This window comes from Mytilus trossulus, chromosome 6, assembly GCF_036588685.1.
Source record: "Mytilus trossulus isolate FHL-02 chromosome 6, PNRI_Mtr1.1.1.hap1, whole genome shotgun sequence".
NCBI lineage: Eukaryota > Metazoa > Mollusca > Bivalvia > Mytilida > Mytilidae > Mytilus > Mytilus trossulus.
Genome location: NC_086378.1, coordinates 13500493 through 13572581, shown reverse-complemented (window position 1 = coordinate 13572581; position 72089 = coordinate 13500493). Strand labels below are relative to the sequence as shown.

General features: G+C 32.8%; 1 protein-coding gene across 1 annotated transcript; it reads right to left on the bottom strand.

The window, feature by feature from the left end:
* Nucleotides 1–37827: 37827 nt before the first annotated feature.
* LOC134722329 (uncharacterized) lies at nt 37828–57289 on the bottom strand. Its single transcript, XM_063585939.1, has 5 exons — nt 56941–57289; nt 48302–48390; nt 44954–45313; nt 41666–41753; nt 37828–38623 (listed from the first exon to the last, which is right to left on the bottom strand). Exons 1-5 carry the CDS (start codon nt 57287–57289, stop codon nt 38088–38090), a joined length of 1422 nt encoding a protein of 473 aa, XP_063442009.1. The 3' UTR covers nt 37828–38087.
* Between the last annotated feature and the right edge of the window lie 14800 nt (nt 57290–72089).

Below are 72089 nucleotides of genomic sequence, written 5' to 3'. Positions count from 1 at the left end.
GGTAACCGTATAATACATCATTGACTACACAAGGGTCTAACACGGTTTGCCATGGCTTATGCCTGATCAGACATTTAAGTAGTTATTATTATAATAAGTCTATTTACCTTACAGTATTTCAAAGACATAAATTTATGTTTTGGGGTATTTCAGAGTAATTTGAGAGAAAAATACATAAATTGAATGTGTACAACATGGGATAGAAAAGAAACGAAAAAACAATTTCAGAAACGTACAAACTGTTTTGTGCCTTTTGTCATAATTATTCAACTCAATGTAATTTTTTAAGAAATCTATGACGACAGGTTATTTTGGATTACTTATCGTACCTCGCACTAATTAACACAGCGTATTAAAAGTTAGTCTTGCATGAATAATTAGACACATCCCTCAGAGGGTCCAAAATAGTGTCGGTTATCAAAACGGCATTTAACAAATTCTGATTTTTAATTCAAACAACTAAATTGTCTTTATTCGAATATCTCCGGTTAAAAATCAGACGATATTAGGGGTACATTTTGTACATTTGGTGAAAAAAAATCTCTCATTGACTTTAATGCTAATCTATGTTTTGAAATAAATTTATACATGATTTAAGGAAGCTGGCTTGTCATGTTTTTGAGTTTTGTCAGATTTTCGGAATCCTCTGGTTTTATCCATTTGAATGCCTTGAAAAAATTTGCCCGGTGACCCCCATTTTTCTTTTTGAAATTCTTTAAAATGTATAATGATAAGCCATCTGTAAAAGTCTTATAAAATTTTAATTACTTTTTAACAATTTTTGACTTGTCAATGATAAAGCTATGAAAAGTCAAGAGAGAATATTTTCCCGCCAAAATTTCAATGGCTCATATCTCGAAAACAAGCACGGTGACCTATATAATTTTTTTGCTTTTTGGATTCGTTTATTAATTTCTTATCAATATAAACTAGTGTTTTGAAAAGTTAATTACTTTGAAACTGAGAAGCGAGCTCTCTTAACCTTAGAAATTAGAAAATTTCGAAAATCATTCATGAAAGTACAAATGTAGCGCTATCTTTTGCAATAAAAACATAGGGCATGCGGCATTTTTGGGCATTCACATGTCCTTTTATGCAAACACTGTAGATTCTCTCTTAATTCCTTCACTGACCCTCATTACTTTTCAACAATGAACTAAAAAAAAAGTACATTGTGTGTATTTAAGCATTTATTTTTTATTTTTTCTACTCTAGTTTTGATCCATCTATCAAAAAATATTTATAACAAACAATGTCTACCACTTAGAAGAGCACATGACTTCAGTTTTATAAGACAATATCTGAAAAAGTATAATTTCCATGTCCCATCTTTCACCAGCTATTATATTTTTATTTCAGGCATCTTTTTGGAAAATTAAAGTTTCAGTATTAACTAGAGTATATAATAAACCAACTGCATCCAATTAAACACTCCTTTTGATAGTTCTCCTAATAAAATATTATAATTTAAATGGGAAACCCCCCAAAAAAATCATGTTCATAGAACATCTAAATTAGGTAAGCAGCCTTCCGATATTCACAAATCTGATAGATTATATAAAAAATTTCTCAATTGGTGAAGGGTCTTTTAAATGTTGTCCCCAGGGGTAATTTCACTCCTGTTACCGCTGTTTTTTCTTCCTGTGGCCACGTTTGAAAGACCAAAACTGTATTACTTGTAATGCAATGTGACGAGCATCATTTTCTGAATGTATGACTCCATATGTTTAGATGAATAGCAACCAGTTTAAAAACATCTGAACTCCCCAAAGATCAGAATTTGGAGAAAAATAATTTTGTCGTTCTCTTCTGTTACAGCCTTTTTGTGTACCTTCTGAGAATAATACATTGTCAGCACTATAACAGTACATGTGTGTTTATAGTATCTTATCAAATTGATGTGAAGATGGAAGTGAACTTCTACACAATTCAAGTAAATAAACAAAAAGTACTGCGTGATTCCGGATCCTTTCTTTAACGTTCTTTCATCTTACCTGATAATATTAAAGTAACAGCATAACCATAATCAGTAACAGAAAGGATATTCAAGATGATATCGCTGATGACACAAAAAGTTAATCTACTATATGCCAACCATTTCATTTAATATAAGTTATCATCATCATATCAAATAAATTTCAAAATGATATACAGTATATTGAATGAAAAAAAATATTTTTTTTGGCTTTTGATAACATCAGAGAACATTGTGATATTCTAGTATAGTAGATAGTAACAGAAAGGAATTTATTTTAGATTTTTTCATTACCTAGGCAGATTTTTCATCTTGCAAATACAGTTTCAACGGATACATGATATTGTTTGCTGTTATCTTTCAATTGTGACCAATCTGAAATTATGTACTTTTCTTAAACTATGAAATAAAGTATTTTTTTGTTGAAAAAATACTTTCTGTTACCAACTCTGTCCTGTTACCGTTGTCCTGTAACTCAAAATTCTTTTATGTTACCGACATATCTGACTATATTATAGTATTAATGAATGGGTGTTTTTATAATGGCCTTGTTATATGTCCAAGGTCTGTAATAATGGTCGAGAAAGTCTGCCAATACAGATATCCGAGGCCATTATTACTGACCAAGGATATGTAACAGGGCCATTATAAAAAAACCATTTCTTCATACATTTATTAACCAACTGGACAAAAGTATATGTGTTGCTACCAACTTGATGTACTCTCTTACTCTTTTAATGACAGTTTAGTTTGAAAAAGATTAATTTGTACTTCACCATGATAAAGCTATAAATATACCAAATATCCAAGATATACAGATGGGTGCACTCCTAACCTGTACAGCAAGTTAACTTGATAACCAGTCATTTGGACTGGTCAAAGTTAACCTGTGACCGAATATAGGACTGCTCTGACCAGTCCTAGGACCAAAATCTAGTTAACTTGAAAAGCGGACTTGGTCCTAGGACTGTTTTTATGTCTGCCAAAAAGTTAACTTGGAAACAGGTCCGCTATTGATATAAGTTAACTTCGAACCAGTCCTGTCATAAGTTAACATAAGTTAACTTGGAAACCGGTCCTGCCACAAAGTTAACTTCTGCTTGGACAAATCCGATCAAAACCAGACCTGTTCCCAAGTTAACTTTTGACTGGTCTGATCAACACTAAGTTAACTTGTAACCAGGACCGCTCTTCGTTGATTTAAAAAAAAAATATTTTAATATCTTTGTTTCGTAGTATCAACCTCGAAAATAAAGTAATTTAAAAAATAATACTTCCGTTTTATGAACAGGATTAAATACAAATATTTGAAAATAAGTACGCACAGAACGTAACACAAATTTATCTGTGACCTGACAATCTATCTATTATAAAAACGATCTCGGTTACAATGATAACAGGCACTGAATATATATATATTCCGAGATCAAATTCAATCATAGTATGTATATTTTTGAAAAGAAGTATATTTGATGTTAGGTGTATACGTCCTTGTTAGTTATACATCCTTGAACTATGCAGCCACAATCAGCAATAGTTTAATTCATTTAAATAATGACTACAAATTTTTGTTCGCCTAAATTAAGGGTGCCAGCATGTACTCTTTTTACTCAAAATACTGATACGTAACAAAATTCAGTAGTTTTGATGCCTCCAGTTGACTTGTACAACACAATTATTTGACCGGAGCCACCAAAATTGACCATATGTGCACTTTAAATTGTAAATCTATATACCAGCATAGTAAATCAGCCTTATTTTTAATGTCAGGATTCAATGTATAATACAATCATGACAATGCACAGCAATATTGCAATATAATAAAAACAAATTTTTGTTCGCCTAAATTAAGGGTGCCAGCATGTCCTCTTTTTACTTAAAATATTGATACGTAATAAAGTTTCAGTAGTTTTGATGCCTCCAGTTGACTTGTACAACAAAATTATTTGACCGCATCCACCAAAACTGACCATATATGCACTTTAATTTGTAAATCTATATATCCGCATAGTAAATCAGCCATATTTTTTATGTCAGGATTCAATGTATAATACAATCATGACAATGGACAGCAATATTGCAATATAATAACAACGATTTTTTGTTCGCATAAATTTAGGATACCAGCATGTCCTCATTTTATTCAAAATATTGATACGTAACAAAATTTCAGTAGTTTTGATACCTCCAGTTGACTTGTACAACAAAATTATTTGACCGCATCCACCAAAACTGACCATATATGCACTTTAATTTGTAAATCTATATATCCGCATAGTAAATCAGCCATATTTTTTATGTCAGGATTCAATGTATAATAGAATCATGACAATGGACAGCAAAATTGCAATATAATAACAAAAAATTTTGGTTCACATAAATTTAGGATACTAGCATGTCCTCATTTTATTCAAAATATTGATACGTAACAAAATTTCAGTAGTTTTGATACCTCCAGCTGACTTGTACCACAAAACTTTTTGACCACATTACCAAAACTGACCATATATATGTGAACTTTAATTTGTAAATCTATATACCAGCATAGTAAATCAGCCTTATTTTTAATGTCAGGAATCAATGTATAATACAATCATGGCAATGGACAGCAATATTGCAATATAATAACAACAAATTTTTGTTCGCCTAAATTAAGGGTGCCAGCATGTCCTCTTTTTACTTAAAATACTGATATGTAACAAAATTTCAGTAGTTTTGATGCGTCCAGTTAACTTGGCATTAATACAGGGCCTTTACAGAACAAAACAGGGCCATTACAGAAAATATGTATTTTTTAATAAATAGTCATTTTTGGCAATAATGTACTTAGTTGGTTAATAATTTAGTATATTTCTAAACCTTTTGTATTGCAAATGCTAAAATCAATAATTGGCATTTGATAAACTATTGCCGGATATACTAGTAAACCAAAAATAGTGTCTTAAACATATAACTTATTCCCATTAGAAACATTTTAAAATTGATTCACTTTGGAAACAAGAAAGAACTGGATTTGTGCTATTAAAATACCGGGTCTAAAGACATGTTTTTGGTTTTTTTTTCTTAATGCCAAAAATTTTACTTTTTCAGATATTGTCTCTTATACAGAAAGCTCATCCCAAAATGGACGGTCCCTGATGACGTATATTTATTTACTGAATTTACCCCTGTAATCATATAATGTATCCGATTTTTAAGTTCCAGTTTCAATACATCATTCATAAATGCTGAACTTGTAAAGATAGAGAAAAATTTATACTACAGCCCATACTTCGGCCAATGTATATTTGGTATATAAAATTGCACAATGATGTTTGCTTAACATAGAAATGAAATGAAACTTAATTTTGTGCACCTTTCTTTTATCTTACATATTATTTAAGAGTATAAAGATTTTTTTGTTGATATTTAGTGAAACGTATTAATTGATACATAATCAAACATATAATAAAATTTAAACAATTATTAACGATTCATTGTTAATAAAAAAAAAATTACCCGCATAAATTTTTCAACAATTAATATTTCGCAAAGATTTAAGGAAAACGAAAAAATTATAAAATTATTTTCAGAAGACATCCTGTCGCCTTGGATGTCTTACTCATCTCCAATTACCGTATGTCTTTTATGCTCAACATAATGCCCGTATGTTTGTTTTATTTCCCCATATCTGATACAATACAATATATGTGTTAGTTAGTGATACTAATGGTAGTTAATATTAGAAATTATTATAAATTAAGGAATGTATCTCCCTCATGCAAAGCTCTGATTCCTTTCACGGATTTGGCTATAATTTTTGGACCTTTTGGATTATAGCTCTTCATCTTTTATATAAGCTTTGGATTTCAAATATTTTGGCCACGAGCATCACTGAAGAGACATGTATTGTCGAAATGCATATCTGGTGCAAGAAAATTGGTACCGTTAATCTTATTACTGTAAACATTTGCAAGGATATTACATCAATGCTATGGAAATATTAAAATTCTTGAAACAATTTAAGTACTCGAAACTTGTTAATAAAATAGTGGTGAAGGATTGAATATAATCTGACATTGCAACTAATCATAGTCAAAATGAATAAGACGTCTTGAATTTTATTTTAGATTTTTCTCTGACGCCTTCATGCATTTATTATTAAAAGAATAAAAAGTAAAGTAAGAAGTTACTTAGTTGTTATTGAAACAAACTTATCATATATATATATATAAGATCCGATGGATACATCTGTTGTAGGGTTGTCACTGACTCAGACGTACTTATGAATATAATTATTTTCTGTGACTGTATCTTACATTAATTTGTAGGATCCTTTACTATAGATAATTTAGCTGATCTGTAACAATAACATCTTCATGCCTTATATATCATGTACTGTAGTACGCCGCTAGATTAAAACTGACGTGGAAAGGTAACATATGGCCACCGAAAGCTCTTTTTTTGAGAGCCCAGGTGGTCGTGTGGTCTAGCGGGACGGCTGCAGTGCAGGCGATTTGGTGTCACGATATCACAGTAGCATGGGTTCGAATCCCGGCGAGGGAAGAACCAAAAATTTGCGAAAGCAAATTTACAGATCTAACATTGTTGGGTTGATGTTTAGACGAGTTGTATATACATTATGTACACAGCCATGTATCACCATCATTGATGGCGATCCGATGGATACATCTGTTGTAGGGTTGTCACTGACTCAGACGTACTTATGAATATAATTATTTTCTGTGACTGTATCTTACATTAATTTGTAGGATCCTTTACTATAGATAATTTAGCTGATCTGTAACAATAACATCTTCATGCCTTATATATCATGTACTGTAGTACGCCGCTAGATTAAAACTGACGTGGAAAGGTAACATATGGCCACCGAAAGCTCTTTTTTTGAGAGCCCAGGTGGTCGTGTGGTCTAGCGGGACGGCTGCAGTGCAGGCGATTTGGTGTCACGATATCACAGTAGCATGGGTTCGAATCCCGGCGAGGGAAGAACCAAAAATTTGCGAAAGCAAATTTACAGATCTAACATTGTTGGGTTGATGTTTAGACGAGTTGTATATACATTATGTACACAGCCATGTATCACCATCATTGATGGCGATCCGATGGATACATCTGTTGTAGGGTTGTCACTGACTCAGACGTACTTATGAATATAATTATTTTCTGTGACTGTATCTTACATTAATTTGTAGGATCCTTTACTATAGATAATTTAGCTGATCTGTAACAATAACATCTTCATGCCTTATATATCATGTACTGTAGTACGCCGCTAGATTAAAACTGACGTGGAAAGGTAACATATGGCCACCGAAAGCTCTTTTTTTGAGAGCCCAGGTGGTCGTGTGGTCTAGCGGGACGGCTGCAGTGCAGGCGATTTGGTGTCACGATATCACAGTAGCATGGGTTCGAATCCCGGCGAGGGAAGAACCAAAAATTTGCGAAAGCAAATTTACAGATCTAACATTGTTGGGTTGATGTTTAGACGAGTTGTATATACATTATGTACACAGCCATGTATCACCATCATTGATGGCGATCCGATGGATACATCTGTTGTAGGGTTGTCACTGACTCAGACGTACTTATGAATATAATTATTTTCTGTGACTGTATCTTACATTAATTTGTAGGATCCTTTACTATAGATAATTTAGCTGATCTGTAACAATAACATCTTCATGCCTTATATATCATGTACTGTAGTACGCCGCTAGATTAAAACTGACGTGGAAAGGTAACATATGGCCACCGAAAGCTCTTTTTTTGAGAGCCCAGGTGGTCGTGTGGTCTAGCGGGACGGCTGCAGTGCAGGCGATTTGGTGTCACGATATCACAGTAGCATGGGTTCGAATCCCGGCGAGGGAAGAACCAAAAATTTGCGAAAGCAAATTTACAGATCTAACATTGTTGGGTTGATGTTTAGACGAGTTGTATATACATTATGTACACAGCCATGTATCACCATCATTGATGGCGATCCGATGGATACATCTGTTGTAGGGTTGTCACTGACTCAGACGTACTTATGAATATAATTATTTTCTGTGACTGTATCTTACATTAATTTGTAGGATCCTTTACTATAGATAATTTAGCTGATCTGTAACAATAACATCTTCATGCCTTATATATCATGTACTGTAGTACGCCGCTAGATTAAAACTGACGTGGAAAGGTAACATATGGCCACCGAAAGCTCTTTTTTTGAGAGCCCAGGTGGTCGTGTGGTCTAGCGGGACGGCTGCAGTGCAGGCGATTTGGTGTCACGATATCACAGTAGCATGGGTTCGAATCCCGGCGAGGGAAGAACCAAAAATTTGCGAAAGCAAATTTACAGATCTAACATTGTTGGGTTGATGTTTAGACGAGTTGTATATACATTATGTACACAGCCATGTATCACCATCATTGATGGCGATCCGATGGATACATCTGTTGTAGGGTTGTCACTGACTCAGACGTACTTATGAATATAATTATTTTCTGTGACTGTATCTTACATTAATTTGTAGGATCCTTTACTATAGATAATTTAGCTGATCTGTAACAATAACATCTTCATGCCTTATATATCATGTACTGTAGTACGCCGCTAGATTAAAACTGACGTGGAAAGGTAACATATGGCCACCGAAAGCTCTTTTTTTGAGAGCCCAGGTTGTCGTGTGGTCTAGCGGGACGGCTGCAGTGCAGGCGATTTGGTGTCACGATATCACAGTAGCATGGGTTCGAATCCCGGCGAGGGAAGAACCAAAAATTTGCGAAAGCAAATTTACAGATCTAACATTGTTGGGTTGATGTTTAGACGAGTTGTATATACATTATGTACACAGCCATGTATCACCATCATTGATGGCGATCCGATGGATACATCTGTTGTAGGGTTGTCACTGACTCAGACGTACTTATGAATATAATTATTTTCTGTGACTGTATCTTACATTAATTTGTAGGATCCTTTACTATAGATAATTTAGCTGATCTGTAACAATAACATCTTCATGTCTTATATATCATGTACTGTAGTACGCCGCTAGATTAAAACTGACGTGGAAAGGTAACATATGGCCACCGAAAGCTCTTTTTTTGAGAGCCCAGGTGGTCGTGTGGTCTAGCGGGACGGCTGCAGTGCAGGCGATTTGGTGTCACGATATCACAGTAGCATGGGTTCGAATCCCGGCGAGGGAAGAACCAAAAATTTGCGAAAGCAAATTTACAGATCTAACATTGTTGGGTTGATGTTTAGACGAGTTGTATATACATTATGTACACAGCCATGTATCACCATCATTGATGGCGATCCGATGGATACATCTGTTGTAGGGTTGTCACTGACTCAGACGTACTTATGAATATAATTATTTTCTGTGACTGTATCTTACATTAATTTGTAGGATCCTTTACTATAGATAATTTAGCTGATCTGTAACAATAACATCTTCATGCCTTATATATCATGTACTGTAGTACGCCGCTAGATTAAAACTGACGTGGAAAGGTAACATATGGCCACCGAAAGCTCTTTTTTTGAGAGCCCAGGTGGTCGTGTGGTCTAGCGGGACGGCTGCAGTGCAGGCGATTTGGTGTCACGATATCACAGTAGCATGGGTTCGAATCCCGGCGAGGGAAGAACCAAAAATTTGCGAAAGCAAATTTACAGATCTAACATTGTTGGGTTGATGTTTAGACGAGTTGTATATACATTATGTACACAGCCATGTATCACCATCATTGATGGCGATCCGATGGATACATCTGTTGTAGGGTTGTCACTGACTCAGACGTACTTATGAATATAATTATTTTCTGTGACTGTATCTTACATTAATTTGTAGGATCCTTTACTATAGATAATTTAGCTGATCTGTAACAATAACATCTTCATGCCTTATATATCATGTACTGTAGTACGCCGCTAGATTAAAACTGACGTGGAAAGGTAACATATGGCCACCGAAAGCTCTTTTTTTGAGAGCCCAGGTGGTCGTGTGGTCTAGCGGGACGGCTGCAGTGCAGGCGATTTGGTGTCACGATATCACAGTAGCATGGGTTCGAATCCCGGCGAGGGAAGAACCAAAAATTTGCGAAAGCAAATTTACAGATCTAACATTGTTGGGTTGATGTTTAGACGAGTTGTATATACATTATGTACACAGCCATGTATCACCATCATTGATGGCGATCCGATGGATACATCTGTTGTAGGGTTGTCACTGACTCAGACGTACTTATGAATATAATTATTTTCTGTGACTGTATCTTACATTAATTTGTAGGATCCTTTACTATAGATAATTTAGCTGATCTGTAACAATAACATCTTCATGCCTTATATATCATGTACTGTAGTACGCCGCTAGATTAAAACTGACGTGGAAAGGTAACATATGGCCACCGAAAGCTCTTTTTTTGAGAGCCCAGGTGGTCGTGTGGTCTAGCGGGACGGCTGCAGTGCAGGCGATTTGGTGTCACGATATCACAGTAGCATGGGTTCGAATCCCGGCGAGGGAAGAACCAAAAATTTGCGAAAGCAAATTTACAGATCTAACATTGTTGGGTTGATGTTTAGACGAGTTGTATATACATTATGTACACAGCCATGTATCACCATCATTGATGGCGATCCGATGGATACATCTGTTGTAGGGTTGTCACTGACTCAGACGTACTTATGAATATAATTATTTTCTGTGACTGTATCTTACATTAATTTGTAGGATCCTTTACTATAGATAATTTAGCTGATCTGTAACAATAACATCTTCATGCCTTATATATCATGTACTGTAGTACGCCGCTAGATTAAAACTGACGTGGAAAGGTAACATATGGCCACCGAAAGCTCTTTTTTTGAGAGCCCAGGTTGTCGTGTGGTCTAGCGGGACGGCTGCAGTGCAGGCGATTTGGTGTCACGATATCACAGTAGCATGGGTTCGAATCCCGGCGAGGGAAGAACCAAAAATTTGCGAAAGCAAATTTACAGATCTAACATTGTTGGGTTGATGTTTAGACGAGTTGTATATACATTATGTACACAGCCATGTATCACCATCATTGATGGCGATCCGATGGATACATCTGTTGTAGGGTTGTCACTGACTCAGACGTACTTATGAATATAATTATTTTCTGTGACTGTATCTTACATTAATTTGTAGGATCCTTTACTATAGATAATTTAGCTGATCTGTAACAATAACATCTTCATGCCTTATATATCATGTACTGTAGTACGCCGCTAGATTAAAACTGACGTGGAAAGGTAACATATGGCCACCGAAAGCTCTTTTTTTGAGAGCCCAGGTGGTCGTGTGGTCTAGCGGGACGGCTGCAGTGCAGGCGATTTGGTGTCACGATATCACAGTAGCATGGGTTCGAATCCCGGCGAGGGAAGAACCAAAAATTTGCGAAAGCAAATTTACAGATCTAACATTGTTGGGTTGATGTTTAGACGAGTTGTATATACATTATGTACACAGCCATGTATCACCATCATTGATGGCGATCCGATGGATACATCTGTTGTAGGGTTGTCACTGACTCAGACGTACTTATGAATATAATTATTTTCTGTGACTGTATCTTACATTAATTTGTAGGATCCTTTACTATAGATAATTTAGCTGATCTGTAACAATAACATCTTCATGCCTTATATATCATGTACTGTAGTACGCCGCTAGATTAAAACTGACGTGGAAAGGTAACATATGGCCACCGAAAGCTCTTTTTTTGAGAGCCCAGGTGGTCGTGTGGTCTAGCGGGACGGCTGCAGTGCAGGCGATTTGGTGTCACGATATCACAGTAGCATGGGTTCGAATCCCGGCGAGGGAAGAACCAAAAATTTGCGAAAGCAAATTTACAGATCTAACATTGTTGGGTTGATGTTTAGACGAGTTGTATATACATTATGTACACAGCCATGTATCACCATCATTGATGGCGATCCGATGGATACATCTGTTGTAGGGTTGTCACTGACTCAGACGTACTTATGAATATAATTATTTTCTGTGACTGTATCTTACATTAATTTGTAGGATCCTTTACTATAGATAATTTAGCTGATCTGTAACAATAACATCTTCATGCCTTATATATCATGTACTGTAGTACGCCGCTAGATTAAAACTGACGTGGAAAGGTAACATATGGCCACCGAAAGCTCTTTTTTTGAGAGCCCAGGTGGTCGTGTGGTCTAGCGGGACGGCTGCAGTGCAGGCGATTTGGTGTCACGATATCACAGTAGCATGGGTTCGAATCCCGGCGAGGGAAGAACCAAAAATTTGCGAAAGCAAATTTACAGATCTAACATTGTTGGGTTGATGTTTAGACGAGTTGTATATACATTATGTACACAGCCATGTATCACCATCATTGATGGCGATCCGATGGATACATCTGTTGTAGGGTTGTCACTGACTCAGACGTACTTATGAATATAATTATTTTCTGTGACTGTATCTTACATTAATTTGTAGGATCCTTTACTATAGATAATTTAGCTGATCTGTAACAATAACATCTTCATGCCTTATATATCATGTACTGTAGTACGCCGCTAGATTAAAACTGACGTGGAAAGGTAACATATGGCCACCGAAAGCTCTTTTTTTGAGAGCCCAGGTGGTCGTGTGGTCTAGCGGGACGGCAGCAGTGCAGGCGATTTGGTGTCACGATATCACAGTAGCATGGGTTCGAATCCCGGCGAGGGAAGAACCAAAAATTTGCGAAAGCAAATTTACAGATCTAACATTGTTGGGTTGATGTTTAGACGAGTTGTATATACATTATGTACACAGCCATGTATCACCATCATTGATGGCGATCCGATGGATACATCTGTTGTAGGGTTGTCACTGACTCAGACGTACTTATGAATATAATTATTTTCTGTGACTGTATCTTACATTAATTTGTAGGATCCTTTACTATAGATAATTTAGCTGATCTGTAACAATAACATCTTCATGCCTTATATATCATGTACTGTAGTACGCCGCTAGATTAAAACTGACGTGGAAAGGTAACATATGGCCACCGAAAGCTCTTTTTTTGAGAGCCCAGGTGGTCGTGTGGTCTAGCGGGACGGCTGCAGTGCAGGCGATTTGGTGTCACGATATCACAGTAGCATGGGTTCGAATCCCGGCGAGGGAAGAACCAAAAATTTGCGAAAGCAAATTTACAGATCTAACATTGTTGGGTTGATGTTTAGACGAGTTGTATATACATTATGTACACAGCCATGTATCACCATCATTGATGGCGATCCGATGGATACATCTGTTGTAGGGTTGTCACTGACTCAGACGTACTTATGAATATAATTATTTTCTGTGACTGTATCTTACATTAATTTGTAGGATCCTTTACTATAGATAATTTAGCTGATCTGTAACAATAACATCTTCATGCCTTATATATCATGTACTGTTGTACGCCGCTAGATTAAAACTGACGTGGAAAGGTAACATAGGTGTCACGATATCACAGTAGCATGGGTTCGAATCCCGGCGAGGGAAGAACCAAAAATTTGCGAAAGCAAATTTACAGATCTAACATTGTTGGGTTGATGTTTAGACGAGTTGTATATATATATATATATATATATCAGAATTAAAATTTTCTATTTGCGCCAGACAGGTGTTTCGTCAAAAAAAGATTCATCAGTGACTCGGGAATAAAAAAAAAATGTCAAAAAGGCGAAATAAAGTACGAAGTTGAAGACCATTGAGAACTAATAATTCCAAACAGTTTTGACAAATACAGCTTCGGTAATATATTCCGGAGGTAATACAAGCCTTAGTATATAAAACAAATCAAAGTTTTGATAACAGATCTTTATAATTATGAACATACCAATGATAACTCAAGTCAAGTTGTCTCTCAGTCAGTTTTAAAAAAATGCACCATTCAAATAGGCCTTGTGTGAAATATGTAACGCTTAAAGCGTGTTGAATGTCGATTTCTGTTAAAACGATGTATATTTTACCTTTGCAAATGAATAAAAAAAATCCTATTGTTGAAAAACTGGTGATATGTACTAATTATATATATATATTTATATATATATCAGTGTAAATCGTGAGCAATTGGTACCCAAAATCAGGATACAAATTAATTAATTTTGAGTCGCATATAGTAGTTTTGCTGAAATCTAATTTGTTTTCACATTCGAAAATAGATGTATACATGATAACATAAAAGTTAATTATGCCTATGCTAAACAGTGACGATATACTAATACAGGGTCATATATTATATAAATGAACGTATACCTTATATAGATGCCTGACGCCCCTCGTACCTAGTGATGATAGATAAAGTGAGAGATAACATCGTTATAATTTCTAATAATAATTACAGCAGTACATTCCGCCATTTTTTTAAAAGGAGTCGGGGTAATCTGTATTCATGAGCAAATTTAAAGGATCTAGTTGATAGATCCATAATTGCTTTTGCGACAAAATAGGAAAATGGTTTTCATTAATATATATTACAATGTATGAGTCGGAGTTCTGCAGACACATGTCAAAAACAAAAAGATGAAAAAAAAGCTAGGTTATTCAATTTTAAATTCAGACATTCTGATGTTCTTTCTATTAATAATTCCAACTTTCTGATTGGGTTCCATGAATATTCATTTTCTAGAAGTAGAAATAAAAAAATACATCATAGACGGCTTCCTCTGTCTCATTGTTATACGTATTCCTCGAATTTGAAACAATCGGTCATCTAAGCACTAGAATCTATGACAAAGGACACGATTTTGGATTTTAAAATTTTCAATTTCCCTAAGCTTACTTGCCATATACCACCTTACCCTGCATATGGGATATACATTTTCAAACTCATTCGATATATAAGAGCATGCAGTAAGTACTCAGATTTGTAAAACGTAACCGGTGTCTAAGCAGTAAGTTGATGAACCAGGGGAATGTCAAAGAAGTCTCGACCTTTTTCTTATAAAATTCAATGGAAGATACCAAGATTTTGTTGATAGATATTCCGTATAAACTTCACAAATAATACACTATGGTCTTGAAATTTGGATTCTTGGTACTGACCTAGATTATCAAATTGACAACGTGTTATAGCATTCTATTATATGTCTTTATATTTCATTACTTTTACTATTTAGTCTGTTCTTGATAATATTCATTAGACGTGGTTCGGTACTTATACATCCCGTGAGTGTGTTATTGTGTTATTGTCACAGTGTTATTGTTTTATTTTAAATTTTTGTATTCTCGTCTTACGTATTTCTTATTTCCTTTATCTCTATGCCTTTTGTATTTCTTTGTTGACATAATTTTTTCAATAGTTCTTAAGATAATAACACAATGTTGACTTCTGTTCGCCATTTGTTTGACATTTTTACCTAGTATGTCTGCCTAGTTTGTTCACACATCGTTGTCAACATCATGTGTTAATGCGACAGTAATTCATGTGAGAGGCATGAGGGTCGGTTGAAAACTAAACTTTACGACAAAAGAGATGATTTCAGCTTTTCAATTGTGAACTTTCCATTTCTAAGTAGCAACATTCCAGCAGCACCTGCATACGATTATATATCTCCCAATTGATACGATATTCCCGTGCTTGCATTTCCTATCATGATTTTCTTGATAGAGGGTTACTGCTCATAAGGAAGCTATTAAACCAAGAGTTCCAAACGGTGAAGTTGAAATCATCCCATCGTAAATTTTACGGAAGCCATCACGAGTTGGTTGACCGTTATGGAATAACCGTTTCACAAATGATGATATGTTCCTTACGACGTAACTACAATCCCCTTCCCTTTTATGAATGTGACCTACCGAATTACGACTATTTACCGGATTTGTAATCACATAAGCAACACGACGGGTGCCACATGTGGAGCAGGATCTGCTTACCCTTTAGGAGCACCTGAGATCACCCCTAGTTTTTGGTGGGGTTCATGTTGTTAATTCTTTAGTTTTCTATGTTGTGTCATATGTACTAATGTTTTTCTGTTTGTCTTTTTAATTTTTAGCCATGGCGTTGTCAGTTTGTTTTAGATTTATGAGTTTGGCTGTCCCTTTGGTATCTTTCGTCCCTCTTTTAAGCTAGCATAAACCAGGTTTAGTCCACTATTTTCTACATTAACAAATGCCTGTACCAAGTAGGGAACATATGTTATCCATTCGTTTGATGTGTTTGAGCTTCTGATTTTGCCATTTGATTATGAACCGTTTGGAATTTTCATCGGAGTTCAGCATTTTTGTTTTTTTTACTTTCTACATAAACCAAAAAAAAAAAAATGAAAAGATTGTTGTCGATACAAACGCAGATTAAACCCAAATAAACAACGGGTCGGTACCAGCTAATATATCGACAAATAAACATATTTAATTTGATGGTCATTTTATAAGATCTTTGAACATCGAACCTAAAATCTTTGTCATCATGCATAGTTTTCAGTATGTTTACAATAAAACCATCCCGTCTCATATTAAATCAGAAGCCGCTAAAAAAAGGATGTTCTATCACTTAATTAATCAAAATTTGGTGACTATTTTAAACGCAACTATCCCATCGAGCTAGAGATAAAGGATACAACAGATGCAGTTTAGTCGGCCTCATATCTTAAATAACATCTAGAAATTGAAGTGACAAGAGGGTCGGTTGAAAACTAAGATTTACGACAAAATAGATGATTTAAGGTTCCCACTTGTGAACTTTTCATTTTTAAATAGCAACATTCCAGCAGCGCCTGCATACGGAGTATATATCTTCCTATTGATACGATATTCCTATGCTTGTACATCCTATCATGATTCTCCTTGATAGAGGGTTGCTGCTCACAAGAAAGCTATTAAACCTAGAGTTCCGAATGATGAATATGAAATCCTCCCTTCGTAACTTTTACGGACGCCATCATTAATTGGTTGACCGTTCAGGAATAACCGTTTCACAAATGATATCGGAGTCGGTAAATTCGGTAGGTCATAATCGCGAAAAGTTAACGGGAGTGTTCCATTGATCTTACTTTTCACTTATTAAGAATAGTATGATCAATTATTTTGTCAAATAACCAGTTTTATTTGCTAATTGAAAATTAAGCGGAATAAAATAATTTAAGACAGCAGAGAAGATAATTCTGTTTAATTGGTTATTACATTGTACTAACCGACTTAAATAAAAGAGTGATCTATTATTACTGTAAATGTATAATGTCTCTAGTCTGGTCAAAGGGTCAGAGTGTCCTACTTAATTAAACGATAAATTGTTGAAATTAGATAACTTGTTTACACGTGCAGAGAAATTTCTTTTATGAACAATGCATGACCGGATATCATCTTTCTTATTGGTCAATGGCATTGCGGGTCAGCACGAGTTCACGTGTAAGTGCATTGTGGTCACTTCCTTTTTACGAACCAATTTACCTGTCTTTGCCTGTTTTGAGTAATGTGGACGATATTAAAATTTTCGCAGAGGGCATGGTTGCTTGTACTTATGTCCTCTGTGTATTATTTTTCTCAGAGGTTGTGGTAGCTTGGTCTATGACCTCTGTGTATTTACTTTTGCAAATATTGTAGTATGTAGTGGGTATTGTTTTATGCTTCGTCATGAAACTCATGCTGCTTCGGTTTTACAGAGGTCGTAGTAGCTTGGTCTATGATCTCTGTATTGTTTTATGCTTCGTCATGAAACTCATGCTACTTTTTCAGAAGTCGTAGTAGCTTGGTCTATGACCACTGTATATTTGCTTTTGTAAAGTTAATATGTAGTGGGTTTTGTTTTATGCTTCGTCATGAAACGCATGTTATATTTTTGCAGAGGTCGTAGTAGCTTGGTCTATGATCTCTGTATTGTTTTATGCTTCGCCATGAAACTCATGCTAAACTACATTTAATTATTTTTTCGTCATGGTGATTGGTTTGGAATAAATTAATTTTGTAATCAATTCTTTAACTTCATACAAAATTGCCAGTATTTTGATACATGTTTGTCAGTTTGTAATACATGTTTTTATTGTATTATTTTATTATTTATCTTTACTAGTATAATTAATTTTATTGATATAGTTTGGGTTGCGATGAACGTAATTGATAATTTTTATGCCGATACTTATGCACTGTAAGGTCGTTTGCTTTTTTCTATATACTAGATTTGTTAATAAAAATAACATTGGACAAGACATATATAGATATAAACTGATGATATTTTAAAGTTCATACTCTTCATTTAATACATGATAAAAAAACATCTTTTCTGTTTAATGGTTGATTATTAACATATTAAAGAAGAGAAACTTTGATAATTTAATTATCGCTTATTATTTCTTAACATGCGTTATGTTTGTGGTCCTTGAGTAAGACCAAGAATTTAATTTTTATCCATTATTTTATATTCTTTTTTTGTTTGTTTATTTCATGCCTTGACTATGGACGAAGAGAGCTAAGAATGACATTCATCTACGAAAGAACTTTCTCCATTTAAGGACGTGTGCAATAAAGCGTGATATCAACAACTTTCATATACTTTCTTTTGCCAGCGGTATGCCAGCGGTAAGTCCGATAATACGAACATACGAATATTGATTGGTTGCTGTTTCACTGACATTAAGGACACATTCCTAATTTCGTGATTAGAATTTTGATCCAGAGTGCGAGTCGTATCAACATTGACTAACCAAAGCCTAATTGACTGTTTTATAAATACAAATTTACAAAATACAACTTCGATCAGCATTTTGATACACAACTGGACCCTAGGTACGATGAAAGCTTAAAGCACCTAATGTTATTCCATCATCTCTTCAAAGTTGACTATGTCGTTAATTGTCCAGGACTCTCGTTACTTAAATTCAACACTTAGTTTTAGAGGAAGGAAAATAAAACAAACAAAGACTTCTGCCGCAGTTCATGGATGGAATGGTCCTAATAGTATCCGTGATTCAAGGATTGAAGTCAAATACGTTTATAGAATTTAACGGCTAAAAAGAATAAATTTAGTATCAGAACTTTACACTTCAGCTGTTGCGGGTCAGTATTACCTGACAAAACATTGTGACCTTTATTTCAAACCATCGCAACTGTCTTGTTTTGGGTCAGCATTGCCTGCCAAAACGTTTATTATCTTTATTTCATATAATTACAACTGTCTTGTTTTGGGTCAGCATTGCTTGCCAAAACATTTTATGATTTTTATTTCATATAATTACAACTGTCTTGTTTTTGGCCAGCATTGCCTGCCAAAACGTTTTATGATCTTTATTTCTTATAATTACATCTGTCTTGTTTTGGGCCAGCATTGCCTGCCAAAACGTTCATTATTTTTATTTTATATAACTACAACTGTCTTGTTTTGGGTCAGCATTGCTTGCCAAAACATTTTATGAATTTTATTTCTTATAATTACAACTGTTTTGTTTTGGCCCAGCATTGCCTGACAAAACGTTTTATGATTTTTATTTCATATAATTACATCTGTCTTGTTTTGGCCCAGCATTGCCTGACAAAACGTCTTTATTTCTTATAATTACATCTGTCTTGTTTTGGGCCAGAATTGCCTGCCAAAACGTTTTATGATTTTTATTTCTTATAATTACAACTGTCTTGTTTTGGGCCAGAATTGCCTGTCAAAACGTTTTATGATTTTTATTTCATATAATTACAACTGTCTTGTTTTGGGCCAGCATTGCCTGCCAAAACGTTTTATGATTTTTATTTCATATAATTACAACTGTCTTGTTTTGGGCCAGCATTGCCTGCCAAAACGTTTTATGATTTTTATTTCATATAATTACAACTGTCTTGTTTTGGGTCAGCATTGCCTGCCAAAACGTTTTATGAATTTTATTTCATATAATTACAACTGTCTTGTTTTGGGTCAGCATTACCTCCCAAAACGATTTTTATCTTTATTTCACATAATTTCAATGTATCCTGTTTTGGGTCAGTATAGCCTGCTAAAACGTTTGTGATCTTTATTTCATACAATGTATGTCTTTATTGCCGCCCTTCTCATGCTTTCTTTACACATTGTTCGAATGTCAATGGGATCATTCGGTTGGCTCGGTTTAACTTCCTGTATGTATACATGAATAATTCGTAATTCATGTTTTGGTTTTAAATGTTGCCGTGCTTATTCATACTAATTATTCAAATTATATATATAAAACGACTTAATGGTTTATTCCAATGTTGTCTAAATGCTATGGTCTTTAGAGATAAATCCATCACAAACCAAAGTTTTTATATTTAACTAAACTGGTTATTAACTAAATTGTTGTTTTTTTCTTTTGGTTAAATGTTTATAGTATGTGTCAAAAGCTATAAATATTTACTCGGTTAAAACTTACATCTTTTAACTTTTATCGCAATTAAGGTACACAAAATTATATGAAACATCACTTAAAGCTGGAATATTATATTATTCATTTTACAACTTTATTTACTACTAAACAATATAAACCTTTTAAATGTATTGCATTGGAATAACAGTTTGTTAAAATAAGTTCTGTCGCATGCCAGGAAGGAAGGAATTTATTTTATGTTAGGTTAAGTAAGTTTGGTGTATTCCTCCTTTTTTATAGTGGTGTTATCGATATAAATTATTACTATTAATATTGAATGGTGATGTTCACCAGTCACTAAATTTCTAAAAAGCTGTATATTAAAAACTGTGACTAAAACTTTTCTTTTTACCGTATCATGAGTTACGAAAATTATTTCTATAGTCTCGTATCATTTCGGATCACAACAAAAATAACTGAGAGTTAAAAAAGGATTAAAGTAAATACTTATTTACTAATTTTAATTTGAAAATGTTTACCCTCTGGAATTCATCCCGCCATATTATGTATTTATGTGCCTTTCCCAAGTTAGGAGCCTGTAGTTCAGTGGTTGTCGTTTGCTTATGTGTTACATTTAAGTTTTTTGTTCATTTATTTTTTTGATTTTTTTTTTTATGTAAATACGGCCGTTAGTTTTCTTGTTTGAATTGTTTTACATGGTCATTTTGGGGTCTTTACTAGCTGACTATGCAATATAGGCTTTGCTCATTGTTAAAGGCCGTGCGATGACCTATATTCGTTAATTTACATGTCATTTTGGTCTCTTGTGGTGAACTGCCTCATTGGCATCATAATACATCTTCTTTTTTATATTTATACATTTTCAATTGAAAAATGTCAAGTGTAGTTTGGGAATCCTTTGCTCATGGTCCCTTACAGAAATAGTCAGATATAAAACTTCGTATTTAGGAAGGATCCAGGGCTTTGTAAAAATATACTTTAGTTTTGTTTGAATTTTTAAAATTAAAAATATAGTTTCGGTTAATCAAAGTACTAATTGTCTGTACTAAAATATATAAAGGATTCTATATTTAAATGTCTGGATGTAAGAAGAAATATGAATTCTGAATCATACTTACATTGTAACTGCGATTCTATTGTAATTTAATTGCTGTGATCCTGGTCGGAATAAGATTTACACCTTTAATCATTTTTACACTAAAAATGATTTTAAAGTAATTTTTGGTATATGAAAATAGGAACTTTTAATATTTCTGCTAAATGTGGAAACATTTTACATAATAAAGTGATATGTGTTTGGTGTACATGTATGTGAATGTATTTTTTTTCGAGTCGTATATAATTGTATTCACGTCGCCAGAGTCCTCGGGTGGGGGATCCACCCTTTTAGCCTTAGAGTGGATTTCACATCCACTCTTTCAGCCAAAGGGTGGATTTGTGGCAGGTTTTTCTCCCCACCTTTGCTATTCTTTGTCATTTATTCAATTGACATGATATTAGTTGATGTTATTTCGTAGTAATTATGTATTATTATTTCATATTAAATATGAACTTTTATGTCAAATGTTTTATTTGCAAAATGTATTTTTTGCATTTTATGATTTTTTAATAAATGACCTTTTTTCGTCAGTTTAGTTTTTATATCATATAGCAAATCAAGCTCAGACTCTGGCTTGTGTTTACGTAGTATGTTTATGGTATCTAGCTGTCTGTCTTAAAACCAGTTTTATTTGCTAATTGAAAATTAAGCGGAATAAAATAATTTAAGACAGCAGAGAAGATAATTCTGTTTAATTGGTTATTACTAACCGACTTAAATAAAAGAGTGATCTATTATTACTGTAAATGTATAATGTCTCTAGTCTGGTCAAAGGGTCAGAGTGTCCTACTTAATTAAACGATAAATTGTTGAAATTAGATAACTTGTTTTCACGTGCAGAGAAATTTCTTTTATGAACAATGCATGACCGGATATCATCTTTCTTATTGGTCAATGGCATTGCGGGTCAGCACGAGTTCACGTGTAAGTGCATTGTGGTCACTTCCTTTTATCATCAGCATTTGATGTGTTAACTTGTGATTTTTATCAAACAATTTGTTCAAAATTCCCACCCACATACCGCCCTTTATATTATCTTTTGAGTAGATATGTATATATGTTTATTTATGGGGCAGGTTTTTCTCCCCACCTTTGCTATTCTTTGTCATTTATTCAATTGACATGATATTAGTTGATGTTATTTCGTAGTAATTATGTATTATTATTTCATATTAAATATGAACTTTTATGTCAAATGTTTTATTTGCAAAATGTATTTTTTGCATTTTATGATTTTGAATAAATGACCTTTTTTCGTCAGTTTAGTTTTTATATCATATAGCAAATCAAGCTCAGACTCTGGCTTGTGTTTACGTAGTATGTTTATGGTATCTAGCTGTCTGTCTTAAATATGTATAATTAAATAATACGCAGCCTGTTGTAGTTTTCTTGCAAAAGAAAACCCATTATAGGTCAAAGTACAGACTTCAACACGACGCCTTGGCTCAACCCGAACAGCAAACTATAAACTTTAAGGGTCATTGTCAAACCATTCAAACTTGAAAACCAACGGTCTGATATATACAACAAAAGGAGAGTCACTTATGAACCACATCAACTAAAAAAGTATGTATCTAAGTTTTCAAGTTAGTGTATCATTTTTTTTTATATATCTTAAAGGGTAATATCAATAACACGCATGTACGCGTGTATATGTGTGTGTGTGTGTGTGTGTAAGTATATATAAAGGGGGTTTTGAGTAATGGAAGGTATGTGCTGTTTGAAAGTTATATATCAAATCATTTAAAGGCGGTGGCTTCTACTTTTTACTGCATATTTGAATATTTTACTGTATGCACAATAGTTATCAAAAGTACCAGGATTATAATTTAGTACGCCAGACGCGCGTTTCGTCTACATTAGACGCATCAGTGACGCTCATATCAAAATAGTTATAAAGTCTATCAAGTACAAAGTTGAAGAGCATTGAGGATCAAATTTCCAAAAAGTTGTGCCAAATACGGCTTAGGTAATATATTCCTGGGATAAGTAAATCCTTAGTTTTTCGAAAAATTCAAAGTTTTGTCAACAGGAAATTTATAAAAAATGACCACACAATTGATATTCATGTCAACCCCGAAGTGCTGACCTCTGGGCTGGTGATACCCTCGGGGACGCTACGTCCACCAGCAGTGGCATCGACCCCAATTCATATGTTTTAAATATTAGGTAAAACAGTCAATTTGTATACGTCTCTCGTATAAAATATGCATAAACAGTTCTTAATATATTATTACAATAATTTCGATTTATGATTAAAACATTTCTTTTGGCCTTTCTGAACAAAGAAATATGAAGCTTGCAGTTTATAAAATACGAATTAAAAGATAATTGTTTCATAAATATTTACAAATATAACTACCTCTTTTGGAACAGTATTTCTTGGCAACAATTCTGTCTTCTTCATATAAAGACGGTAAAACTTGTTTGGTGTTTGCTCCTTTTTATATCTGTATAGCTCCTCCTTCGTTCATTTATCTCGGCGCTGATAGGCTTTTAAAAGCCCCATTATTGACAGCTAACTTTAACACTGTAATTTGTTACTCTCGTGAAGACAGTAATTAAGTGTTTTAACAAGTTGCTTTCCTTGCAAGAAAGAAATGCAATCGTGGACCTAAATGTCTGTTTAGTATAAAAGATCAGATAATTGAAATATACTAGGGAAGAAAAGAAACGTCATATGTTTGGAAGATCATTAATAATTGTTAGGACAAAAATAGACAATAATGATTTAATGGAACACTAAACTACATTTATTTTGAGAGAACAATGACACGTTTTCTCTCTTTGAAACAATATTGCACATTTTCAAACAATTTTAACAGGACAAGTACAAAATTCTAGTTAATATGTCACTACCGTGTATGAACATCTCATGCTTTTATGACCGCCTGACACCTCTGTTGCATCAAATCAATAAGATATCGAATAAAGTCTTTCTGGTAGATTTTTATTATTTTCTAAACTATGCCCAAGTTCGTCCTACAAATTTTAATTGTCTTCATATAAGCCTTTTCCATCGAACTCGCTCCCGAGTGTATTGAAGTCGCACCATCCATTCAAGTAAATAACAAGTTTAATAACCCATAAATCGGAATTGAACTTAACAAAATAAGAAATTTAAAAAAAAATAACCAGCCCAGTAGTTGTCACCTCGGTGATGACATGAATATCAATTATATGGCCATTATTAAAAATCAACTGTTTGCAAAAGTATTACTTATTCGTAATTATAAGGATTTTCTTATTCCTGGCATTGATTACTTTAACCGTATTTGGAACAACATTTTGTACTTTTGGGTCGTCAATGGTCTTCGACATTACACTTGTTTGGTTTGTTAACAGTTTTGATATTAGCATCACTGATGAGTCATTTATATGTACATAATCATAGGTTAAAAACGCGCGTCTGACATATCAAAGTTGTGAGCCTGAAACATGCATTACATATTAGGCGGTATAACATATAGATAGGCAGCATAGCACACTATTTTGCAAACTTTATTACGTTATGAATCTATATCGGATCTAATATTCCTTGTAGCATTATATAATAGAATGTGAGTCTTGTACTTAAATTCAGCTATCACGGTGCGCTGTACCTTATATGTTTTGTTTGGTTATTAGTGAGTTAACTATACCATAATCTCATTGGTGGTTGCTGAACATTAGATCTGACGTAACAAGCCTTTTTCAATTTGGATCCAAGTAGGAAGGCAGGAGATAATTGAACTCAAATATAAAACAAACAAAAAACACCATCCCAGCCAGTTGATTGATTAACTTGTAAATATAAACAAGTGTGTGCACATGATAATTGTGTCATTTAATCGACTTATAATATTAAGTACTCTTTATACCAAGATGAAATTTTAAGGAACATTATAAATAAATGTTATCCATCTTTGACCTTGAATGGCGGATAAAAGCGTCAATACTTGAGAATTTCGGTTAACAAACTTGTTACTGATATTTAACATGCAATTCTTATAAATAATTTTAGAATATGTTACTGCTTTGGTTATATTATTTTTCAGGTGATGTATGAGTTGACAATTTTGGACGCCTACATGTATTTGCAAAATGGACATATGAAGAATACCACCTGATGTGAAAACAACTGTTGTCAAAGAATGACTAAGAAATATACTCGTATTGCAGAATTCGCTGCATCAAAAAACATTTCCTTTTATAAATAGTATCATTCACTACAGATGAACAATGTAAGGGAGCTACCATTTGATTTTTATGGGGGGCTGGGATGAAAACTTTTGTCCTGCCTTTTTATTTTTCAGTCTATTCGGTCCTGCATTTTTTTTCTTACTTTATCCTGACTTTTTTACAACAATTGTCATCCTGCCTTTTTTTTTTGCCAAGTTACTCATCCTGCTTTTTTTTTACTCAAAATCCTGTACTGCCTTTTTTCAAATTTCATCCTAGCCCCCCATAAAAATCTGATGGTAGCTCCCTAAGGGTTTTCATACCTCACCTGTGTTCCCACGGTCATCCAAGTTGTTCTAATATTATATGCAGTTACCACAATTTGTGGTAGTAATTTATATATATATATATATATATTTGACAAGTACGGTTGCTTTAATCAGCGATATGCCGGTAACCATATAGTTTAAGATATACTAGACACAGTTTAAAAATTGCCAGCGATCTGCGGCACATACATACATTTATATTGAGATTACTTATATAAAATATGTATAAATCTAAAAAATATTAAGGCTGCGGCTAAATACTGCCAATTCGTTGTTGGGTTTTAACAAGCATCTGGGATAACTGCACATTGTCAACTTGATAGTGAGTGACCTACTAAACGAAAATTTATGATTTGAAGTCAAAAACTATTAGTAAAAACTAATGTTCATGCAAGTATTTAACCCTCCGAAAACTAAAACGGAGTTAATTGACACAAATATTCGTTTGTAAGAATACACTCCGAATATTATTGATAAACCTAATTTTAATATTTCTTAACTATAGTTAATGTTTCATTACCGTGTTTCAACAAAGAAAAACATTACGGCTAAAAATAAGATATTTTCGAAACCAAATTGGTTATATTTCAATCTACTACAAACATTATTAAATTCTTGACCAGCTAGTACCTATATGTAACGGGGTGTTATGTGGCTAACAAAACCAATCCAGTAAAAGTTGACAATTTTATTATTGGCACCAGACGTATTCAATATAATGAAATAAACGCCCAAAATTATGGATTTTAGGCTCACTGACCACTCATACTTGTGCGTCAAGGATGTGCATTCACTGATATTTTCAACTATAACAACCACATGACTTTGGACAAATCTTCAATACAAAAGAACATCCAACACCCTCAACTTTCAGCAGCGAACTAACTAGATAAATATCTACCCGTAAAACGAAAACAATAACCAAGCGTGCATGACTAGCGGGAAATCTATACCCGGACTAAACTCATTTGCATAATAATATAAAGGTTATTCACATTATATAAAGAGACCAGTTTCTATACAATAAATTCTAACACTTTAATTAAATGATTAAAACAATTTATTAACAGATTTAACTGCTATCTTTTTATTATTTATTTAAATAAAATTATATTCACAAACATCACAAGACCACTAAAAATGTCACTATTACATTTATAGTGCCATTATTGATTGATTTTATTTATAGTTTTAGGAGTATCTATACATCTCTTCTTATTATTTAATCAAAGAGTATATGTGATTAATTAAATACATTTACAGGAGTAGATCTCATTTCTTGGCATTTTGGTATTCTTAGAACAAAAAAGCTGTTATGAAATTGTGCTTTTATAATTACAGCACATTATCGACTAGATTTCATGTTGTATGCCAACGGTTATCGCTGGTAAATAAAAGAGTAAAATCATTTCTTGTACCTCTTACCCTTTTCTCAAAATTTTGTCTAAAAAGACTGACTTGATTGGTAATAAAATTTGTTGAAAAATCTAATACACAAAATCTACTTTGGTTAATACATTATTTTTGCACAGAGCCAAGTTTGATTATAACATTTTAAAAAATCATTGGTATTTTCCACTTATTTCACATGTTTTGGAAATATCAACAAGAGATTAGAACGAGACTGAAACGGTAGAAAAATAGATCTTGTTAGTGTAAGTATTGAAATTGTTATAAATCCCGAGACTGTCATCCAGTGGTGGTCTTTTAATTTTGTTTTCCGTGCTTTACATTTAAATAAATTAGGCCGTTAGTTTTCTAGTTTGAACTGTTGCACATTCACATGTGAAGGCATTTTAAAGCTGACAATTTTTTCCTCGTTGAAAGCCTTAAGGAAAGCACGAACGGACGACGAACGGATAAAAAAAAAAGTTTTACAAAATTGTTATCCGTTTGCCAAATCATGCTTATATCTTCGTCATTTGAATTTTGTTGGATACTAGTTGTCTCCCTTCCAAGCATATCAAATCTCTATATTTTTTATAACATCGTGTTGCGACATTGTATACAGTCTGTTTGTCTTTTTTTTTGCCATGGCGTTGTCAATATAAAAAAGAATATTTGGAATGAGACAACTCTCCACAAGAGACCAAATGACACAGAAATTAACAACTATAGGTCACTGCACGACCTTCAACAATGAGCAAAGCCCATTACGTATAGTCAGTCAGTTCATTTTTGACTTATGAGTTTGATTCCCTTTGGTTTCTTTTGACTTTCTTTTTCGACTTAAGAGTTTTTCTGATCCATTTTGTATCCACCAACATTCTCTTTTTGAAGATTTACTCGGATGTACTGTGTCAATGACATTCATTTTGATTGAAAGCTATTATTTTTCAATAAATACTGTGCATTGTAGAATAAAATAATCACGAGCAAACTTTATACATATAATATATTCATTTGTGTTTAGAAAACAAACTGAAATTGAACAGTTTTATTATTTTTCATATGAAATGAATTGGGTGAAATAATTGTTAAACATTTTAAAACAAAATGAAATAATAATTTTATTCAAAAATAAAGATGTTTTGTTAGACGTTAAATTTAATATTGATGCTCATGAACAAAATATGTTTCCGAGGACAGAACTGTTCTTTTATCCAACTAAAAAGTTTGAAAACAAATTACTCAAAGCACCATCTATACTAAAACATTCATTTAAAAGTTTTTATAGAATATGAGGACAAAAATATAACGGCGTTACTTTAAATTTTCTGATCACATTATTTTTAACAGGAAGGGGCTTGTTAAAGCCTTCTGTGGCCTTATATCATTACATATTGATAATGAAATTTACTTTGAAAATATTGATTTTATATATATGTAAAATTTCAGTAATAGTATTACTAGTAACAACAATTTACTGTTTTAACTGTGAAATGGTCTATTAGAGGTCAATAATTTACAGACGTAATCAACCGTTTCATATACGTTGACGTATACGCATCTGTAGATACCAAACACAATATGTGATCTCGAGCTTTAATTGTTTATACTTTCAAGATGACACCAGTCATGTATGACAACTCGTGTTTCAGTTTCCGGTGCATGTCAAAACATAGAGGGAAATAGAATAGTCCATTTTTTTCTGATTTTTTTTGCTGGAGTCAATTTTTTATGTTTGATTAAAAGTTTATGTTGAGTTAAAACAAATCTTTCATCATTTTTGGGATATCAATCAAAAAAAGTGGAAGGATATCATATTTACAGGAAGTGATGCTGCCAAGTAAAAACAGCAAACAGAAAGTAAAACAAAATGGTTTTGACTTCAGGGTTTCGTAACTTTTTATTCGTGGCATGACCCACTCTTTTTCTCTCGATAAAATCACAATTTCACATTAGTACATGCATGATATGAACATGAGCATTCTTTATTTTTTTATTTTTTTTATTTTTAAAGATCAGCTGTTTTGCATGTAAGCCTATGGAGCAGTCAATTACAAGACTGCAACAAAATGGGCATCTGATTAATTTCTACTGCTAGTACTGTATTTAATTGTGTATCCGACTTAAATTTTGGAAAACGAAAGAATATGTTACAGTACTAACTATACATTAGAGATTGGAATCTTTTGACATGATTAGGACAGTGTGAAATAAAGTCTTGTATAATAACTCGTCAATTTCCGAAGAAGATCTTAAATTTTGTTTCGATGTGCAGAATAATTATGCACGATGTGGAATGTATATTTCATATTTACGGGCTTAAGAAACAGGGCAAATATCAGGGCTAATACGTGTGATTGTACAAATATTTGTTTTCTCGAAATATGTCCATGTATTGAAATGTTGTTGTTCGGATATAGAAGTACCCAGCCATGTCCATGTTGTGTTTTGTTATATGTTTGACAAAAATGCCTAAAGTTGGATAAAATATAGTATTTGTAGTTTATCCTGTACCTTTAAAACTGTCCTGTACCAAGTCAGGAAGATGGCCATTGTTATATTTTTGTTCGTTTCTGTGTGTATTACATTTTAACGTTGCGTCGTTTGTTTTCTCTTATATTTGAGTGTAAATTCACATTGCGATAAGACGTGTCACGGTACTTGTCTATCCCAATTATATGTATTTGGTTTTGATGTTATATTTGTTATTCTCGTGGGATTTTGTCTGATGCTTGCTCCGTTTCTGTGTGTGTTACATTTCAGTGTTGTGTCGTTGTTCTCCTCCTATATTTAATGCGTTTCCCCCGGTTTTGGTTTGTTACCCCGATTTTGTTTTTTTGTCCATGGAATTATGAGTTTTAAAAAGCGGTATACTACTGTTGCCTTTATTTATTGTTGAATTGTAACATGTGTAATAAATGATAAATTGCTCTTTTTAACAATGTGTTAACGAAAACTACATGGAAAATCATTCTGTTATCCTTGGTTGTTATGAGACACGTGTGTTGCTAAGATGCTCTCTTCGAGGTCCGCGCTGTTGGTATACAGACACCGATTCAATGTGCAAATTGTTTTGACATTTCTATTGGCTATTGATGAGAAACGCATCGAGAAATTAAAAACCAGATCTTTTAGAAATTTCGGTGATTTCGGTGCTCCAAAGACTAGGTGTATCAAGACTAGTTATATCAGGAACTAGATGCTTCAGAAACTAGTCGTTTCAGAACTAAGTGTCTTAGAGACTAGGTGTCTCGTTTACTGGGAGTCTTAAAACTCAGAAACTTATGTTTTTGAAAGGTTCAAATTAGTAAGCAAATCAATCGGACTTTTTTTTTATACAATGTTAATTATGTAAATATTGTTGTTTCTTTATTAAGTTTCAAAGTTTAAACGTTGGTCTCGTAGTTTTTAGTAAATCCTCCAAGTTATATAGTTAGGTTCTGAGTTAATTAAAAGATTGAAATTAGTATCTCAGATTCTGTGAAAACGGATACGAACATATATAAAATTGAGATTGGAAATGAGTTTATAATTCAAACACGTTACAAATATATTTCTATTTTCCATCTAGTGAGTTAACCCTTTTTCAACTGATTTTTATTGTTCATTCTTACAGTGTACTGTTACACTACTGTCCCAGGTTAGGGGAAGGGTTTGGATTCCGAACACATGTTTCATAATTTCTCGTTAACACAATTATAATTAACTGACTATTTTACACTTTTAGTATTCTAATGTTTAAATAAAAATCAAATGATTCAGCAATTTATGTTCACATTTAAATATGCGATGACAACTTTATACATAATTAAATAGATACATATTGAATTGACTAACTTTGAAGATCTTATAGATTGCACTTTGTAAATACAGCTGCAGCCACGCCTCTTTTTGGGATATAAATAACACTTATATATGTAGATATAGGAAGATGTGGTGTGAGTGCCAATGAGACAACTCTCCATCCAAATAACAATTTAAAAAGTAAACCATTATAGGTTAAAGTACGGCCTTCAACACGGAGCATTGGCTCACACCGAACAACAAGCTATAAAGGGCCCCAACATTACTAGTGTAAAACCATTCAAACGGGAAAACCAACGGTCTAATCTATATAAACAAAACGAGAAACGAGAAACACGTATATATTACATAAACAAAACGACAACTACTGTACATCAGATTCCTGACTTAGGACAGGTGCAAACATTTGCAGCGGGTTTAAACGTTTAAATGGATCCAAACCTTCTCCCTTTTTCTGAAACAATAGCATAACATCACAACATAGAAAAACATACGATAAAATATCAATTGGCAGACTTAAATCAATAAAAAAAAATTGATTACAAATTTGTTAACGTACAGGTTCCCAGATATGATCTCTGTGTTTCTTCTCATAGAGGCATAACTTTTTTGAATGTAACCAGTATAGCAAAACATGGTAGCGGCTCAAATTTGATTTTTTAAAGGTCCAAAAGTGGAGGTAGTGGTAGTATAGAATTTAAGTATAAGTTTAAACTCTTAGAAGTTCAGGGGTTACATATTTTGGAAAAATGCCGCACAGCCTTATATATTTACCTTTAAATAAAATAGTACTGCACACCAACTTTCCGTTCTTTGATATCACTTTTCCTAAAACTTCATAGTAAAAGTGGCACAATTTTAGGCGCAAAGGGAGTTCCAATTGGAAATTGAAGTCTATATTTAAAGAATTGCAACCTGTATACCGTTACATTTATCTGTGTTACATAGTTAAATGTAACTTTATGACTTCCACGAATGAGTGTGACACGATGCATACATTTTACATTAACAAAATCATTAGGAACCGTGAAATGCTTTAATACACTCTTATACTTGTAATCTATTCAGACATTGGATTGAACTTTTTCATTCAAGAATCATATCTGTAAAACATTTGAGATTTTGTCTTCTGTATATTCCTTTAGGAGTTAACATGTACCTAGTGGTGTACTGTATTGTCCTCTCACTAATTGGCTTACCATCTGTTTTCACCTGCATGACCTGCAAAAAAAACGGAAAAAAAGAATGATAAAATATGCAATAATTATAAAATATCATAACTAAGTCTATGACTTATACCTGAATCATTGGTAATTAGCTTTGTGCCTTGATGTATATTAGTTTTAACAATAGGCAATAGACAAAAGGACATTCACCTTCATTTGATACAACTTTTGACGTTTTATCATAAATTTAATAAGTTTATGATAAAACGTCAAAAGTTGTATCAAATGAAGGAGAATGTCCTTTTGTCTATTGCCTATTGTTAAAATTAATATACATCAAGGCACAAAGCTAATTACCAATGCTTCAGGTATAAGTCATAGACTTAGTTATGATTTTTTATAATTATTGCATATTTTATTATTCTTTTTTTCCGGTTTTTTTAATGATTCATTGTAATTACAAAGTAAATGATATCCAAATGATGTGTAATTACAGAGTGAATATTGTGTAGGCTTTGCTTTGTCAGTATTAACAAAAGTCATGGCTTTTCATAATGTTTCACGAAAACAAAAGATTCAAGCATTTTGATCTATAATCTCAAAGGTAATTGAGTTGTAATTGTCAGTAACATTCTATTTTGGCTGTGAAAAAGTAAAATCACAAAAGTACTATACAGGGGTAAATTCAGTAAATAAATACACGTCATCAGGGACCGCCCATTTGGGGGGAGCTTTCTGTCTAAAAGTGAAGTCATGTGCTCTTCTGATTGGAAGATAATAATTGTAATAAATATTTTTTGGTAGATGGATCAAAACTAGAGTTGAAAAAAAAAAAAAAAAAAAAATGCTGAATGTACTAATTTTTTCCCTACAGGGTTGAAAATTAATGGGGGTCAGTATATGAATTCAGTGCGAATCTACATTGTTTGTAAACAAGGCCATGTGAATGCCCAAAAAAAGCCGCATGACCCTATGTTTTTATTGTTGCAAAATATAGGGCTACATTTGTACTTTCATGAATGATATATGAAAGTTTTTAATTTCTAAAGGTAAATCAGGTATACATTTATTTCCACACATTGATTAGCATTAAAGTCAATGGGAGATTTTTTTACTGAATTTACCCCTATACTCGGAGGAAAATTCAATCGGAAAGTCCCTAATCACATAGCAAAATCAAATGACAAAACACATAAAAACGAATGGACAACAACTGTATTTCATTGCTTTTAATCACTTCTAATTGCACAATTGCTCAATTGCACATTACATTCAATTTTCTAAGAAATAATAATTAAGTACGGTCAAGTACAATTACATATTTCAATTACCCCATGTCTGATTTCAAAATTTATAAAAAAAAACATATGATTGACAATGAGACAACTAACAATTGAGCAAATGATATACTTGTTGACGTGAAAACTAAACTTGAGAATGGAAATGGGGAATGTGTCAAGGGACAAAAATCCAACAAAAGAGCAGAAAACAGCTAGTTCGGTGATAGTGGACATAAAAATAAACCCCAGAATATATACATGAACCAGAATTTTAAATCAATCATTGAAGACTAATAAATCTGATTATTATCGGACGGTCTTCAACATTCAACAAATCCACACCGCATAGTCAGCATTTAACATCCCACAATGACAAAATGAAAAACGATTCAAATGAGAAGGCTGACGGCCTAATGTATGAACAAAACATGGAACGGAAAGCAAATATGATATACAGCAACAAACGACATTAAAACTAGCGCCAAACCCTCTTCAAAATAGGTGTGTTGCAGTAAAACATAAGAACCCACTTTGAAAATCATTTGAAAAGGGTTTAACACGTCACATGATATTTTTTACAATGTTTAAAAATATTCTACTCTATAGAAATAAGTGCATGATTGATGAACTAGAGATCAAATGTCCATGGAACATTTTTAAATAATGCTTATAATACATGTATATAATGTCCGAATGTAATACATGTAATCATCTTATTCTTAGAGGCAATATATGAATTATGTAAATGCTCATATCACATGCTAGGCTTTCAGTTTTCAAAACCAAAATAATTACTCAGCCTTTACATATATTCCTATTATCCGATGCAGTGGTATTATGTCATACGAAAAAGGATTCAATACATGACATAAAACGTTGCAAAATATTTGATATAACTGTTACTTGAATATATGTCATTTGCTCCTTAATTATTTCAATGTAGTGACAGTATGAAATAACCAGTAGACAGCTGTATTGCAGCATTTATATGAGGAACAGTGTTAAATCTTAAATCTATTAAAAAAAATATAGTTGTACAAAAGTTATCAAAGGTATCAGGATTATAATTTAGCACGCCAAATTCGCGTTTCGTCTACATAAGACTCATCAGTGACGCTAAGATCAAGATAGTTACAAAGCCAAACAAGTACAAAGTTGGAGCGCATTTAGAACTCTAAATTTCAAAAAGTTGTGCCAAATACATTTACCTCTTAAGATTTTTTTCCATAGAATTATTATTATGATATATACAGATATAAGGCAAAACAAATGCGTTTTCTGATCGTATTTAACATGTAATTATATTCTTAGCAATGGCGTTGTCAGTTTGTATTCAATCTATGAGTTTGACTCTCTATCTTTCGTCCCTCTTCTATATTTGTTTTTTGAATTGTGGATCCTCAATGCTCTTTAACTTTCTTCTTGTTTGGCTTTATAAAAAAATTGATATGAGCGGCACTGATGAGTCTTATGTAGACGGTACGCGGGTCTGGCGTACTTAATTATAATCCTGGTACCTTTGATAACTATTTACACCACTGAGTCGATACCACTGCTGGTGAACGTTTGGTCCCCGATTGTATCACCAGCTCAGTAGTCAACACTTCGGTGTTGACATGAATATCATTAATGTGGTCATTTTTATAAATTTCCTGTTAACAAAACTTTGAATTTTCGAAAAACTAAGGTTTTCTTATCCCAGGAGTATACAACCTTAGCCGTATTTGGCACATTTTTTTGGAATTTTGGATCCTCAATGCTCTTCAACTTCGACTTGTTTGGCTTTATAAAAAAAATTTGATATGAGCGTCACTGATGAGTCTTATGTAGACGAAAAGCGCGTCTGGCGTTCTCAATTATAATCCTGGTACCTTTGAACTATTCCATATATTATAATGTCGTAATATGTTTAGAAAATACATTTATGGATACATCACAAATTCATAGATATTAAAATACGATATGTTATATGTTATTCAGGTCTCAGACAGAGTATATACTGTGACATTCCCGGCTTAGAATTTATATCCCCTGAGCCGAAGGCGAAGGGGATATAAGACCTTAGCCGGGAATGTCACAGTATATACCCTTTCTGAGACCCGAATTACACATATATTACGGATTACCCCTGATTTAATGTTATTTTTCAGTGCAAGTATTTGTTGACAACACATATATGTTGAAAAACCCAACCTGATATGTTCGGCATACGTGAAGGATTTTTTAATTTGGTGTTAACATAATTATATCGTGTATGTAATAATTCATAATAACACTTTCAGAATTAAATTTAAGTATTAAAAGTGTAAATTGCGTGATTTTGTATCAAAAATGTATTATTGACTGACGCACGTCATTATTTTCCCTATGTGAGCCTCTGATAGTCCCATAGCTTTTGACTACGTCACATAGTAACCAGTGTTATGATGACGATTTTGAGGTTCCAATTGGGGATATAAACGTCGTATATACCCCGTCAGGTTCCCGAATATATACTGACATCTCTGTGTTGTTATCCAATCACAAATCTCGACACATTTGTAATCCGTAATATAAAACAATGTCAAAATAACAACTATAACCTGGGAAAATGACTTGTGATAAAATAACGCACACAGTTAAGTTTAAGTATAATCATTCTGTTGTACGAATAACAGAAATATGTTTTACAAAATAAATTTGTTATTCATAGTTACAGAACAGAAGGAAAACTTTTATCGTAATACTAAATATTATCATAGGTGGTACATATTTTTTAAAAAGTGACATAAGACAAAATAAAAATTTTGAAAGACACAAACTCATTTCGAATTGTGTCAACAGGTCCAATTAACAATTTGAGAGTACTCTCATTTACTGAAAGCTAGTAACAAGCCAAAAACAATTCATAATAAAAAAGAATCATACATCAAAGACTATATACAGAGAAAACATTAATAGTAACACACTTTTTTTTAACGTGTGCAAGCATAATAAAAGATATATCTTTTCATTATGATCTTTGATGGTCAGTTTTAATATGGAATAAAAGTTAGTATGAACCATGTTACATTCGGTAATCGCCATATTACTCACGTGCCTCGACATTTTGAAGTATGTAATTCGAAAGACAAGTTCAGTATCCTTGTTATTTTTTTTTTACTAATGTAGATTTGTAAGTGAATCATACGTGACTCTGTACTTTAAAAGATCCCGACAGTATGATAGTGTTCTATTATATGTCATTATACTATATTTCTATTATGAATTACAATATACGTTGAAAAACAAACGTCAAAATCATTCAATCGCGTAGTGGAATGAACTATTTGTGGATTCTTAGAAATTCTATATATAACTTTTGGACTAGTTTAAATCTCGGTTTATTCCTGAAATTTATTCTTACATACTTTTGATTTTTTAACCCTGTATACTAACATTGCCTATATTAATTTCAAAATTGTTTGTATGCACATTGAACGACAAATGTATGTGACGTATACAACTTTCTGACTTCATACACTCAAATCAATAAATGTGTTCATAGATAGTAGATGTTTTGTGTTCTGATAAATTGTTAATTGTTATACGATGATGACTGATGTACCCATATTTTGACTATTTTGTTTATTGTGTCTGTTTATTTAACGCATCAATGTAAATATAACAAAATTTGATGAGACTGTCATTAAAGTGTGAGGGTTAGCGCTATATAACCAGGTTTAATTCACCATTTTCTGCATATGAAAATGCCTGTACCAAGTCAGGAATATGACAGTTCTTGTCCATTCGTTTTTGATGCGTTTTGTTATTTGATTTTGCCATGTGATTATGGCCTTTCTTAATTGATTTTCCTCTAAGTTCAGTATTTTTGTGATTTTACTTTATACAATATTGTTTTATTTATTTATTTGTCTTTGTCGCCATATTCGCCCTTCAGTGCTCTTTCGTGGTGGTCAGTTTTTATTGGCGGGGGAGCCGGAATACCGGGTGGTGGTCAGTTTTTATTGGCGGGGAGCCGGAATACCGGGTGGTGGTCAGTTTTTATTGGCGGGGGAGCCGGAATACCGGGCGGTGGTCAGTTTTTATTGGCGGGGGAGCCGGAATACCGGGTGGTGGTCAGTTTTTATTGGCGGGGGAGCCGGAATACCGGGAGAGATCACACATCTCGGGTAGGAGTAAAATATAAAAAGTGAGAATATTTAAAGAAAGCTGTTTATAAAATTTCAATTTTTAAAGTTCAACACCATTATGAATAAATTAAATCAGGAATATTGGCAAACATATATAAATACATATGATAACATATCACAAATGTATATATCAACATATATCATATTAAGATTGAGCAATAGTTTATATTCTATAAGTACATACACAGTATGACTACATGTATCACGAAAAGAAAGTACACCACTCGAATAACTATGCTCTACACATCTTGCAGTGATCATATTTTTGTTGTATGCAATTTTTGCCGATACTCATATTCACTTAAAGTTTTGTCTTTGAATGAAAAACGTTTCCCAGGTATAGAAGATACAAGTGTTTGTTTTATTCACTTTCCCGATTTTACTGCTAGTAAACATTTGTTTAAATTGGTTCAGATATAAATATTAAACACGTCTATTACAATTGTATGCCAAAAAGATATACAGACCTTGGAAAGAATTTAAAAAGGAGACTACTATTGAGAAACTTGAGACGGGAAAGAAAGTATCCAGTATTTGCAAAATCCATGCACTTCCGGTCAATACAAACAGTTTGACGTAAACAGTGTAATGAATTTTGTTTTGCATAAAAGATTCTTTAGTGTTGACTTTTGGCGTAGATTTTATGTTTATTACTGTTGAAATGAAAAGGAATAAATCGACCAAACAAATAATGGTAATAGGCACAATAAAAGTGCAAATGAGAACCAGGTGGTCTTGGATAAAACACACATTCCGATCGTAACCATATAAATCATTGTCTGACAAATAACTTGAAGAAACTATTAGACATACAATAATCAAAGGACCAGCATAAGAGTAAATAAGATAGAAAGCAAAACGTGTTTTGTCTGCATCATAGTCGTTGTGGTTAATCACAAAGGTTTGTCGAAAAGTACGATACATATGAATTGAACAAACATTTAAGGAGGTATGGGAGTCTAAAATAAAAATGATAGAATTTGTTCATACTTTGTCAAAATGTAGTATCAATTGATACAAAAATATTATAAAAATAATAGGTCACCGCGCATTTTCTCAAGCTACAGGTTGTGACAAAATGACAAATTTTGTATGGATTATACAGGAAAAAACACCATTTTTTTAATAGAAACTTAACAAAATGATAGAATTGTAAATAAATCCGGAAAAGGTTGTTTTCAGACAATGCTTTGAGAATATCAAAAGAAAAGATAGGGTCACCGTACGTTTTTTCCGGCTAAAAGACAAAATAGGAAAATTTCATGTAGAGTCCTTCAGAAAATGCACTGTTTTAGAGTTACCTCCCCTTAAAATGCCATTTTGAAAATATTCAAAATCAACCAAAAATAATATACACTTGTAAAAATATTAATATTTCTAAGCTATATTCTTCTAAATTGATTCTTTTAAATGAAAATTCACATTAAATATCTGCATTCCTGCATCAAATTTTGCTAACTTGATAGAAAATATCGACCTTAGATTCTCTGTTTTTTACAATCCAAGATGGAGAAAGACACCCACACCACCTTAAGCATCCAAAAGTAGATAACCAGAAAAAATGAATGGAGGCACCTAATGCTAGACATACAATGTGGCTGTTTGTCCCCTGACACCAAATTCCAGAAATCCGATAGCAAAAAACATGGAAAAACACAAGGTTCATGTTGTTCTTACCTGGTAGTGTTCTTAATAGATATAGGAAGATGTGGTGTGAGTGCCAATGAGACAACTCTCCATCCAAATAACAATTTAAAAATTAAACCATTATAGGTTAAAGTACGGCCTTCAACACGGAGCCTTGGCTCACACCGAACAACAAGCTATAAAGGGCCCCAAAATTACTAGTGTAAAACCATTCAAACGGGAAAACCAACGGTCTAATCTATATAAACAAAACGAGAAACGAGAAACACGTATATATTACATAAACAAACGACAACTACTGTACATCAGATTCCTGACTTAGGACAGGTGCAAACATTTGCAGCGGGATTAAACGTTTTAATGGGCCCAAACCTTCTCCCTTTTTCTGAAACAATAGCATAACATCACAACATATAAAAACATACGATAAAATATCAATTAGCCGACTTAACTCAATCAAAAAACGTATGATTACACAAAGAACGAATAAATTTGATCTGCGATATCTGAATACAAATGCACAGTTAATTAAATATTAGAGACAAACAGTCATGACCAAAAGGCTATCAAACAAATTCAAACACACTGAGAAATATTTAACCAATCAATGTTCACTTTAGAAAAAAACCGTTTTTTTATAATCTTGAAGTTTATACAAATGTTGTAAGAATAAGTGAAAAATTGAAGATATTACAAATAATCAAAGCTGGTATACAGCCAAGATCCATATAAATAAAAAATGACAAAAAAGCATTATAAACAGTATCAACAGGTCGAATTAACAAGAAAATACGATTTGAGAGTACTCGCAGTTACTGACAGCTAGTTAAAAGCCAAAACCAATTAATAGTAAAAAATCATGCATCAGAGACTAAAATCGACTAAAACACATCACAGGGATTTAGTATTTTAACGTCATTAATAGTCAAAGAAGACATGACTTGTGCAATGCCAAAAATAAATGTATCGACAGGTAGTAGTATAGTGAAGAGCGACTTCTATAGAAATAAAAGTTAACGTGGCTGTGTCCCCTATACATCTCGCCTCAAAAGATAATGAAATTTAGTTATGTTTTAATTTGCTAATGACAAAATCAAAATTAGCGCCAATGTGAACTATATTCAGAGATCTAATTACAATATTGGTACGATAACCCTTACTTATAAGTTTGTTTAAAGGTTCGATGAGTTTACAAGGATCACATAGTGATTTCCTCGCTTTAAGTACAATATTACCATAAAATTTAGGATGAGAAATACCATTTTTAATAAGCTTTCTACAGGTATAGCCAAATTTACTAATCAAATCTTTGTATAAATGAAAGAATTTAGTAAAAGTTTTAAGTAATTTATGGTATCGAAATCCCTGACACAACAATTTACCAGTGATGCATTGATTACGTTCGTTAAAATCTATGACATCAGAACACACACGGGCAAACCGAACGAGTTGCGATATATAAACACCGTATGATGGAGCCAAAGGCACATCGCCGTCTAAAAAAGGAAAATTAACAATAGGAAATGAAAAATCGTCTCTTTTGTCGTAAATTTTAGTGTGAAGTTTCCCGTTTGAAATTGAAATGTCTCAATCTAGAAAAGGACAACTGCTGCTGTTAATGTTACGTTGGAAACATGAAATATGTTAAAAAGGTAAAAAAATAGAGCCACAAGAGATATAACAGTACAAACAAACATTACTATATTAACTATCGGTGTTGTCTGTTCGTGTACTTTGAGAAGATTTCGAAATACACTTTGGCATATTCTTACGCTATTGTTCTTCAGTAATAAAAATTCATAGTACCTTAGTACAACACCAAAAACGAATAATAATCATTTGTCTTCCGTCTTCTGTTACTTTAATTTCATCCTTTTCTAACTGAATTTGAGAACTTCCAAATAGACTACATACCTGTTGATGCGCATACCTAAATGTATTTGTTATGTTGGTAACTTTGTTCAAAACACATTTATTTTGTAGGGACATGAAAGTTAATACCGTTGGAAGATAAAGTGCATTTTCATCAAAACTAAATTTTCCACTAATTTGGCAACCATTTCTATTTACAGAGCATGGCAAGAAAAATGTAAAAGTCGAATGCATCAATGTGAACAAATTTTCTTCTATTTGTGCTCTATAAACGGAAGTGGAAATGAATATTTTTAGAAACACAATCATGTGAATGTTTCCAACAGTCCATTTATCGTACACATTGCATGATCTGTCTAGTGAAATAATTGACACCTCGATGAATGGACTCCAAATTGTTTCTTGAATTGACTTCATGACAGTGTTCGGGTTTTCGACATTAAATGGTAATACTATATCTATCCCGAAGGCAAGAACGTAACCCAAATTTGACGTATAAGGCACTAACGGAACACATTTGGCGTTGATCAAGATTCTTCCTGGGTAACACACAATCTCTCTACATCTCCCCTGAAATAGAATTTATGTATTAATAAATCGAACAAATCACTTAAAAACTGGTTCAATACCAATTATCAAAATTTGATGTTGTTTTTACACAATATATGTAACTTCTCAATTTTATATGTGTATATTGAGACGAATTATATATATTGATGTGTTTGCAGGGCATAACCATGATAACCATAAGTTATCCGACATAGAATGTCTTACAAATTGACGAAAGGTACGTATGTTTGACGAATCAAACGTAAGACTCGTTTTAGGGATCCTTTATTTTGATATATTTAAATAATAGTCGTGGAATTGCGGACAATTATCCTACATGCAACGACACTTATTAAATTGGACTTTTCTTGAGATATATTTAGAATTTCGGGACGTACGATAGGTTAAAATATGATATCACCAGGTCGGAGGAGATAACACTACAAAATATCATAAATGAATCTAGTAGTCAGACGAATAGAATGCCCCTAAAAGACTAAAAACCGACACCTCCCCTACTCTTCACTATTATAATGTTGCACTGTTTAACCCCAGAAAATATTAAAGCAAATACATTGTCTTCTTCCCTTACAGAAAAATAAGAAAAATTAAATTAAAACACAAATACTTCCTTGATTCAAAATTTGCCAAGCTCAAAATAATAAAATGAAAATGAATAAAACTTTGCCATATGCTGGTGCTCGTTCAATAACTTTTGATTCATCGCCTCTCCTCTGGTAATATTCATTGCCCCCCTAAATTTGTATATATGATACTCTGCTGCGTAGCAATGGAACGAATATTTTAGCGTATAATTTCGTTTTACCTATAGTCCTGCACATTCATGAAATATTAGCCACTGGGCGATAAGTGACAACTTCGTGTCTATCTTCCAAACATGTGTACTGTTAAATCGTCATTATATTAAAATCCACAATGTATATGGTGCAAAATTGTAGATTTCTTTTTGATTTACAAAACCTGTTTTTCTAGATTTGTTCAACATTACTTTTTAAAAACATTGTAGCATCATTTTTTTTTTTTTTATCAATTCTCGATATTCCACTTTGACAATTTGCTGAGAGTGTACTAAATGTGAATATTGTCGTTAAATTTAGAATAACGTACTTCAATAATGCCATTGAAAAGATCATCATGAAACTCGTGCTTTAAAAATTCCCGCGGAAATGTGTGTACTCGTGGTTTACGTAAGTACTGTATCGAATGTAAGTGTATTTGATACTATTTTTCTCTGTTTGATTATATTAAAATCGTGTTTTATTTGCGATATTATCATTTTTGAAAAATAAACTTGACTTAGAAAAGAATGCTGTTTTACTGAAAAATACAAAGACTCTTTTAACTGTTATTGTGGAAATGAAATACATGCTCCCTTTACGTTCGTTCGTACCTTTCGTCAATTTGAAAGAAAGCTCTATTAAATTTGTAAAATGTTTAGACGTGTGAAAATATTTTTTTTTTAAAGTAACGCTTAATAATTTATTTTATCATTCTTTACGACAGACACAATAGCTGATGTCTAAAAATACACCATCTACTTGCCACTATATATCATGTATTGTGTTACAACCCTAGAAAAGCCTACGATAAAATACATTACATCGACCTTCTCAAAATATTTTAATGTAGCCTTTGTGGTCGAGTTGTCTAGGGCGCAGTGCACGATGCAGGCCATGTAGCATAAATGTCACAAAAGCAAGGGTTCTAATCTCGGTAAGGATAAAAAACAGATCTTTACTAGAGAATCTAACATTGTTAGGCTAAATTTTTTTTTTAGCAGCACTTCCAATATGCAGTTATATATATATATGTTCAACATAAGCAATTATATTGTTGGACACAATATATTTAAAGACATTCATCTGATGATAGTTTTTTTTATACTGAAAGTGGTATAAGAAGTCGAACAACTATATTAATATCATGTCAATTCTGACTGAGGCTGTGAATTTGAATTCCGCACGTGGCAGGTGCTAGTTTCCAATCTTAAATGACCAAGATTGGTATTTTCTTACAGAAGGTCGGTGGCGGTCCTCTTTATTTGCAGCAGCTTCCTCCACAAATAAAAACTATTCGCCATGAAAAAACACCAAAATACTGACAGTGGCGTTTAACACCAATCAATTTCTCAAGCATTCGACTGTTTTACTGACAATATCATGCTTTGGCTGATTGTTATGTGTTTTATTTTACCATCCTTTTGTTTCACTTCTAGTCGTTATCCCGCCTTCCTCTGATCCATCATGCATGTTCATGACATCCTTGAAAAGCCGATACAAACTGTGTATTATCGCTATTAGGTAAACAATTATTTCGAGGAAAACGTTTCATTAAAATTTTAAGTTTTTACCTAATGCTGATCAGGCAATATAATTTAAAAGATGACTACGTTACCTTAAAGTCATAAGAAACGAGTGACCGGTGAAAAATAATGTTCTTCCAATTCTTAAACCAATGCATACAAACATCATAAACTTAGTCTTCTGTGCTCGAATTTATCATTTTTTTCGTGTAAATTTCGTATAATCGTCAATTTTTTTTTTCAATCGGTCAGTGTTGTTGTGAAAATATGGCAGGTAATTAAAGTTCGTGTTTTGAAGCCGAAGTTTAACGATTGTCACCTGTTTGTCAACAATTGACGAAAAATAAACAAACAAGCATGGAAATTGAGCACGTGTTTAACATGTAAATTCAGATAATAGTTTATTTTAAGGACATCCATGCGTATTTTGGTCACCGGATTTTTAGGAGATGGGTTACACTGAGGTCACCTTGCATACGGAAAATATATTGGAAGGAAGCAATTCAAATAAAGTAAACTTCTTCTAAATATGAAGAAATTAAAGAAAAAAGTATATGTACATAAGTTTTACAATGAAAACTATCCATTGAGTTATAAAAAACATATGCATTATTTTTTTTTATTTGAGGTTTCTTATGACTTTAACTGTATATTTCTGCGAACATATTCTTGTAAAAATACTATTCGCAAAATAACTAAATCAAAACGATTATTCAGGACATGAAGTATCTTCATGGCATGCAATAGAAAAAAGCCCACGGCAAAGCATGTATTCCTTCATTAAAACCAGTCAATGTTTTGTCATAAATTGTGGTGTTTTTACCCCCCCCCCCCTTTTCAGGACAATTTCATGAAAACAAAGACCAAACGATGTCTTGATAACGAATTGCCTACTTACCAGCATACTGTCAAATATCTCATTCTCTTGGCATGTTTGTTTTGAAGAATCATAAATTTCATCGTCACCATATAAAAACACAGAAAACAAAGTTCTAAAGTGTATAGACTTTGTAAAATTGTCGATAAATTCACAATTCTGTTCAATTGAGTAGGTACCATTATAGCGTTGCGTTGCTTCATTACACATTTTACAAAATATATTTTTATACGGCCTATGATAAGGAACAGCTGGTAAAGTGATGCATTTCTGTTTTAATGTCTCTTCATGTCTTTCCCAACGTCCGGTTAAATTGCAACTGTCTATGGTTGGAACTTGACTCTCGGTCTTGCACATAGCACAAAAAATATTTGAACCTTCCTGCAAAGATAGATCGTTCAGTTTGTAATAAAAATTGACATCTTTTGTTGGCGAGTAATAATTCTTACATGCCCATTCAAGAGATGTATTTTCGTCATTGCAACTTCTCTTTTTATTTTTGTCACACAGTTTACCACAGTTCACTGGATCGAATGTCACATTGCATTTTGACTGGTGTCTATAACTTAAAAGTTCAGCAAAGTCTACATGATACGTTATAGGGAGAGGTGCTTCACAAATATAATTAAAATTCCAAAATCGAAAAGTTGCCATTAAATATACATATTGGTTAGCGTTCAATTGATCATAGTTTGTAAAATATCGACAGAGACCACAATAAATGTTCCTATAGTTAACTGAAGAAATTGTGTCTGTAACAGGAAGCAGGGACAGAAAATTCTTCTCCTTCGTAACGTCTGTAGATAAACATTTTTGTGCTAATGGATTGGAATCATGTAATAAATTTTCACATCCGTCATATACAAGTAACTCGAAATTTTTAGAACTAATGCATGTGGTCGACTTTTTGAAGACTTCATCAATACAACAGGGATTGGTCACATTAAAATGGCAATATTCATCACAAGAACAACGCCTATCTTGTTCTATTAAATTTGAAACGTTTGTTCAAAAGTCCCCATTCCCAGTCATTGCATAATATTTATGATAAAGTTCTGTCATCAAGCTATTTTGTTTTCGTTTCTGTTGTATATGAGAAATAATCTTGAGTTCTTTATCCGAAAATAGATCACCCAAGTTCGAAAAAAATAATTTTGTAAATTCATACGCAAAGTATCGCTCGTTATAAATAGATTCCTTGATTTCTTTGAACGCATCATGTGACAATTGGTAATCAGTTTTCTTCGAATGTATATTACAAGTGTAGCAGTACACGTTTTTGAATGGATATGTAGTAGTTGTATGACCAAGATTGTTGTATGCTTTAATGTGATAGCCGTCTAACTTATCCTATTCTCCAGTAGTATTACATTGTCCGATTACCGGATCCATAGAAACAGGAGGGTTAAAAAAAGACCAAAACTTAAGTGAAAATTATTCAATTTTTACAATTTGTGAGTTAAAGTATTTTGAGTTTAAATTTTTATTTTATTTTCTAAAATTTCTCCTTACATAAGTTACATTATTTTTGGAATGTTAATTTTTGATAAAGAAGAATGACATACAACTTTAATATTTAGATTACGTAATTAAGACGGATAACAAAGAGACATGTAAGTGCTAAATTATTTACTTTGGATTATGTACCTTACATGTAAATTAAGGCTTTTGTTAAACAACCTTTTCCTATGACTCATGTGAAATTGTTTATAACACCTGTCACCCATGACTGGATTATTGACCAACCAATGAAAATAGGTTGTGGTCAAGGGAGTTTTACAAGGTAATTTTTGATTGGTGAAAACGGGAGAAAGTTAAGAAATCAGTGATCATGTGACCACGCCCACATGGAAACAATTTATGTTTTCAACGGTCACTTTGATTACTGATTTGAAGAAATAAACATCTATATTTACTAGAACTTTCTCTTGTTTTACACCAGGTAAGCTGAATTATATTTTTGTTTTATTTAAATTAAAGAATTTAAATTACTTTATATTTTGGGAAAAGCTAACTAAAGTTAAAATTAATTTTATGGTATTCACTTAAATTAATTGTATATATTTTGTATATATTTTATTTGTTTCCATTGAGATTAATTATTTTTATGTTGGTTACGCTTAGGACGCGATGCTTTTTATTTATGTAAACAATTGAGATACGTTTCAAGAATTTATTTAATTCAAATCTATTTTATGTTTAGAAACATTTAGTTAATTTTATAATAGTTATTTGTAAAAGATTATTTAAAGTCCGGAAATATTTCATATTGTATCCGTAGTAACTTTTAAGTATTACAATGTCCAGGGGAGATAATTTGTAACTTTTATTTGCCGGGAGAAATGTCTTTTGTTGAGAAAGCATGATTAAGAGTTAAATCGAAAGCTAAATAACATAGACATGAGACCTTAAATTCTACTTTATTATTCTGTAAGTTGTGTTTTATATTTTGTATATAGATTGCATATTAAGTTCATTACTTAGGTTTTACAAAGCGACACTTGTCCGCAAGATTTTAGTTTGTTTACAAAATTGTTTGAACATTTTGAATTGACTTTAGAACTTTTATTTAAAATTGAATTGAGTTAATTTTATTGTATTACACACATATACGGAACTCGTGACCGAAGTACATGTTTGTTGCTAAGCAACATTGGTATATTGTTATTTTGATATTTTGCAAAAACAGTTAATACTGTTTTAAAATTATACAAAGTTATTTTACATACCAATTTATTCAGAAATAAATTGTATTTGGTATTAGATTTTATGCGATTAAATATAGAAATAGTTTGGCAAAGATTTTATTAATTTTAAAGGTTTATTATTTCCATAGCAACAAGTTATTATACGAAACGTTTTAAATTAAGTATTCTTTTTAGTTGAAATGATTCGGTTTATTTTACATATTGTATTATGTATTATTCTGTACGTTAAGTTTTGTAAAGCAGTTTCACTTGATAAAATAGAGTTTGGGCAAGTTTATTTAATTAGTTAAAATTTGCTTAGAGTTATGTCCCTTAATTTAGTTCATTTGTGAAATTCTAAATTTATTATCAAGTGAGACTTGCTATTTTATTGTGTAAAATCTGTACCACTTTGATTACTGATTTCAAGAAATAAACATCTATATTTACTAGAACTTTCTCTTGTTTTACACCAGGTGCTAAAAGTCATCAGACACAGCACGAGAAGTCGGTACAACATTTGGTGGAGAGACCGAAAGATCCAAAGCTAGTCCCAAAATCAGTAAGAAGATAACATCAGCAACATACAAATGCCAGCACCACTGAATAGCTACCTTCTCCGAAGCCAAGATACTATAAGACCAGAAGCAAGAGTGCATCAACAAGCAACAGAGACAACAACTTCAACATCAACAGCTTCAACGTCAACAGCTTCAACATCAACAGGTCCTGTCCTATCAACAGAATCAACTGCATCAATAGCATCAACACCTGCAGTAGTCCAAGTGATAAGAGAAGTGAGTGTGAACATGCCGTCAGGAATAAACCTAAACAATTATGATGGGAAATCATCTGCATCACAATGGTGGGGATATTTTATACGTTGGACCCTCATTCAAAAAATGTGCGAACAACAACAGTGTAATTCCTTCCCATTCTTTATGGCAGATGGTATTCCAAAACAATGGTTTGCAACACTTTCAGATACTGTGCATAATTCATTACAGCTATTGAAGGATGAATTTTTCAACGCTTTGAAAAATCACATGGGCTGTTTGATGTTAACATTCTCCAATTAAAACAAGGCCAAAATGAAAGAGTGGACGAGTTTATGGCGAGATTACAGGAAAACACCATAGGACAGGACATTCCTGACAATATAAAGATAGGCATTGCAATTCAAGGTTTCAGAGGGGAGATAGGGAAAACAGTCCACAACACTTTTCCAAAGCCAGTTACCTTGGAACAATTAAGGGCCATTGCAGAAAATGCAGAGAAATCGGAACAACTTGTACCACCATCGTCAATAACTGCTGATACGATTGTAGCAATACTGGAGGCCAAGATGCAGGAACCATTGGAGGAAATTAGAAGACTGCATACCTCGATCAACATGGCAAAACCAAACCAGCCTCAACAACAGAACAAACCCAGGTACAACAAACCAAGACCAAACTATCGACAAGGACAGGGTTACCAACAACAACACGCTTTTGTACCGCAACAACAGTACATTCAACAACAGCCAGTAGTGTATAATGGACAACAGTACAGCCAACCGATGCCAGCAGCAGTACAGAATCCATATCACCAGCAGCAGCAACAACAACAAGATGATGGTTCATGTGAAAATTGTGGTATGTTTTGTGGTACTAATTGCCCAGCAAGAAATAAAGAATGTTTTAATTGTCATAAGATAGGGCATTATGGTCGTAAATGCAGAGGTTCTCAAAAATCTGGTCAAAACCCCCTTTTCACCGCTAGGGATTCGCGCCTGTCCCTAGGCATTTGTCAAAGGATAGGCACAGAGGTAGAAATTCTTTTGCAGAGGTAAATTTGGTATTGCCTATGCAGAAAAATACTTCAATTATTGATATCAATGGCAGAAAAACACATGCATTGATTGATACTGGTGCAGAAATTACTTGCTGTAGTTTTGATTTTTATAGTAAGTTGGCCCTTTCTGATAAACTTTTGCAATCAGATATTCCATCAATTAAAGGTGTAAGTGGACATAGGTTACAAGTGCTAGGAAAAGTTAATTTACCAATTTCATTTAAAGGTGCTGTTTTTAATTATCATGTTTATGTTATAGATGGGCTACATCATTCTTTTATAGTAGGTTGGGATTTTTTACATGCAAACAAGATTAATATTGATTTTTCTAAAAGTGTATTACAGGTACCAGATAAGGAAAATGCAGATATTCCTAAAGTATGTATGATACAGACGTCTAGTACTGGCCTTGCTAGAACGTATTACCCTGTCACTATTTCTCCATTTTGTGAAATGAATGTTGGTGTCAAAATTTCAAAAAGAAATTCAGGAGAAATAGTTCTTTTGGAACCAGTAAGTAATTTAGCGGATTCCAATCTTACGAGTGCTAAATGTTTGGTCAAAATTATTAAGAAAAGAGCTGTCATAAGATTGATGAATCCTACAAATCAGAAAATACATATTCCCGCAACAAAAGTGCTTGCTTCTGTATCAGACATTGATTCAAATTTTATTCATGATTTAGATAATAACATGCCATCTGTTGCTAGTTTACAGCAAACTAAGGAAGCCAAGGAACCTATTAATTTTGATTTCAGCACATCTGATTTGAATTCTGAGCAGAGACAGAAAATGCAGACATTTCTAGCTTCTTATAGAGATATTTTTGCTACTAATTTATCTGAATTAGGTTTTACTAATAGGTACAAGCACAGAATTGAAACTTTTAGGGATTCCAGGCCAGTCAAAATGGGATTCTATAACCAGTCTCCTCATATGCATAAAGAAACAGAAAAGCATTTGGTAGAAATGAAGAAAAACAACATCATCAAAGAATCAACTAGTGAGTATCATTCACCTGTTATATTAGTGAAAAAGAAAACTGCACCGGGTCAGCCTCAGCAATACAGATTTTGTGTGGACTTTAGAAAATTGAACCTTCAAACAAAAAATTCATCATTTCCAATTCCACGGCTAGAAAACGTATTTGACACGATTGGTGAAGTGCATCCGCAAATTCTGAGTTGTCTCGACCTTCACAGTGGATTTTGGCAAGTCGAGATGGACGAGGAAACAAGACATAAATCTGCTTTTATAACTCGCAATGGTGTCTATGAATTTCTCAGAATGCCTTTTGGTCTTAAAAATGCTCCTATTAGTTTTCAACAGCTCATGTCTAATGTTTTACGTGGTCTTAATTGGCAATTTGTCTTAGTTTATGTGGATGATATTTTGGTATTTAGTAGGAGTTTTGAAGAGCATCTTTCGCATCTAGAACAAGTTTTCACTCGTCTTCGTGATGCAAATCTCACATTGAAACCAAGCAAATGTGTGTTTGCAGCAAAAGAGGTGAAATACTTAGGGCACATCATTTCAAAAGAAGGTATTAAGGTGGATCCTGAAAAGACGAAAGCTATTAGTACTTTTCCTGTCCCTACAAGACAAAAACAGGTCCGCTCATTTTTGGGAATGTGCAATTATTATCGACGCTTTGTTGATTCATATTCTAAGATTGCCACTCCTTTAAATGGGTTGTTAAAGAAGGAAAGAGAAAGAAGTTTTAAATGGAATAGGGAATGTCAAGTAGCTTTTGACAATTTAAAACAGGCTTTACTAACACCCCCTGTCCTGGCTTACCCTGACATGAATAAACCCTTTATGCTGACTTGTGATGCTTCAAATTCAGCTATAGGTTTTGTTTTAGGTCAATTAGACAGTCAGAGAAAAGAGCGTGTCATTGCTTTTGGTGGTAAAAGTTTATCCAAAACTGAACAGGTTTGGAATACAACTGAAAAAGAGTGTTATGCAGTAGTTCAAGGTGTAAAAACATTTAACACTTATCTTGCTACTGGCAAATTCACTATATATACTGATCACAAAGCATTGACATATCTTATGAATCAGAAGGCAAATACAGGTAAACTTACAAGATGGGCAATGGACTTGCAGCATTACAATTTTAAGATTAAGTATAGAAAGGGTTGTAACAATCAAGTAGCTGATGCTCTCAGTAGACGCTCATATCCTAAACAGCCTGACGATGAAAATGAAGTCGCAGCTGTAAAGGTATCTGAAGTGAATACTAGAACAGAAGCTAGTGGCAATGATAAGACTTTTGAGAGTATCCAAGTGGAATTCTTTTATGATGATTACACTATGGTTGCTCCATTAGATCCCGTTATTGCCAGACCAGAATTGTCAAACCTTCCTGCTATTGCAAAGTTGCAACAAAATTGTCATGATTTTGGAAATATGTACAAATTTCTTACTCAGGGTATTCTTCCTGCAGACAATGATCAGAGTTCAAAAGTTCAGAAATCTGCTCAAGATTACTCTATCTGTAATAATGTTCTGTATAAATGGTTTCAGAAGAGAGTCAGAGTTGATAATGGTGAAAAATGGATCAAACAATTATGTCTCCCTCAAGCTCTAAGAGAGGATGCTCTTTTAAGTTACCATGATAGTTTCGTAGGTGGTGCACATCTTGGGATCGAACGTGTTTATCATGCTTTGAGTCTTAAGTACTTTTGGCCTAGAATGCACCAAAGTATTGAAAACTACATTCGATCATGTGATCGCTGTCAGAGAATTAAAAGAGATACAAAGGGTAAGAAACCACCTCTTAATCCTCTGCCAGTTGACACAACTTTTGAAAGATGGCATATGGATTTTCTGAAACTCAGTAAAACTAATGAAGGTTATTCTTATGTGTTGCTTTTAGTAGATTCTTTTTCAAAATGGAGTGAGGCCTTTCCTATGAAAACTCAAGAAGCTTCTGAGGTTGCAAAGGTTTTGTTTCGTGAGATTATTAGTCGTTATGGTGCAATGAAGTGTTTAGTCACAGATCTTGGTAGAAATTTTGTATCGAATTTGGTAAATGCTTTGTGTGAAATGTTGAATATTACAAGGCATCATACAAGTTCCTACCATCCTCAGACAAATGGGTTAGTGGAAAGAACCAATAGCACACTGATACAGGCAGTCAGGGCGTATAGTGATAAGGACCAAAATAATTGGCCAAATAAACTCCCAGGTATTTTAATGGCATTTAGAAATTCTCCATCAACTCAATCAACAGAGTATTCTCCCTTCTCAATTGTGTTCGGCAAGGAGATGAACTTACCTTTTGACGCATCTGTTTTGCCAAAAGACAATCTGTCAAAAGATGCAAAACACCATTTAGAAGAAATAATTTCAAACCTCAAAATTACCCAAGATTTGGCTGCTGAAAATATTAAGCTTAAACAAGCAAAAATGAAAGAACGATACGACAAAAATACCAAAATTCCTGAATTTAGGCTTAGAGATAAAGTTTTACTTAAAGAACATGTAGTCCCTGTCGGTCGTTCTCCAAAATTAGTTGATAAATTTAATGGTCCTTATTACATAACTTACTGTGGGCCGAATTTCACATATAAATTAAGACGCTGCAGTGACCAGAAGGAAGTTAAAGCTATGGTCAATGCGAGCAATCTTAGGCAATATGTAGACCCCACTGATTTCCGTGACCCGCCATAAGCTCCAGAACGTCCAGTTCCAGATAATCCACCCGATGCGCAAAATACCCAACCTGCAGATAATGATCAAGATGATCAAATTGCAGACGATGAGAGTGCAGATTCAGATACTAACAGTGATAATGGAGATGAACCAAACAATAGGGTTGAGATCTCACAAACATGTTTAACCCCGCCGCATTTTTGCGCCTGTCCCAAGTCAGGAGCCTCTGGCCTTTGTTAGTCTTGTATTATTTAAATTTTAGTTTCTTGTGTACAATTTGGAAATTAGTATGGCGTTCATTATCACTGAACTAGTATATATTTGTTTAGGGGCCAGCTGAAGGACGCCTCCGGGTGCGGGAATTTCTCGCTACATTGAAGACCTGTTGGTGACCTTCTGCTGTTGTGTTTTTTTATTTTGGTCGGGTTGTTGTCTCTTTGACACATTCCCCATTTCCATTCTCAATTTTAATTTTAATGTTATAGATGATACGTTTCATGAGGTTGAGACACTACTAAATACAAGGAAAACAAGAGGAATACAGTATTTTCTTGTGAGATGGAAAGATGGTTCCAAACCGACATGGGAACCAAAACAGAATATTGGAGAGGGCTTGATACAAGAGTATTTTACGAGGAAAACTAGGAGAGGAAGGAGGAGAAAACAGAAAAAATATTTTACGAGGCCATAGGTGAAAACAAGTTACTGTACAAATTTCACTGGAATAACACAGATAAAGCTTTGATGGCAAACAACTCACTTACATTCAAATAATATGGATTGTACTCCAGTTTCGAATCTGCGCAGTGGACCATTCTTTATTTATTTTTGACCCTTTGATTTATATTTTTTTTCTAATTTCAGAAATTTGATAGGCAAATTTTGATGTGAAGTCAAACCTAACAGAATGCATAGGTGTTTTGTTGTCAGTAGTGCTAGAGTACGGCCGTGCTCATTCGACTAATCATCACTTTTTTTTTATTTTAGCAATTTAGTGTCCTGAGAAACTAGAATCCATTCCAATGTTATAGTTATGTATGATGAAGTTAAGTGTTCAGTGAAATGTTACCGAGAGCCAAAGTGGAGGAGTTTAGAGTGTATTAATGTTTAGTTTATTTCTTTTTGTAGGATTTAGAACACATATTAAACATATTTTTAGATTACATTATGTCATAGAGATTGCAGATCATTAGATTGCAGATCATTAGATTGCAGATCGTGAGATTGCAGATCATTAGATTGCAGATCATGCGCTTACAAGGAGTGAGCATGTAATGAATCGTTCATTTTTCATATTTTCTATTTGAATTTTATATTGTTATATTGTCTTTTAATATGAAAATTTATTGGTACTTTGACTTTTCTGTTGCACTAGCACCTGGTTTACTTGATTTTTCATTATTGGAAAACTGCATCAGTACTATATAAACACACATATTTTAGTGTGAAGTGTTAATCTTCCTCCACATATGCAAAATGATAATATTAAGTAAATGCATATTTGCAAACATACAATACCTCAGTGCCTCTCCGTTTCAAGTGTATTAACATACATCCTTTGAAATTTTGGAAATGCCTTATTGAATATCTGCAATTATGACCATACATATATGTATTTTTATTTTTTTTAACTTAAGTATTTTATGGGCATTAGATCACAAAACTACATTCACACAAATGTGATATACAAACATTGACTATATATGAACACTTACATTATGTTTATTATACTTTAATTCTTTGTACATGTATATATATATATATAATTATTATTCTAATTTTATCTGTTCAGATGATGTTTCAAATTCAAGCTTTGGGACAAAGCTTAGTGAGGTTGAGGAAGAGTTGTTATAGAAAAATTATGAATTGCCAAAGACAAAATTTTAATATAACAGACCAAAACTTAAGTGAAAATTATTCAATTTTTACAATTTGTGAGTTAAAGTATTTTGAGTTTAAATTTTTATTTTATTTTCTAAAATTTCTCCTTACATAAGTTACATTATTTTTGGAATGTTAATTTTTGATAAAGAAGAATGACATACAACTTTAATATTTAGATTACGTAATTAAGACGGATAACAAAGAGACATGTAAGTGCTAAATTATTTACTTTGGATTATGTACCTTACATGTAAATTAAGGCTTTTGTTAAACAACCTTTTCCTATGACTCATGTGAAATTGTTTATAACACCTGTCACCCATGACTGGATTATTGACCAACCAGTGAAAATAGGTTGTGGTCAAGGGAGTTTTACAAGGTAATTTTTGATTGGTGAAAACGGGAGAAAGTTAAGAAATCAGTGATCATGTGACCACGCCCACATGGAAACAATTTATGTTTTCAACGGTCACTTTGATTACTGATTTGAAGAAATAAACATCTATATTTACTAGAACTTTCTCTTGTTTTACACCAGGTAAGCTGAATTATATTTTTGTTTTATTTAAATTAAAGAATTTAAATTACTTTATATTTTGGGAAAAGCTAACTAAAGTTAAAATTAATTTTATGGTATTCACTTAAATTAATTGTATATATTTTGTATATATTTTATTTGTTTCCATTGAGATTAATTATTTTTATGTTGGTTACGCTTAGGACGCGATGCTTTTTATTTATGTAAACAATTGAGATACGTTTCAAGAATTTATTTAATTCAAATCTATTTTATGTTTAGAAACATTTAGTTAATTTTATAATAGTTATTTGTAAAAGATTATTTAAAGTCCGGAAATATTTCATATTGTATCCGTAGTAACTTTTAAGTATTACAATGTCCAGGGGAGATAATTTGTAACTTTTATTTGCCGGGAGAAATGTCTTTTGTTGAGAAAGCATGATTAAGAGTTAAATCGAAAGCTAAATAACATAGACATGAGACCTTAAATTCTACTTTATTATTCTGTAAGTTGTGTTTTATATTTTGTATATAGATTGCATATTAAGTTCATTACTTAGGTTTTACAAAGCGACACTTGTCCGCAAGATTTTAGTTTGTTTACAAAATTGTTTGAACATTTTGAATTGACTTTAGAACTTTTATTTAAAATTGAATTGAGTTAATTTTATTGTATTACACACATATACGGAACTCGTGACCGAAGTACATGTTTGTTGCTAAGCGACATTGGTATATTGTTATTTTGATATTTTGCAAAAACAGTTAATACTGTTTTAAAATTATACAAAGTTATTTTACATACCAATTTATTCAGAAATAAATTGTATTTGGTATTAGATTTTATGCGATTAAATATAGAAATAGTTTGGCAAAGATTTTATTAATTTTAAAGGTTTATTATTTCCATAGCAACAAGTTATTATACGAAACGTTTTAAATTAAGTATTCTTTTTAGTTGAAATGATTCGGTTTATTTTACATATTGTATTATGTATTATTCTGTACGTTAAGTTTTGTAAAGCAGTTTCACTTGATAAAATAGAGTTTGGGCAAGTTTATTTAATTAGTTAAAATTTGCTTAGAGTTATGTCCCTTAATTTAGTTCATTTGTGAAATTCTAAATTTATTATCAAGTGAGACTTGCTATTTTATTGTGTAAAATCTGTACCACTTTGATTACTGATTTCAAGAAATAAACATCTATATTTACTAGAACTTTCTCTTGTTTTACACCAGGTGCTAAAAGTCATCAGACACAGCACGAGAAGTCGGTACAACATAATTATGGCATGCCCATTCTATGCTTGGATCGTATTCTTTCCATGTTCCAGTGACATTACAGGATGCTATGATGTTTTCTCTATAATTTTTCCTGCATCCTCTGATGAACGGGTTACTTAAGAAACTACCAAACTTACATTTGTTCATCATTGTCAATTCTACAATTTCCTCGAAATTGAACATAAAGTTAAAATCAACTGGTCTGTCACATACTGCGTTTGACGACCAGAATTCAATGTTTGAATCATAATTGCATTCTGCACAAAATTCATTTTGATACGTGAAATGTGTATCTTTTGAAGTTACAGGAAAATGTTGTACTTGCTCGTTTTTTAACCCCTCACATTGTTGTCTAAGATAAACGGTTGTGTTTTCCGGACAAGTCGTTTTCATAATGAAAAGAGTGCTAATATTGTAATGAGGACTGTCAGCTGTTGAAACTGTCACAGTGGAACCAATGGCAATAAACATGTACAGCAAATTCATTCTACAAAGTAAACATAATATATTAAAAAAAAACAAAGATGGGAAATTGATCTTTTCAATGATTTTCCCTCATAGACAGATATGTAAATAATCGTTTAATCGGATTTAATTGACGGCACATCCCAGATACTAGTATATTGGACTAAGTAGAATCAAACAGAATAGATGGAGCTATTATATTTTTTTGATTTTACAAAATAAAATTGAGAATGGAAATGGGGAATGTGTCAAAGAGACAACAACCCGACCACATAAAAAAACAACAGCAGAAGGTCACCAACAAGTCTTCAATGTAGCGAGAAATTCCAGCACCCGGAGGCGTCCTTCAACTGGCCCCTAAACAAATATATACTAGTTCAGTGATAATGAACGCCATACTAATTTCCAAATTGTACACAAGAAACTAAAATTAAAATAATACAAGACTAAAAAAGGCCAGAGGCTCCTTACTTGGGACAGGCGCAAAAATGCGGCGGGGTAAAACATGTTTGTGAGATCTCAACCCTCCCCCTATACCTCTAACCAATGTAGAAAAGTAAACGCATAACAATAAGCACATTAAAATTCAGTTCAAGAGAAGTCCGAGTCTGATGTTAGAAGATGTAACCAAAGAAAATAAACAAAATGACAATAATACATAAATAACAACAGACTACTAGCAGTTAACTAACATGCCAGCCCCAGACTTCAATTAAACTGACTGAAAGATTATGATTTCATCATATGAACATCAGGCACAATCCTTCCTGTTAGAGGTTTAGTATCGTACCATCATAACATATATGAGAAGAACATAACTCGTGTCATGCCAAAAACTGTTTTTATGAATAAATGTGTTTAGTTCCGATGCAAAGACCTTATCAGTGACTCAATATTTACGCCAAAATATGCAATCTTTAATGACTTGACAACAGTATCGTAATTATATCGTAATTATATCGTAAAAGCTTGTAATTCTTTGGAATTGGAATTTATATTAAGCGTTCTTATATACTAAGTAACTATTTTGGTTTTGATGAATTATAATTCAGATTACGGGTTGAAACATTTTACAGACGTTTGTAAAAAAATAATGGATGGTTATCCGACTTTTTTTTTTTTAATTTTGAAAAATTCTTTAAGGATGTCCGTTTAATATGGCTTTATCTTTTGATTTATCAGTCGAAATTATTTCCGAGCGATTAAGGTAAACCTCAGACATTAAAGGTTTTCGTATTGCTATAGATAAAAAAAAAACACCTCAAAGCATCAAAATAACACAACTGGCTGACGATACAACACTTAGTTTGTAGTTCAGATGTATCAAATGCTATGCATATATTGAAACCTTTGGTTCTTTCTCAGGGTTGAATTTAAATCTAGTAAAACAGAAGGAATTTGGATTGGGGCGCTTAGAAACAACAAAGATAAAATTAAACTTCAAGATATTTACCTAAAGAAATAGAAACTATATTTGGGAAGGAAAAAATTACGAAGTAAAAATAAACACACTTATCGGCGAATACAAAAAAAGGGGTTTAAGAATAATCGATTTTGTCAGTTATTTTACAACAATTACAGCCTTATGGGTCCCCATTTAACAACAACCTTTATGCAGAACTGGAAGATTATTTCTACCAAATAGTTTAGCAATCTTGGTAAAAACTGTCTTGTCTTTTACATGAATTTAGATAACATAAAATCACTAAATAAACTTTTTAAAATTTACAATTAATTTCAAGTTGGGTTAAACAGGAGGAGGTTAAACAACATTTCTGATAACTTTTCGAATATGAGAAAACAGATTATTTGGGAAAATAAATACATCAAATATCGCAATAGAAGCTTGTTTTTCCCCAATTTGGTTAAAAGTGTACTCCGTCTCGTTTATACAAACGACATATTGGATAGTGAGGGAAAATTATCTGAAAGTTAAATTACAGAAAAGTAAATTTATAAAGCAAATTCAATTGCAAAAGAATTGATGCAAGTTTAAAAAAAAAACCGACAACTCTGTTAAGAGTATGATTAATATATGTAAGGTTGAATTGAGATGGCAAACAAATTGAAGCAAACAATATCAACAATAAAATGCTCTATAATACTTTAGTAGATCAAAAATGTAGAAAGCCAATCGGTATGAATATTTACACAAGATATTTCAAATTAAAATGCACACGGTGTCATTTGTATACGATTTTATATTCTTGTTTTAATGGAAAATAAGTTGAATATTTTCAGATGAAAATATGTTATTCTAACAATGCCATTACTATTAAAATGCAAAATATCTGAGAGTGATAAATGCAGTTTTTGTAAAACATACATGTAAGAAGAAGATTACTTGTATTCCCTTATGACATGTTAATTTTAAGAAGTACATGTACATTATCTTCAAGCAAAAATGAATTTTCAAAACAAGATATTAGCAAAACATATAGTAATTAGATACAAATTTTCAGATCAGGGTTATTATGTGTTTAACAACTCTGACAATTATAACAGTTTTAGGTTTTTGTGTTTAAAAGTCATACTATGTCTTAGAACAAAAACTGAATTTTTTATATGTGTATGTTATCTTCATATGAGAACTACGAAAGGTTGTGAATGAGAACAAAACAGTATCTCAAAATGTATTTTTAATCAATTTAAGAAGATTGAAAATTAAAAATAATATATATGTTTATATTGTATCATATTCTGTGTATTTTCCTGGATCCTCAGAAAGTGTTTCATAAGGATAATTTATTGAAGCTTAGGGAATGAAGAAAATCATAACAAGTAATCTGTAGAATAAAGAGTGCTTATTCGTTATGAAAAAAAAAAAAACATTAATACAAAGAAAAAAATCACCACTGTAAAATAAGGAGATTTCAGTATTTACTCTTTACAATTCAGTTTAGCAGATAATTTTTAAAATGCCAAGATTCTAATAAGATCAGATATTGTCTCATAATCACTGACATGATGCCATATTGAGTTATAGAATGATGTACCAAATCGTGATTCCAAAACGCATCCCATCTCCTTTGTTTTATATCTCGGTTTTGATTGTAGCTGCCTTATTTAATGGTTTGAACTGTAAAGCATGAATATAACCTCAACGCTTGAGTTTATAAAAATAGTATATGAACACGGTTTATTCCTTGAATGCCATAATCCTTTGATCTACCGACAAAGTACCCGTAAAATTATGATGGCATTCGAGGAATATAGGTGCAAGAAATTATCACAACAAAAGGGCATGCTTATATAATTTGTAGAGTTGTGGATGATATTTTCATACTTTCAAATGTTAATCAAATGATATGTTATTGTTAAATTCTTCCTCGCCCTGCTCGTCTGAATTTCAAGCATGTAATCTCTAAATTCAATAGGCTATCAATAAGACAGACACAGATTGCTCGCAGTAACATCTTTTTTTCTCTTGAGATACAATATTTTATTTTACTTTATTTAACATATTTCTTCAATTGATACAATATATAAATACATGACATATAACATTGTTGCTCTTTCGCATTGTTTTTCCTCGGATAATACCTCCAACGCCTGTACGTACAATAAACATAGCAGCAACTGCACATATACCTATGTGACCAACTTCAATTCGACGTAACTGCGAACACCTTTGATACTTATACATTTAAATGCCAAACTTTATATAGTACCATTAAACCCCACCCGTAAAACCGCCAAAACTTTCCTCGTGTCTTATGCACCTAACATCAAATTTATAAATAGTACATACTGTTTCAACACCAGTATCCGAAATAGTTATACTAGTTCCCATCTATAAATAATTACTACAAATAGCAAACAGGGAAAACCATTTTTTAAACGAAATAGAATACATTTACTCTACTTATACACATGCAGCTTTTAGACATATGAGGAAAATTGAAACCTAAATAAATAATCAATTATTATTGTGTACGGATGTTAGAAAATATACACCAAACTTATCACTGTAGTGTAATATGGGCTGCATATGTTATGCTATGAAAAGCAATGAGCAGCTGTTTTTTATATTATAGACAATGATAGATTGAACAAACGAGTATTTATCTGGTCATATTAGTATGGAAATAAACCTATTAAAACTTGTGCTTCGGAGTAAATTAATAATGACGAAATTTAAAGAGTATCCTATTAAGAACCATACGATAGTTGTGTTATATTGTGAAAAAAATGTAATTAAGGATATAAAATGCTCAGCTATTGATTTATATAAAATTTTATATAAAACTGAATGGCATAATAAGTTGGTTTCGAATGAATATTGCAAACTTCGTACTTATAAATCATTTAAAACAGAATTTAAGGTATAACATTATATTTGTAAAATTATTACAGGGAAATATAGAGATGCCTTTTAAAAATTTCCCTGTGGTGTTGCGCACCTAAAAATTGAAACCTGTCGCCGCACCCCATCTCGCTCCCCTTGGATCACATGCCATTTGTTTTACGGGACTCTACGTGGTAACAAATTTGTACTGTACTTTTTTAGATGTAATATCTGTCCTGCCTTTATTTTTTTTTTCGATACCATTCTTTCTTAATTTAATAGTTTATCCTGATTTTTTTTACAGAATTTGTCATCTTACCCTGATTTTTGTTTTCACTCAAAACTCCTGTGCTGTATTTTTTAAAACACCCCATTAAAATCAACTGGTATCTCCATAATTGCTTAAGGTAAACTCACATCATACATTTGATTTGATGATGAAGGAAATGAATTTCTTTTTTTCTCTATTATGACAGAACCTATACAAAAACTCTATTGTTTTACAGTCTCTCATAATTCTTAATAGAATGGTACTTGTGTTTTATATTTGTGTATTGTCTGTTTTATATTGTGTATATACTCTGTATGTACTGTATATTTAATGTAGTGCAAGTAGTAAGACTTTAATAAAATATTGAATCTGAATCTGAATCTACTCCAGAGAGGAAGCTACTAAGTACGGTTGCGGAAGTGTTGTCACAACAATGTAGAAACATAATAAGCCTACCGAACCCATTAACACCACCCAGTTAAATGAATCTCCATCTTACTAATTTATGGTTAGTGTCTATGTGTCATAAGTGATTCGGTGCCGTAACGTTGTATACACGTCTGTGCATTCGAACGGTCTGTATTGCTTGGGTACCAGTATATTCTAAGAATGGCATATCTCAACCTCAATCTTTGTACTTAAATTCCTTTTCCCTTCAGTATTTTACGCAACATGCGTTCGCCACAACGAGGAAAGTCCACGACAATGCCGAAAAGTATACTGTCAAGGTTGTCATCTTCAATGTCAGAAACAATGGCGGATTAAGAACTTTTCCTAAGCAGGGGGGGGGGGGGGGGGGGGGGGGACGGCGCTGACTGACCTAAGGGGGTCAATTATTTCCTATATGATCAACCAAAATTTTTCCACAAAAAGGGGGGCCCTACGCCCCCCCCCCCCCTGGATCCGCATATGAGAAAAATCTCTTTTCTGTAGTTCAGAATGAGCCATCCATCAATATGTTGTTCTCTCTGAGAGTTGTAAGATTTTTCCAATGTCCGATATCTGTAAGTCATAGTCCAACAAGGATTCTAGTACATTTTTGTCGACATGGTATTTTAATGGCCATCCAAACTATCAGTTTTCACAGGTTTCATGTTTACATCCTCAATGCATTCCCTTCGCAGTGTCATCATATGCGCTATAATGGTAACTCCTATATATTCCAGTTCATGTTTTGAAAGCATGCTGACAAAATACGGTGTTATTTTTTTCTTTATCAAACATTTCCCACACACAGAGCAAGCGAACATTCCGAAGAAATTTCAACATTTTTGATTCTGCCATTTTTCTTTGAGTTTGATCTTAAATCTCTTAATTTCCCATGATTCCCTTATAACAGCTAATCATAATAGGGAAAAAGCTAATCATAATAAAGAAAAAGCTCATCATAAAAGAGAAAAAGCTCATCATAATAAAGAAAAACCTCATCTTGATAAAGAATGAAGTACCATAAGGCAGTTACGGCGTTCCATAGAGAACAAAATAAGATAAATATATTGATAGGTTATGGAGTTTATTTTTGAAATATTTGATTAAAACAAAATGTATGATATGATTGCTCATCAGTCCACCAAAGTTCAAATAAATTTGATGTAGTTATTGATCGGCAAACACCTTATAAAAATTAAAAGACACAGAACTGTATAGTTGTTCCAGACCATATGAGTATTTGGACCGTACGCGTACGGTCCGGACCGTATACGTATACTCGTACGGTCCGACCATACGCGTACGGTCGGACCGTATGAGTATACGTGTATGGTCCAGCTGATCATACATGTTTTGGAATCATATGGGTTAAATTTAAACAAACATTTATCAAAATCTTTATTTTTAGTTATACAAAGTGTTATTATTACAAAATAGATGGATAAAGTGAATAAGCGAACAATTGAAATTAAATATTTGTTAATTTGTATATCCGTGAATTCTATTTTGTTACTCTGGCCTACTGATGACAAGTCGTTGCAATGGTAATCCTGCTCAGTACGAGAGGAACCGCAGGTTCAGACATTTGGTTTATGTGCTTAGCTGATAAGCCAATGGTGCGAAGCTACCATCTGAGGGATTATGACTGAACGCCTCTAAGTCAGAATCTCGCCCAAAAATGTAACGATACTTTATGCATCTCGAACTTGGGACGCACAATAGACGGGCGACGGATCTACCTAGGCGTCCCCGGTGGTAAAGCCACAGTAACCGGCCATCGGCCGCGGCTGACTTTTGCCGCGGTGGGTCGAAACGATATCAACCCCATGCGAAGCAGAGGTGTAAACTCATTCGTAGACGACCTAGCTCTCTGTCGGTGTGTCGTACTTAGTAGAGCAGCCACCTCACTGCGATCTATTGATACTAAGCCTTTTGACTAGTAGATTTGTCCGCTTCAGACGGACACATCTGCTTGGCTTGCCTTTTTACATATACACGTTTTGTTAATGCATTTTCCTTTGCGTATGCATTTCTTTTGTAAAGTTCGTAAATATTCAAAAACAAGTGTCCTCCCACATTATGTTTACTTCCGATAACTTTAATTTCAATGAGCATACTGAGCTATAATTAATGAATTACTGGCCTGAAAAATACAGGAGATTAACAGATTAATTAAGCGTGATCTTTTTAAATAGTTAAAATATTAAGTTTTTATGTCAAATGCTGTTGAACTTTTTATATTAATTGGAGATATAACTTATGTTGATCAGTTATATACATTTGTATCTAATGAACTTGACCAACTTCTTAATATCAGTCGACCGTACGCGTACGGTCCGACCGTATGCGTATTTTGAAAAAGTACGCATATACGGTCCAGACCGTACGCGTACAGTCCAAATACTCATACGGTCTGGAACATAGTCAACTATTTAAAAAGGCCTCAACATGAAAATATTTATAACGAAACAATCAGTAACGAAAATAATATGATAGCCATGAACCAAGGACAACTGAATATCAGGCTCCTGATATGGCACACGTAAAGAATGTGGGGAGGTTTGTGATTACTCAGCCCTCCCTAGCCTTTATTTAAAAGGACACTATAGCTGTCAAATTCATGTTCACCGATTTAATTCACAATCTCATATTTTATTTATAACAATGTTAAACATTTATCCAAACTATCAAAAGTCTAAAATAGATAATAAACAGGACACGAACAGGAAAATACGTAGCTTCGATTCGTGTGTATTTTAGTCCAGACGCCATCTAATTAATTATTGAGTTGACTTGTAAAGTCATGCGATTACCATATAAGCGATGTAAACATAAATATAGATATAAAAAGATTAAACAAACTCGTGCTGTTGGATTATTCTAGGTCTATTTAATTTCATTTTATAGAAGAAAACTAAGTGTTTATCATCGTTATAACCTATATAAGAATGCATTTTTGTGGATCGGATCAGTCATTCAAACGATTAAGCTTTGTTTCATTTTCAATGTTGACATTCTTTTCCTTTAAATAACTTTACTCATACGATTCACATGTTATCCATCTCAAGCTAAGGGCTTAAATTGAACCCTACTGGCTGTTAAAAGCTGATTATTATTTCACTATTTGCATTTTATTAGTGATTGAGCAAATAAAAAAAGATATTAGATTTGTTATACATCTCGACCCCTTTGACAATGTTGTAAATCATATCATAAGAACAAAATATAACTAGAATTGCCATTGCGAGCAATAGCGGATGTCACCCTGGTCATCAAATTGCCACTAAGTGGCAGCCATTTCGAAATGTTTAACAATACATCATTTTGTAAATTTTAAGAAAGTGTAAACCATTTGAAACTTTTATGTTTGTACTGTTTCTATGGCAACGGCAGCCATTTTCAAAATTCCAAAGTCTTACTGCTGCTGCATATTGTGCTTTCCATTATAATATACCATCATATAACATTTAAGGGCTGTAGAATCAATTTAACACTAATGTTCTGGAATGATCCATGAAAATTCACCCCCCCCCCTTCCCCCTTTCAATTATGCCAAGAGTACCCCAGTTGAAAAAAAAATGCACACATAAGTCTCTCAATATCATAGTAGTTTTATTCAATTTGGAAGACATTCCGATATTTCCCATCTTTTAGCTGTTTCCATGGCAATGGCAGCCATTTTATTAATTCCAAAGTCAGGTGCACAACTTCACATGGTGATCAATTTTATTTTATAGTTCCATAAACATTAGTACATTCAGTTCCGAGAACTAAGCTGGACAAGAAAGTGTGGAATAAGAATATGATAAAAAGAATCGTACAATAACAATATGTCACCCGACCTCCGTCAGGGTGACATAAAAATCAGTCAAAAAAGGCTAAACTCATCTCGTCGAAACTTAATTAAAAACAAACATCAACAAAAACACTGGCCGGCCGTGGCAGGACATTTATCCGTTCGTAATCCCTCACAGTACAAAGGACAATAAATACAAATCTAAGAGTTCTTTACAGATTCTTTTTCAATAAAAATATAACTCTCATTATCATTTCATTTTCTCTCAGGAAAACGGATAGACAGCATCAGACTGTTATCATGGATATTAGATATATTTCAATCTAATTACACTCACAGATTTATTTAATTACTACGTCACTAACTTTGAAATGTTTTAATCAAAAAAATTTAGATTGTAATGAGCCTCGAAATGTGAGCATATAACAACTTAGATACATGTATGATGCAAAATGGATGACAGCGCAATTTCTCGACACACACTAATCGACACACACTGACAGTATTAAAATTTCTCGACACACACTGACAGTATTAAAATTTCTCGACACACACTGACAGTATTAAAACTTCTCGACACACACTGACAGTATAAAAAAACCGACCAAGAGAAATTCAGGAATCCAAGAGAAAATACTAGGTCACAGGACACAACTTAGAAAACTAAAGACTAAGCAACACGAACCCCACCAAAACTGGGGGTGATATCAGGTGCTCCGGAAAGGTAAGTAGATAATGTTCCACATATGCATGTGGAACCCGTCGTGTTGCTCATGTTACTACCAACCCGGTAAACAATCTTATTCGGTAGGTCACATTCGTGTTGACATTGATGCATTTGTTTACAGTACTGAATGTATTTCAAACCTGGGATCTGAACGAGTATATTAATAAATCAAACAGAGATTTTTAAACCTCAGATATTTAACAAATTTCGTTATGAATAATATACATCTAGATATAATTAAACGATTTGATTGATTTTAATTGATTGTTAGTTGTTAAACATCCAGTCGCAAGTACTTCCTGCAGGTTCAGGACGATGACAAATTAAGAAGAAATACAATAGGTAGACCATGTAAAAGAGGACGAATGAAATTCGTGGAATGGGGACAGTCATCAGACAATAAGGGTATATTGAACAAGGACAAGATGTTGCTAGCTTGTTTAAACAACTTAGCTAACTATTTAAGACGACTTAGCTAAGTTGTTTAAGGTTTATGTACCCTTCTGTAGCCATTTTTATCGAATTTTTCAAACCTCAATTGTATCAAAACTACAGATATAATGAATAATAGAGATAGGCCATTTAGTGCATATTCCAAGGGGAAACTTGATGCAAAGCATTATTTTTTACTATTTCATTGCATTTGATAGAAAAAGAGGACTTTGTGGTCAATAAATCAAGATTTTTATAGAAAAACCACAGCCTTTAATACAGAGATTTTTGTTATCAAATTTGAAACATAAATTACTCACTTGATTTTCTATGATGTGCTAGTGGTTATTTTTTACAAAAAGTTATAAGCAACCTGTAAATTCCAAAACACCTCGTGCTGAGTCACTAAAGTCGAGCGCACCCTAAAAGGTTTACTTGATTTTGGCCATATTTATATTTGTTTTAAGGTTCATCATAAGGAATTGAAAAATATGGCCGTGTTTACACCTCAAAAATTACTATGAGTACAGACAAACTGGTACATTCAGGAAAGTTTTAAGGCATGGCAGGAACTAGATATATAAAAGTTATATGAAGTCTACGTTTCAGAAAATGAAAAACTTACCTGCATTTTGATGTGCATTTTTTTTCCAGTCTGCAGAAGATAGCAAAATAAACAAACACCCGAGTTTCATTTGATACGGTCCACTCAGTTACACAGTTTAAACCTGTTAAATCACCTATTGTTTACAGGTGTCTATTGTCCATCTATTGTCCATTTAAATCAATACTACTCACAACATTGATTATATGAGGGGAGCTTCTCAATCGTTTTCACTACTTAGTTATTTTTCGCACCTTCTGCAGGAACGAAAAAAAATGGATAGCAAAATCTAGAAAAGTTAATAATTTTCTGAAACATAAAATGCATTCAAAATTTATATATCTAGTTCCTGCCATCCCTTAAAACGGTTGCAGGTGTATAGGTTAGTCTGTACTCAGAGTAAAATTTAGGTTGTAAATACGGCCATTTTAGCCAAAAGGTTATGATGAACCTTAACCAATAAGTTAACTACATTCATAAACTTGTTTTAAGGAAATCAATGCTAGCACTGCATGCAATAATCCTATATCTATCAGCCATCAAATTGCCAAATATGAGACTACAAGGATAAAGGCTGTGGATTTTCTATAAAAAAATCTTGATTTATTTGCCACAAAGTCGTCTTTTTCTATTAAATGCAATGGAACAGTAAGTAATTATGCTTTGCATGAAATTTCCCCTTGAAATATGTATACAATGGCCTATCTCTATTATTCATTATATCTGTAGTTTTGATACATTTGAAGTTCGAAAAGTTCGTACAAAAATGGCTACAGAAGGGTACATAAACCTTAAACGAGTTGGCTAAGTTGGTTGAACAAGTTCAATGCAGTTTGCTAAGTTGTTAAAACGAGATAGATATGATTAATCGTTATAAAAAGTTAGCTAAGTCGTTATAACAATTAAGCATAGTCTTTATAACGACGTAAAACATAAAACTCCAGCCTGACACTGACACTTTACATATTTTCATATAAGAACAGTTTTTTAAAGCTTGTTATTTTAAAACCGAGGAGCGAAGTTCAACATACTTTAACAGTTTAATTTAAATTGATAAACAAAAAATATAAATTAAGAATATACATTTCTAGTGACGATATTGGACTTGTAAATACCAATTAGTTTATATTTTGTAACTCTGATTGGTTTGTGCTAAAACAAAATATTAATTGTCTACCCAAAGTTCATTTATTGTTCTATTATCTGAGAATGAGGCATTGCTTACTTTTTTGACATTATTTAACTTAGTAATGTTATAGTTCACACTCTCTCGCTTTGCTTCATTGTATACGTTTTCATGATCATCAGGTAGCTTTTCAGCGATTTCAAACACAGTGATGTGGTATGACTGACAATGCGACAACCATTCAATAATAGACAAAAGGTAAAAGATGTGAACAAATAAAGCGCAATGATCCCAACAATGAGAAATACCCATACATAATAGTAAATTATTTTAAATGCCTTGGTATTACAAAATGATAAAAAAAAAAGAAGAGAAAGCAAACAGCCTAAAACGGCAACAATAAACAATAATAGAAATAGTAGAGGGCAACCAACAATAACAACAACCGGAAAACTTTTATAATAGATTAAACAATATGTTGTACAATGAAAAACGAATGTCAGCTCTAGTATGCTGTCGATATATTATTTGTGTACTAGGAAAATAAGATTTGGTACATGTATGAGTACATTCTTGCATGGTGTAAACTTCCCACTAACACCATACCCCATTACACCATACACCATACACCATTACACCATACACCTTGTACCATTACACCATACACGTTACACCTTTGCACCATACACGTTACACATAACACCATACACCATTCCCCATTCTATCTACACGATCCGAAATTACCCATAACGCAATTAAATTTCAAATATTAAGATTATTATTATTGTTTATATTTACAATCCGAAAATTAAAATAAAAAAAAAATCGTTTTCAACCAATGAAATGATGTACATCGGTCATTCACACCATTCCCGATCGCACGTTACACAATCACACCATTCCTCATACACCATTACACCATTCCCCTAACACCATACACCATAGCACCATATACCTTACACCATTGCACCATATGCCATACACCATTACACCATACACGTTTTTTTGGGAAGTTTACACCATCCGAGGGCTGTACTATTAGTTCTGAATCAGGTCATGGCAAAGAAATATCTCCATATAAAACATTAGATTAGGACATTTTAGTCTACATCAAAACTTTTATAATAGATTAACAATATGTTGTACAATGAAAAAGGGAATATCAACTCTAGTATGCTGTCGATCTATTATTTGTGTACTAGGAAAATAAGATTTGGTATGAGTACTATTAATTCTGAATCAGGTCATGGCAAAGAAATATCTCCATATAAAACATTAGATAAGGACATTTTAGTCTAAATTAGAATGTTCCATTGAAACATTGTTAATTTATTACATGCATCTAAAAGAGATGCGAAAGATATCAAAGAAACCTTCAAAAGTCGAAATCGAATTGACAATGCCATGGCTAAAAATGAACAAAAAGATCAACAGACAATTAAAAGTACACAAGCCACAAGACTGAGCAACGCGGAACCTAACAAAACAATTTTGGATGATCTCCTGAAAGGTATTCCGGACGCAACATGTGGAATACGTCGTATTGCCCATACAAGTGCGCTCCCGGTGATAAATCTAATTTGTTAGGTTAGTAAGGAAGAGATGATTACAACCTTACCCCTGGGAACTCTTTGTATAATAGCTTCTTTGTAACCAGCAATCTTCTATCAATGATAGCATGATAGGACATATAAGCTATGTATTATCGTTTCAACTGGAAGATATATACTCAGTATATGTTGTATTCTTTATCTTTATCTTGATGGTTAGTTGCTTTCATCATAGAAACAACATTTTGAATTATTTAATGTGAGAACATCATCTATATAGCGAAACGTGTTGTAAAAGATAGTTGCTTATTAGTACTTCTCTTCTTTCTTCATTAGCTGTACTTGAATGAATTCAGCCTGATTTGAATAAAGAAACAGGTAAGTAAGGAATGGAACGAGTAGTTTCAATGGGCATGCCGATTGGATTGGAAACTTACTTCGGTGTGAATGATCACAGAATTTAAAAAAAAAATTTGAAGAGAATTTGATTGAAATTAACACCAATTTTTCAAAATACTAAACAAAATTTAAAAAAGCTGTTTAAAAATATGCATTATACTTACCAAGTTTTGTTCATGTTGTAAAACATGGGTTGATACATTGTTTTTTTGGTTGTTTTTTTTTAAATCTCAAAAAACAAATTTAAAACATTTTGTTTACGTCTCAAATTAATGCCTTAGAAATGAAAACAGCACAAAGTAGATTTGGAACCTTTCAGATTAGTTTAAAATTTGATGTCTTTCACTTTACATATACTGTTTAAGGCAAATGAAAGGATAATGTATACATTTTACCGATTTCTTATGGGGCCGAACCGAACAAACTGACTGAATGATTTTCAAAAACAAATTGATGGCTAACAATGTCTTTACCTTTAAATGAGAGGTTTGAACCTCTGTTTTAAAAATTGTAGTTTTTTGTAAATTTTGTCCCAAAAAAGTCGTGTATCGTTTCTTTTGTTGACTAGTATATATACATGAACAGAGGTAATATCAAATGACTTCTTACCATAACAGGGAAATGGTATCATTATAATGATAATGCACACAAAATATTGACTGTCGAAATACTATAAACATGATAAATAGGGATATTCTATGTGTGGCTTTTATATGTTTTGGTTTGGTTTTTTGTTGTTGAATTTCTGTCTTTGCATAAATCTGCTTCTTCTTTTCAGTTTTTCACATTTATTTTTCTTTATTTTAATTTTAATTTAAAATTTGTATGTCAGGTTTTTCTTTAACATATTCTATCATTTGTTTTCTGAACGTATCCTTTCAGATTTAACATTACAATACTACAACTAGTCTGGTTGACATGTCTTTATTTTTTATAATCAACCAACTACTGGACCATTATCTAAAAAATAAATTTTAAAACAATTAAAAAATTAATGCAGAAAAAAGTACAAGATTCACTTTCTTATTTTTAACAAGTGAAGTTATCGAACTGTAAAATGTTATGAAGATAATTGAAATTATTTGTATTTAATATTTTTTTTATTTTTTTTATATGATGACAGGGGTGCTATATCATCAGCAAAGTCAATGTCCTCTGAGTTGTAAACATTGACCATATGATGCCTCTTTTTTGTCACT

Bases quoted from the DNA above. Each gene is read 5' to 3' on its own strand.
- LOC134722329 (XM_063585939.1), bottom strand. From the start codon at position 57,289: ATGAATTTGCTGTACATGTTTATTGCCATTGGTTCCACTGTGACAGTT. The intron at 41,754-44,953 runs GTAAGTAGGCAA...ATTCTATTTCAG, and splicing joins AGATATTTGACAGTATGCTG to GGGAGATGTAGAGAGATTGT. The intron at 38,624-41,665 runs GTTACGTTCTTG...TTTTTATTTTAG, and splicing joins GCCTTATACGTCAAATTTGG to ACTCCCATACCTCCTTAAAT.